The sequence below is a fragment of the Protopterus annectens genome, chromosome 7.part1, assembly GCF_019279795.1.
Source record: "Protopterus annectens isolate FY-2018-M chromosome 7.part1, PAN1.0, whole genome shotgun sequence".
Lineage (NCBI taxonomy): Eukaryota > Metazoa > Chordata > Ceratodontiformes > Protopteridae > Protopterus > Protopterus annectens.
The window spans coordinates 295545884-295617972 of record NC_056740.1 but is presented as its reverse complement, the minus strand read 5'-3'; positions in this window follow the sequence as shown (position 1 = coordinate 295617972).

Sequence of the window (72089 nt, the reverse complement as noted above, 5' to 3'; positions counted from 1 at the left end):
CACGAAAACACCACGAGGATAGCAGTAAAAGGACATTTATTCAGCCAAATAATAAAACATTTTATTATTTGGCTGAATAAATGTCATGTTACTGCTATCCTTGTGGTGTTTTTGTGTCCCTGGGCACTTTTGGAACGTATTGGTTGTTTTTGATGTGCCTTGGTCGTGTTTTTTCTATTTACTAGTAACTGAAATAACATCCCTTAAACTCAAGGACTTATTTAATTCTCTTTCATCAATTATGTCTTCCCACAGTTATACCCTAGTTTTTTCAATCACCTCCAACAAGAAAATTTTCAGTTTACACATCTCAGGGAATTTCTGTTTGTGTCTAACTCATTATTGTTAATATCACATTGTATTAGATCACATTAATGCTCATACACATGTTTGCATGTGCTTCTGCAAGCTTTTCCAGCAGAATATATTAAGCATACTTTGTATACTGTGAAATATACAAGTCCTGTAGACCCAGAAGGTATACTGTGAAATATACAAGTCCTGTAGACCCAGAAGGTATACTATGAAATATACAAGTCCTGTACACCCAGAATTAAAATTACTTTTAACAGACAGTGCCACACCATTAATGAATGCAACTCCTTCATTACTGTACATATATGTACACTGATTACTGGGGTATTGAAGCTACACTTTCTGTTGAAGAAGGCCTATAGGACTGAAGTGTTTAAAAATTGGAAAAATTCATCCATTTCTTTGGACATTAATGGGGTTTCTCAGTCAATAAGCATTTATTGGTGAATTATCATTCTACAAATTAAAAATAGCATTTCCTTTGCCATGGACTTTGCATTATTTCATCATAGGGAAGGGGGTGTCTGACATTTTGGGTAAACGTCACCAAATTGTCTATCTCCTTCATAACACCAGGTCAGTAAAATTTTGCTAAAATTTTACCATTTGTTTTATCCATTTCTAAATGACCACTCAGAATGGTGCTATCTGTTAACTCTATTACAAGTATCCTAAACGGCATTGGAATTAGTTGCAAATCATTTTTTCACTATCTTCATGGCCAATTTGCATCAAAATAAAAATAATACAATACAATTGGCCATTGAGTGAAGAAAATATAACTTGATTACATTTAATAAACAACTAGCCCCTCAGCTTATGCTTTCAAAGGTTGTAAACAGCTTTGATAGAACCAAGTTTAAGTAAATGAATCAATTAAGAAATAACTAATCACAAACTTTAATTAATTAGTGAAAGATGCTACGCAAATAAAAAAAAAATGTTTTCACACAATATCAAACATATACACACTAACAAGTAGGCATATATATTTAATACTAATAAAAAAAAATCACAAAACAGTTAAATCTTTAAATATATGCATCAGCAATAAATAGAACATTATAAATAGATTAAACACTTCATAATAAATATGTCATTAATAATTTGTCATTTAAGCCAGCCAGTTGAAGGCTAAAAGAAGAAAAAAAAATAGCTATGACCCCTTCCTTAACAAAACATCAGAAACTCCAAGATATAGGTCAGAGTTCTAAAATACAAATATCACAAAATATTTTAAAAGAGATGGATCTCCGCTGTGTTTTTTTATAAAAAGCATAGCCAGAAGACTTGTTAAATTAACATTTCTAATATTTCTAACGTATTCCTAAATACAAATTCTCACCTGCCAAGCTGTCTACCTTATATAATACATATCACATGGTCATCTCAATCCATACACCACTGCTGTTTGATAACAATTCTTATTAGCAGGGGCATGAAAATAGTGTCCATTAATGTACAGGCCTGATCTAATATCTTTATAGTGGAAAACTAAACAACCCTTACAATAATTTCCAATTCCCTCATTTGACTTAAAAACAATATGCACTACTAAATCAGATATACTTAAAGAACGTTTATATGAAATTTGTAACTCTAAGTTTGAAAAAAAAAACGGAGTCTGACTTAATAATGCTGCAGTGGTGTCTTAAAATATGTGGAACCCCTTCAATAAAAAGACCAAACCTAGTCATGAAATATATACCTTCCTTCTGATACTGCCCCTGATTTTTCTTAAAACTATTTATTTTTCATCTTGTAACCAACTTTGATGTCTTTTCACCTTCTCCTACTACCTTCTCAACTCCATTTCTTCTGAGCACAAATTCTTAACTCTAAAGAACCCTCACCCCCCATTTGGTAGGGAGTTCATAAGATGTGGATGATTTGCACTACATGCAAATAAAGGGATATTAGTAGCAGTAAGTTTTCTAAACATGATAGATTGTATAAAATCTTCTTTAATGTAATGAAAACATCTAACTAATCAATAGTAGTATTAATCAACTTATATGTAAATGAAAAATCCGAAGCATTATTTTAAATACCTGCTATAAATGCAACAAATTCACAAGCATTTTCCTTAAATATAAAAAACAAATTATCTATACATGTTATAAAAACACATTATACTGAAAAAAGTATCAGTATGCATATACATCTTTCCATACTTACCCATGACCAAATTAACAAACCTAGGTGCAAATCTTGCACCCACCATTGTTCTATGAATTTGTCTACAACAGGACACATCAAAATAAAAACAATTATTTTCCAGACTAAACATAATGACTTGTAACATAATAGAACTAAAAATACTTCTCTATTATAAGATTTAATGGAATCTAAACCTATATAATGAGCTATAGAAGAATACAAACTACAAACATCCATTGTAGCAAAGCAAAAAAAAATCCTGCCAATCTACCCACCTTATTTCTAGTAAAAAATATCTAGTATCCCTAATATAAGACTTCAAATTAATAACATAGGGCTGCAGCACAAGATCCACCACTGTATCTAATCTTTCCAAAGGACCCCCTCCACTTGTGAGGCAATAAATCTTCTTTGGGTGGGCAATAAAATTCTTATGCACTTTAGTTAAAGCATAAAAAAACTGGCAATCTAGGATTCTTAACAACTTCTTACCCATATTATCAGAAAAACCTTTATGTTGAATCATTGATTTTACCAATAAACTAACATATAACTGCATCCACATTAAAGGATTCTCACCCAACACCTCATATTCTAATTCATTATCCTACAACTGCCTGCACATACCTACACAAAAATCTTGGGCCATGGCTACTATGTTGCCACCCCCCACTGGCAGGTTTGAACACTACTGAGACATCCTTAGCCAGCTTTTGTAATTCCTTCCACTCCTCTTTCATCAAATTAAACTTAACATGATAATGTGCACAGGATGTAACATAATCAACAACATCCTTTTTAACTAAATTATGAAACACTGACACTGTATGATTAGAAAAAGGTGGTAAGGACTTTGAAAATCCACTTTCTCAATATAATTATCAAAAAACAATTTAACAGATGTTTATTTATCCACCTGTAAAGAAAAATAATGCTTTAAATATAATTTTCTGATTAACATCCAAATATCTAAAAGTACCTCAGAAAGTTTAATTCTTGTGGTTGGGACAATCTTTAAACCTTTATTCAGAACATTAATTGCTAAAGGAGATAAATGCACTGAATGTAATCTAATGACAGAGTAGTTTTCAGTTTCAGAAAGCCCAAATAAACATTTTGAAATTAGTTTTTATCTCCCCATGACTTCCATTGTTTGTTAGAAAAAAGTTTTACCAATCACATTAGTTTTATGCCCATCATTACAATTTCCTAGTCTTACTTCTTCAGAGATTGAACCCCATTTCTTTGGCACAGAAGAAAAGCCAGATGGTATACTTTTTCATCATCTCTCCCTCATCTTGCTTATCATTTTGCCAATATGTAATATGTTGGCTCCCATGTGATTGAACCGCATGAAAAGAAAATTCTCAAGGAATTCAGGAACCGTTTTCAAGCAAGTGAGTATCCTGTTGTAATTTATGGCATTTAGATGATGTTAACTTCTCTTTAAATGAGTGAATGTCTGAGAAGAATTTATCCATACCCTCTTCTAACTTCATTAAAAAAATCTCCACTGACCTTTGGTTTACAGTCCAACAAACTGTTGCCCCTAGATTTAATAAAATCTGTGTAGGCATAGTGTAGAGCCTACATGGAATGTTACCATGTCTGTATACATGGTCCCCTCTTGTCAGTGCACCATGCATATTAATCATAGTGCATTGCCAAGGGAAAGTCATGGAACATAGTTATTGAATCAATGTAGGGAGTGTGGTGCTAACTGTGCCCGCATGTGAATAACATACCCCCTGCATTGTCCAAATCTGTTTGCATGGTGCAATGTGAACTGCAGCAGTGCTAAGTGGTGCTGAGACACCTGCTAGATATCTAAAAATAGAAACCGGATGTATTCAATTATTTATGTAAAGGTCAAGTTTAAGTGTAGTTGAGCAGATTTGAGTGACACGGTGCGGTGCTCAACACTGCTTAAAGGTAGCTCAGAGGTATATGTAAAGGTATATCACAATTCCACATATCCACGTAGGTAAATGGTTAGAGTTATGGTCTCATGTGCCATAGGTGCAGGGTTTGAATAGATGGAAGGGCAAGTAAGCATTTATGTTCAAAATACAAATTTTGCAAATTATTTTTAAATAGTGGCCTGCTGCACTCAACTAAGCTCTGCTAAGACCTGCTAAACACTGCATAAACAGAACAATGGCTGATAAGGTTTATGCACTGCTTGGCTGGTTTACACATCATGAAGCACTGCTAAGCACTGCTAAGCACTGCTTGACTGAGCTGAGTTGGTTTGCACACTGCTAAGCAATGCACCACATTTTTTAAATGTTGCCCAATGGTGTGTAAGGGTGTAAAACAGGCTGTATTAAGTCCAATAGTTGGGAATACAGCATAATCCACTGGATTTCTGTCTCTGAAGGATGCTATGGCATGTTGATGAGTGTTCACGCTTTCAGGCACAGCACTAGGGCATCCTGGAGTCTAGGCTCATGGACAGACTCCTTGTAAAAAAACATGAAGGCCAGTTTCTGCAGGGAGGTTACCAGGGCTCAGAGTGCAAGGCAGAGGCCTGGGAGAGGCTGGCAAGCAACCTCACCAGTGCAACTGGTATCCCCTGCACAGGTGAGCAGTGTCATCATCACTACAATGACCTGGAATGTGCAAGTGTTCTGTGTAGTTGTGTACCTGCAGTTGTTACTGCTTGGATCATATTGTCCCATGCAGATAGCTTGAAAGGTATGCACATGCTACAGCAGCTATAGGGCACTTTTACACATAAAGAAAGGACAGACCTGTAGAGTATATAGCAGTACTGTTGTCAACTGTATAGCTTATGTTGTGTCTTTCGGCTTATCCCAGTTAGGGGTCACCACAGCAGAACTCCGGTCCGCTAATGTTTGGTAGTGGATTTTTACGTGCTGAGTTACCAACCCTGACGCACAACCTTCAATGAAGGCACGCCCATTCACGCATGCCTCCACACAGAAGACGCTCTAGCTGACAATCGAACGGGACAACGTCTTGCTGTGAGACGACAACGCTACTGCAGCACCACTACCGCGGGTCAACTGTATAGCTTATAATGGTATTAAGGACTGCATTTCTCTGTCTCCCCACCCCTTATCTTCATATATTTATTATTGTTATTCATTGGTTATGGTTTACTATTAACATATGTTGTTACATTAAAATTTTTTTGGGGGTATGTGTTTAATTATTGTTATGTATTAAAACAGTTGCATATTAACATATGTTGTTGAATTACCTATTCTGTTGGCCTTATGCCATAATTGTTACTGACATGCTATTAATATACTGACTGTTCTGTTATACATTGTTGTGTTTCACATAATATGCATTGAAATGTAATCCAGTTATTTCCAATGTTCAGGCATGCTGTTATTACTAACAATGGTTTTGCTCATAACTAACCTATACATATTGCTATACCTCCATCACCACAGCACGACAGGGTAGGCTGGTTCCTGCTAATCTGTCTACCCTACCTCAGCTGGCTGTGGCACCAGGTCCTGGCATGTCTTGTACCCAGGATGGTGGTTCCCCCTCTACTGACCCTGCAAGACCGTTAGGTGGAAAATGCCTCAGGGGATGGGGCCCAGCCCCCCTGGGAGTGATAGCAGAGGGTTGGTAGTTACCCAAGATCAGCTACCAGCCATGGTGCACAGGATTGTTCATCGAAGCTATGAACATCACCTGTGCCAGATTGAGGGCACACTGGACACCCTGGTGTGACAGGCTGGCCCTGGCAACCAGCCTCCAGCACAGCCACCTTCGGGGCAGTGAAGGAGCAATATCAACTGCCCATGGGTGGGGATGTCAGTCACACTGCTACTGTCTGGAGGCGCATGCATCTCAGATTCCACAACACCATCCCCATCCAAGGTGTTTCACCCGGTCATGTGTCACACACTGCCCCTTTCTCCTGTCTTGTCTGTCTTGTCTGTCTGCAATTGCATCATCTCCTATGCAACTTACCACCCCACATGTACCTATATCCCTTCTCCAACTTTCCACTCTCTCCTTACAAAAAAAAGCACCTGTCCCACAAAAAAGAATCAGCCTATACATAGCTCTCCATTTCACACATGTCCACTGGATACAACTAATTTGGTCCAGTTGGCTTGAAAAAGCATTTATGTTGTCCTCACCCCTCTCTCTGGGGTTTGAGAGTCCAAATTCATCCACAAAATTTGTCAAAATGCACAGCTGTTGCTGTATAAGAAATGGAAAGCTATGGTTCTTTATTACACCCTTCCTGCACATCCCTAACTGCCTTTCATTATATTTTTACCCCTGCTTGCCCCCATTTCACCACTGTCATATCACCCCTTTTTCTTTTCTTTTTAATTTTTTAGAGCAGGTTTGCACAAAGCTAAGCAAAGCACCATGATGCGGCACAAGCCGCCGCACCATGCAAATCTGCTTAAATGAGTTTTAATGTGCCTTAATGATCTTATGTGTTTCTCACAGTGTTAAGCACATTTACAAAACAATCACCTCTGCCATGTTTTGAACCCAGGCCCCTGTCAACTGCAGCTTACTGCACTAACCCGCTACACTACACAGATCTTAATTAAAATAGGTGTTTCCAGCAAAACATACTGATTGTCACTGACAGACTGGAATTAAACCTAATGGGACAAATGGGAGTGTACCTGGGAGTCTGATGCAAAATTACACCAGTAGAGAGCCAAATAAGTAATAATGGCAATACATGAGGCCTGGGATAGCAGGTAAATGTTCCCTTTTATATGCAACATCTTTAAACATACCTGTTAAGGCATCAGTGGCACAGTACATTTGTTCAGCTGGGACCCTGCTGCAGAACACCTGCCTTTGAAAGCCATGCACATACTGATGGATGCAGACAACATGTCACAGTCTGTATGTCTGCACATATATCTGGCAAATGCAACTGCTGCAGCACTGACTCAGTAGCTCAGTCTTTTAAATGCCTTGCATGCAGTATATTTTGCCACACACAGTCCTGAGTTTGAATTCAGTGTGTTGCACTTCAATTACATTGCTGTGAAGACAGCAAGTAATGACTGAGTCATGTGATTTTAATCCCCATAGGTTACTGCTACTGAATTATCTGCTACCCAGTTTTGCAAGTCAAAGACCTGCAGGTAGGCACATACTGCTCATATTCATATAGCCTAACTATATGTTGCCTACTACTCTGCTATTAGTACTGTTGCATAATAGATGTACCTTAAGCACATGCCTCAACTGGACTGTAAAAGGTACCCCTACCCTGGCTCTGCTGTAATGACAGGGCTGACACTGCTGCCACAGTTACACGCACAGTTTGATGGCCTCAAAAGTGGTCACACTTCCCCTAATGTGTCCTAGGTTGCAGCAGTAGTAGCTGCAACCTGGATCATACACAGCTATATGTTAAGGTAGCTGCTACAGACTGACCATACCTCCCAACCCCCTATAACAAGGGATCCAGACACTAGCATATATAAAGGGGGGACAAAGGCCCAGAGATAGGGACATGTGTAATAGTGTGACCCTACAAAGATAGTATGTTGATAGACTAGCAGCTACTGCATTAACATGCATATTCTGATGGGTATGAAGTGTGACACTCACAAGTCTCTCTCCTTTACTGACCTCAACCCACAATGTTGGCCAGTGGCAGTTGCATGATGACCACACTGTCATTGGACACTGACCAAACATATGAGGCAAAACTGTGGACATACTTCATACATCTCTACAGTGGTCAGTATTTGTACTTATCCTCTGTGATGCTGCAGTCTCCACACCTCAGTAATGTCCATCTCAAAAACTAAGAAAGGAGCCAAGGCCTACATGAAGGCCTCACAAATTGCACAGTGGTGCCATGTCATTGGCTAATGATAGCACAATTCAGCTGTTTTGGATGCAATTAGCAATTGTGAGCCATAGATTGGTACAGAAGCAATTACCTGTTAATGAGCGTTACCTACAAAAGACAAGCAGATGCTTATGGGGAATATATCTGTATGTGGTTTTACTCACACAGACAGAGTATGTGCAAAGCATTTGCAGAGGAATGCTTAAAAAAAGAAATACATCACTCTACCAGGTATTTACTAGATTTCCCATTAAAATGGGATGCAGATTGGATGATGGAGGTATGGGGAATAGGGGTTACAACAGTAGGCTTGTATTAGATCTATGATATTGACATATCAGTGATATTCTGCTGTCCAACACCTACATAAATGCATCTCAACTGTCCCTGCTTTTAATCACATCTCTGTGCTATCCCTGTCAATCCCTCCTACAATGGTCAGCTGTTGTAGTAAAGATAGTGGATCACACTAAGGGGTACACTCCTGTAACCATCAAACTATATACTGTAATTCACCTCCTCTCAGTCTGTCAATGTCACAAATAAATAGTTCTAACATTGTACAAGTGTTTCTGACTATCCTTGATGTACTTTGGCTAAGCACCATTTATATGGACATTCATCCCTATCTGGTTGAGAGCTATACCTAACATACCTCTCAACCTCCTACTGTAAGAAATCAGGACAAAGCCATAATTAATGGGGGGACAAAGGCAGAAACACAGCCAAACTCACCTCACCTCAAACTCAAATTCAGCTGTCAACTGTTTCACACAGCCTAGGCCTCTGCCCCCCCCACACCACACCCTGTGCATGTGGTTATACCTGTGCCACATCCCTGCCATCCACGCCATTGATGCAGGGACCTGCAAATGTGTCTTATGCACATGGTGAATATATTACTTTACATGGGTTTGTGTAGTGCAGTAGCGTTATGCCATGGCAGTTGTTATGGGCCATGACAGGTACTGTATGCTGGCGTGTGTCTTGACTACACATCAGACTTTGTGTATCTTTGTTGGCTGATGGTACACTAGAGGCAGTGTTACAGAATGGCAGGTATGTCATGGACCTGTGTATGTTTGTGTCCCAGGAGTCTGAGCTGTTCAGCTAATGACACATGGCAGCAATACAGTGGCACAGGATGGCAAGGCATCACAGCAGAAATATGGTGTCAGCAAGGTATGCCAGTATACATGCATGGCTCCCTAGGTGCATATGTGTAGAACAGTGTGTCAAGGGCAATAAACACAGTCAATGGCATCATGCTTTCATACCCTGTGACATGGTCTGCTGCCCTTGATATGTGTCACCTGGATATGCTGCACATACAAATCTAGATGGTGGCGGACATCAATTATGTTTATGTAGATGACAGCAATGTAGGGCCAGCGGTTAGTCACAGGGCCATAAAATGCATAACCATTGCACAGACAAATGCTGGATGGCCATGTTTCTAGTGCTGCAAGGGGATATATTTACACACACACACACACACACAAACATGTTGGATGCTGCGAGATTAAAATCCCTTTCTATTTAGTAATCCACACTATAGCTTGCAGTACTTATCACATGCACCACAGAGTTTATCTGATATCAGAGTGCCAGCCAGCACTCTTAAGATGGATGACATCAACAGGCCTTGTAAAGGAAGCCAGTGTTGAGGCCAGCAGCTAGTCACAGGGTATAAAATGCATAACCATTGCACAGAGATAAGCATGTCTATAGCTCCACAAGGAGATATATGTACATACACACAGAAGTTGGATGATGTGAGAATGGAACCCCTAGTTATCTACTATTATACACTACAGCTTGCAGTTTATCGCATGCACCACAGAGTTTATCCATTATTAGATTGATAGCCAGCACTCATAAGGTGGATGACATCAGCAGGCCTTGTAAAGGAGGCTGATGTTAAGGCCAGCAGAACCCCAACCTATCCTCTGTTGCACACTATAGCTTGCAGTACTTATCACATCTGCCACTGATTGTACCTATTATCAGACTTTCAGTCAGTGCCATTAAGGTGATGACATCAGCAGGCCTTGTAGAGGAGAGACTTTAGAGGGTAGCAGCCAGTCACAGGGCCATACAATGCATACCATTGCATGGAGATAGCCCATATGGGCATGTCCATACTGTTGTGAGGGGATATATTGAAACACACATACAGAGTTGAATGATGTAAGATTAGAACTCCTACCTATCTAGTATTATACACTGCAACTCACACAGTACTTATTGCACTCACCACAGGTAATGTCTGTTGTATATGCTGATGAAGGCACAGTACTTGTGGAGTGCACAAAGTGGCCTTGTGTTATACAGCATGTGTGGATGCTGCTTGGTACTGTTATTGTATCTAGTGTCCTAGGGGTGAGATACCTGGTAGTATCCCTGCTATGTGTGTGCACTTACATGTCTGGCCATATGTGGCTGTTTGCAGTTTTGATAGGTGGACATGTGGCCAGGGAAAATATAGCCTTTCCAAGGCATGCGTTGCACTCATTGTACATTACACCACCTGCCTACCTGTGTCTCTCTACAGAGTGACAGTCTGCATGAACTGTTGCAGCCTTGGTCTTGTTCAATCAGACAACTGTTGTGATATGTAAGTGCAGATAACCCCAGCATTCTAGGGTATGTGGGGACATTTGTACATCCCCACCCATATCTATATAAATGTTTTTAACAGGAAGGTCCCCTTAAATGTTGTGTGTGTACATTATGTAAATGTGCTATGTAGATATATGTGGGGAGTCTGTGTATCATTGTACTTTATATAGCCATATATACCACGTGTTATCATATATATATATATATATATATATATATATATATATATATATATGTGTGTGTGTGTGTGTGATACATACCGACAGAGACACTAATCAAGTGTGAGGGGGATAGGGAGAGACAGATATATATATATATATATATATATATATATATATATATATATATATATATGTAGCTGTATGTATGTACAGACATATTTCCACATAGCAGGTCTTTGGGTGGTAGAGGCAACAGACTTGGGCGGGCTCAATTTAGCTAAGTGTAGGAGCATGCCCAGTGTGATTGTCAGTACTTACAAGGTGACTCCAGGCCAGAGCTAACTGCACTCCAGTCCGAGATTATGTGTGCTGCAGGCCATTGGCTGCTGCACCTGTTACCACAGTACAGCAGTTCCCTGATATTGTCCAAGGCATTCCCTGGCCATTTGCTGACCTTAACATGTGACTCATACCTCACAACTGTACAGAGCTTCACAGACTGTCCAGAAGTTTGCCTCCTATTTTTGGTCCATTTCGCATAACATTGTGGTTTTCTGGCAAATTAGTGGCAAATCAGTGAAGATTGAAGTCAGTAAATAATAACAGACATTGGAGTTTCAGACTCAATACACATCAGGAGATTCATGCTAATGCAAAACCTGTTATTTTATCGACATTTTCATTTGTAGAGTAACTATTTAAAACCTGTCCCTATATGTGGGCCTTGGTCCCACTTTTATTCATGGCTTTGGCCAGATTTCCTGCTCTAAGTGGTTGGAGGTATGATGTGACTGGGCTACATGATGTAATACCACACACAGGGTGACAGTCTGCATACCTCTCCCTGTACATGTTTTTGCAAAATGTCCAGCATTTCGCCCCATATGTCTGCTGTGTTCCTCATACATTTGTAGTTTTCTGGTACTATACTGTAAACAGTGGTCACTGACTTGTAACTTCTGACATGGGTAAGTGATGGCCTTTACATCCTGCAGCTAATCTGACCTGTTGCAGCCTACTCTTTTACTAGCCACCTGCTAGGTTACTCAGAGCATGTGCAATGTCTGTCTGTCTGTAGATATGGCCCTTTGTGCACCCATTCACTCTGGCGTTGTCCAGCTTTCTTGCAGTAACAGATTGTGAGGTTATGACAGTCTGTGGGAATACCACTATATGAATACCTAACATCCAAAAGATGTTGGATGCTGCCAGATTCAAATCGTCACCACCATTGCCCATACTACCTTCCCTGGCACAGTGAGCCACACCAGCTGCCAGACAGAGGGGTTTCATTCCTCACACTGTCAACAACAAACAGGATTTGTCTAGTCTGCTAGTATGTCATTGCAGACTTACTGTTACAGCAGTTGTATGGGGACACTGATGTGTTTGGGGTGTGGGATGACCAGCCTATACTCTGTTGGCATAGGCAGTCATGCAGCTGTCCTGTGACCCCACTGTTTGGGATCTCCCTGGAATAATGTGGAGTTTCCAGACATGTGTCTCAGTGGATATTATGGGACACATACTAGTGAACAGAGTACCTGTTGTCCCAAGTGGCTGTTAGATCTGTATAAGTAGACCAGTAGCCCACTATAGATCTCTGCAAGTAGCCCAGTAGCACACTATATCTAGCCCACTATATTCCCTTGCATACATGTGGCAGGTCCATACATATGCTACCATATTGTAGTACCCCTTTCAAGTGGTGTATAGGAGAGTGACTTACCTTGCAAATGCAGCAGTTGACAGACCTGCAGTTTGGGGCTAACTCTGTCTGATGCATGCAGTCCACAGCCAATACATGGTGAGGTACAGATTGTGTAGTCTTACTGGCATCATTTTTACTAATATGTATGCAAGTCAGAGTAAGGTGTCAGCCCCTAGGGCCCTAGGTTTTCAGTACATGTGCTATGTGTTGTCTGTTGGCCAAGGCCAGGGCATATTGGGCATGCCTACTTCTGCCTACAGGGATAGCCTCAGGGAGTTCCTCCTCCAAGTCCCCCTGTGGGTGCTGCTGCTGTGGCAACCTAGGCAGTGATGGGGGGCTGTGTATTCCTTCCCTTTGCTGATCCTGCTGCAGCTGTTTCCGGAAGATCATATTGTGTAGCATGGCACATACTGTGAACATCTGTTCACATGTGGCTGCAGAGCACTGCAGGGCTCCACCAGATATATCAAGGCACTGGAACTGTGACTTTAATAGCCCAAACACATGCTCTATGATGTTCCTAGTTCGTGCGTGTGCCTCATTATGGTGTTCTTCGGTGGGAGTGTTTGCATTTCTAATGGATGTTATCATCCACAGTTCCAGTGTGTAGCCAGCAAGTAAATGGTCATGTGGGATGCCCCCTAGCAAACATCTGGTACAGCTCTGATGCATGCCATATATGGGAGTCATGATAACTGCCAGGGCTGCCAGTATGCACATTCATGATAATGCCCTGGGCATTGTAAACAACCTAGCAGTTGATGGAGTGGTACCCCTTGCGATTGATGTAGATTCTACCCTGTTCACCAGGTGGTGCCTTGATGTGTACATGAGTATAATCTATGGAACCCAGTAACTCAGAGTAGTGTGCTGCATGGTAGAAGAGTCACATACTGCTTGCCCTCTCCTCAGGGGTGTGGGAAAAATAAACGTGCTCACTGGCATGTGGTAGCATGGCATCCAGAGACTGGTGGAGTACCCCGGAAGCAGATGCCTGTGAGACCTCCAGAAACTGGTGGAGTACCCTGGAAGCAGATGCCTGTGAGACCGCCATCATGTCCTCATTTCATCTTTGAAAAGTACCTGTAGCTAGTATTCTAAGGGCTGCACATACCTTTGTTTCCACTGGGATGGGTTCCCCTCTGTTGGCTGAGGGTCTGAGTTGAGATTGGGAGAGCTCAGTGTGTTCTTGTAGTATGTCCCTGTCCACCATGTAGCTCTCTACAATATCCAGCTCATGTAGCTCCTGGTAGATTACCCTGGGCCTGAACACTCTTCTTCTCAGTCTAGGCCTATGGTCAGCATCAACAGTAGATGCATTGACATCAGCATCTAGCACATACATATGTAGCAGACCTGCAGCAGCCCCTAGCATTTTCTCAGTTACAATTCCCAAGTCTGTACTCCAGTGGTGCAGAGTATGTGGGAAAATCAGTTTGTAGGGTGTATGCAACCTTTATAGTGCTCTGCTGTAGGTGTAGCCTGTGTGGTTGGCTACCTATGATGCATTCCACCTGCCAAGTACATCATTAAGGGGTTTAATGGCCCTAGTTTAAGTGAAACAGGGCTCATCAGTAATTAATATATTATTGGCTTTCTCAGCCAATTTTTTTTTTACAGCCTTCCTTGCCGAGCACTGTGGTGTGTTGTGCAAACCCGCACCGCAAAGATAAACAAGGCCTAGCAGTTAGTAGACACACCCCAACAGAAGGCTACAGTCAGCATGACAGCTCATTGCACAAACATGCACAAAAATGATAAAACTTAAAAGTAAACACAGCTTAGCTGTCAGTATACCTGCCTCCCATTCAGCTCATAGGGGCTCAGTGCAAGCAGGCACCGCTGAGCTCCAATGAGCTTAAAAGTTTGCAGACACATCCCCTTTTGATATCAGCTCACTCTTCTGTGGACACCAACATAGTTCTGTGCCTACATGGATGGGATCTGCGGACACAAATACCCATTTGTGCTATTCAGTAACCCCCAGGTCATATGCATATAGATCTGTGCACAGTACCTGGAAACTACATGGTTTTAGGCCCTGCCTCATCAGTAGCCACAGCAGTCTAACATTGTACATACTCCACACAGGGTCCTATAATGCATTACTGTTACATACTCACAAATTCTGTTTTTGTATAATGTTTTATAATTTTTTTCCATAAAGGCATCTTTGTGCACTGGGTGCAACACTCAAACATACCCAAGGTATTAAAAAAAATTATTTTCCATATGGTTTTGGACACACAGTGGATAATTTTCACATATCTGTGTCTTCAATCTATTTCCACCACTGTAAGTACAGTTTTACAGCCCCTGGTGTCATTTTTACATCCTGTACATGGAATTATTCTGTGTACATTACGGACACCAACACGGGGTCTGCACAACTGCCTATCTGCTTGCTGGATTGCTCTACCTGTACATGGATTTCACCTGCTTATGAGATGATTTGCATGCCTCAGACACTTCACACGCTTGTGAACACCCCCCAGCTCTGTTTACTGGATTGCACACCTGTTTACTTTAATGTAAGCACCATGGCACTATGCCTACATGGCAAATAAGTCCATGTAGGCTTTATTAAATTCCCCCCTTGATCTTCTCATGAAATATATTCAACTGTCTCTTTTCATACTCGAGCAAAATATTAATAAATTTTGGGGAACATTTTAAAATTGTCTTTTTCCAGCAATTCTTAAGGTCTTCAAAATCAGACCCAAATACAAAATAAGGTTAAATAGACACATACAAGCCCTGAGAAGCTAGTTGATGTAACACATACTGCTGAAAGAGAATGTGGTTAATAGAATATTTAACCTCTTCTCCATATTATACCATAAGTTCTACAAAATCTTCTCATCAGGCAAATGGTTGTTTCTGTTATTCACTTTGCTATGGTCCACCAAATTCACTGCACACATTTCAAACGCCTTCTGAAATATTTTCTTTCACTCAGTAATGTATAAATTCTGCATTTCATTGCCAAGACTAACACGTGGAAAAAAAATAAAAGTTAATTTCAAATCACTATTCCACTGTCTTAATGGAAAAATTACATTAAAACAAAACAAAACAAAAATAAATACAACTGGCCAATAAGTGAAGAAAATATAACTTTATTACATTTAACAAATAGCTAGCCCATCAGCTTATGCCTTTAAAAGTTGTAAAAAACTTTGCTACAACCAAGTAAATGAATCAATTATGAAACAGCCAGTATCTTCTTCTTCTACTTTTGGCTTTTCCCGTTAGGGGTCGCCACAGCGGATCACCTGTCTGCTCATGATTGGCAGTGGAGTTTTACAGTGTCAATTTGCCAGCCCAGCACCCAACCTTCCACAGAAGGCACACACATGCACACACTCACACCTAGGTCCAATTTAGAGTGTCCAATCCACCTACTGCATGTCTTTGGGATGTGGGAGGAAACCAGAGCACCCGGAGGAAACCCACGCGACCACAGGGAGGACATGCAGACTCTGCACAGAAGGCACCCCAGCCAAGGATCGAACCTAAGAATCTCTTGCTGTGAGGTGACTAAGTTTTTTTTTTAGGCATTCAAAGTTAGAATAGACTATGAAATTGACAGACAAAAGCAGGGAGTCTCAGAATAGTGGTGCTTAAACTGTTTTTATAGTAAGATGAGTGTAGTATTTAAAAAAAACATCTTTGTTTATTTGGTTATCTCCTTTACTCAAAAAAGAAAGATGAGAACAGTTTTATGTTAGTTAGTTAGTTAGTTAGTTAGTTAGTTAGTTAGTTAGTTAGTTAGTTAGTTAGTTAGGCAGTTACCTAAAAAGTTATACTTCAGCTGTATAAAGGTGATTTCTATAAAGTGATGTTAGCCAGTTGTACAATATAAACAATAAATAGAAAATGTATGAAGGCAGACAACAAAATCACAGTAAAATCAAGTTGAATCTAAAATAGGTAAAAAGGGTGTAGATAGTACAGCCACCAGACAAATGCAAGTGAAAAAAAAAATTAGAAAAATGTGCTAAATTCAAGGCATTAAAAGAAGTCAGGCATGTGACTGAGCTCACTCTAATCAAATGCAAGCTGAAGTAAATATATTTTTGAATATTTGGAAAAGCACCTCAGTGTGGTGCACTCCTTCAGCTGTCAAAGAAGTAGGTTTCACAATGTGGGGCCTGAGAATCAAGAGACAAAAAACCGTGGTTTCCAATCACATGTGTGGGAATAGCAAAGATAGAGATGGCAATAAAACATCTAAGCTTCCTTATTAGTAAGTAAGAATCAAGCCATATGAGGACAAATACACCAACAGCAAGATTGTGACAATGGTGCAAATATTGTCAGAGAGTCGGTACATATTGCACAGCAGAGGTGCAATATGAAGGTAACATAAGATGCATGACAGCTGAATTTTATACCATCTGCAAATGGTCAGTTTTAGGACTGACATTAATGGAGTAAAAGTGAGAAGATACCAGTGCATGAATTACTACCAAGACATCAGCTTCAGCAATAAGGTGCTTGATCCTGGAGATGCTTTATAAATGGAAAGAAGAAGAGGCATCATCAACAGCTGACACCAGAACCCTCAGTGCCAGTGAGTTGATTTATTTACAGTTTGTTAGCTAAGTGGAATGATCAGACTGATCATTTTCAACCCTGACTTGAACTTAGATGAGAAAAAAGACAATAATATAAAAAGTACAGAGCGTGATATATGCACGCACTTGAATGAGATGCATGACGGAAAGTAACAATACCATGTATACCATGCATATCATGCCAAAAATGCAGTATAGTGCAATATAAACCAACTTCCCTGGACAAAAGGTACAAATGCAAATACTGTTTGAAAAGTTGATCTGAACAGGTCATAGAACTATTACAAATAAATATCGATCATTAGAAAAAAATGTGAATTAAAATAGAAAGTCTATCCTGTCATATAGTTTAACTCAAGCCTTAGATTTCTTTTCTCCCTACAATATGATCCCAATATGGTTTACTTAAAAGAAAACATGCCTGCACCTTTCAAAACATTAATTTCTTTTTTAAGCACAATTTCTCATGTGGCTTGACAGAGGAATTTGTATAAACCTGCACATCATACTAAAGACATAGGGGACTCTGTAGTTTTTTCCCAGCAGGTACTGCTAGAGATGTTACCTTTCCTGTGGCAAGAAGTGGCTCAAAGCCACATCATTTGCATTAACTAAACCCTGCTTCTCTTCTTTATCTCTTTCTCTGCCCACTATGCCCACTTTCCAGTCCAGCTTATGATGTAAATGAACACTTCAGAGAGAAACAGATCATCTTCTTTTGCTTGCCTTCTACTTGACTGCATCATGTTAGTGATGCCTTTTTTAAAAAAGGTCAGTCCAAAATGACATTTGCAGTCAGGTGTAGCAGTTTTCATAAAGTCCAGCATTTTGCTGGTGCTGCTAAACAGAATATCAGAGTTTTATGAAGCATTTTTCAGACTACTAGACAGTTGTTTTCATTTCTAGGTTGTCCAAAATGGATAGATGGCAATCCTGGATACTATCCACAACCTTACATGGCCAATCAGTCTTGCTGATATAAGCAGCTGCTATACAAATATGTGTAGAGTGTTGCTTTCCACTGCCTCTGCTGCACAGAGGAAGAGAAACAGCATCATTTCACACAGCTGATAGTCTGGAAGACATGAATCATGGCAAATGTCTTGAAGTTTTATAAGAAAAAAATATTTCCTGACTTTTATCTAAATTTCACAGAAAGCTGTAATAGTACATTTAAGTCACCTTAATGCCATGTAACAGAACAACTTACATTGCAGATCACAGTCTGTTTTGGTAATGAGATAAAAATAATTATTTTTTATTGAATGATGGTATAGATTGCCCTGAAAAGTCTCATCCTACTTTGAGCAGCTAAAAAGGTGGTAACCCTAATTATTGACCACATTTTTGTACAGCGATCCACTTGTAAGAGGTATAATTTTCTGTAACTGCAGCAATTTTATAGAAAGTAGTATTTTAGTTTTCCACACAGCACAGAGCACTACTGATCTGTCATGTTTAATGACAAAATATTTGGATGCTGGAGGGTAGCACATCAAGATGTAGCAATGCAGTACAAGTTGGAAAATGCAATGTATAAAGGCATTTGTGCCTTAGTTTAAAAAAATCTCATAACAGGGCAAATTCAAGAAAAGAGAGTTGTACTTTATTGTGAATTGTTAATACAATACTAGATTAGTAGTTTGCACTGTATAAAATCCATTGGTAGAATTATTGCAGGTTATGCACAAGGACCAAATGACTCCAGTATGAACAGTGTTTGGTCTCACAGAGGACTTCCCAGTGGGAGTAGGTGTGCACCAGAGTTCTGCTCTGAGAGCGCTACTGTTCATACTGGTACCAGACTATGTTATCAAACAGGTTGGAGGGGACAGCTCGACAAAGTAGCTGTATCAGGCTATGTGGCATTACAAGCAGACTCTGAGCAAGCGCTTCAGCAAAGGATAGTTGAATGGAATGCAAAACTGAAGGCACATGGGATAAAATGCTGTATAGATAAGACAACAGTAATGCAGAAAATGGGGAAATTAGAGGAAGTTGAGAATTGAGACAGAAGGATAAATAGTGGAACAGATTAACAGCTCCAAGTATCTGGGAGGGGTGGTTGAAGAGAAGGAATGTCTGAATGGGGAGGTTGCTACTACAATCAGAGGGGCTGCAGCCTACTGGCACAAAGTTTCACAGGTAGTGTATGACATTAGAATGTCAAATAAGCTGAAAGGCAGGGAGTACAAAACAGTGGTGTGACCACTGCTGTTGTATGGTACAGAAATTTAGGTAGTAAAGGCAGTGCAGTTGAAGAAGTTAAGAGGTGATGGAGATGAAGTGCCTCAGACAGGTGGTAGGATGTGGGACAGACAAAGAAATGAGGACATAACAGCACAAGCCAAAGTAGCTCCAATTGCAAAAATGGTCAAACAGAACAAATTACAGTGGTTCTGGCACATGTATAGAAAAGTAGAGGACAATCTGGTAAAGAATATTTAGGGCAGACAGGAAGAAGGCAAGAGGAAATGAGGTCATCCAGAAAAGAGGTGAATGGATTTTGTGAAAGAAGACCTGTGACAATCAGGAATGAGTGTCAAAGAAAGGGCATTGAATAGAGAGATGATGGCAGTTGGACTGTCACCCTGACCCAATGTAGAAAATTGGAAAAATGGGGATGATGATGATGACTGTATAAAATACCTTTAAGCATAAACAATGAACACATTTTCTTCAACATTCACAAAAATACACATCTGTCTTTTGCAGACACTGGTGAGTACAAGAACCAGTTCTTTGAAGCATTGGTTAATAGCTACTGGATTGCACAAATAGTTTTGATACCTCAGAAGAAATGTGGGGCCAGTCTGTCAATGCTTCTAGGACTACAAACTGGCAATCCTTACAAAAGCCTGAGATTCAGGTACTTTGGCTGATGCTATATAAATGCTGTGAATAGCTTTAAACAAGTTCTGATATAAATGTATTTGATGGTCATTTAGGAAATTGTGTTGGTACTTTGACTACAAAAGGTTTATAAAATGGTGTGACTCACACTACTGTCATTGTACATCAAAGGGATGGAAAGACAACATCACCTCCTTGTGTCAAGCATGACTCAAGTAATGGCTCATGTAATGCTTATGAGAGTTTTACTCTACCTACCTTATGAGAATTCTTAACGTAGGATAACTATCTGTCCTTTTTGCAGGACAGTCCCTATTTGGGCAACGAAAATTAAAAATGACAAATATCCTGAGATTTTAGGCCACATTTTTTCCTGTGTTGCTTTAATAGCTATATAAAACAGTCATTTTGTATCCGAAACATCTAAATGTTCCATGAAACAGCACACACATTTCAAATGCTACAAGAATAACATTTTATTTTTGGTAAAAAAAAAATAAGTTTTACTACTTTGCACTGGTTGCACATATGGTTTGTCCTGCAAAACCTCATTTTTCCACAACAAATGCCCCACTTTGGGTATTCGAAAGTGGCAACCCTATCTAAAACAAACTAGTAAAAAGTTCAGGGAAATCATTAGGAAGCACAAAGCTGAGTATGAACTTAAAACTATCACTATAGCCAAAAATAACTAGAAATCTTTCTTTATCTGTGTCAGGAAATTAAGAACTAATACTCCACAATGTTCAGAACTAGTCACAATAACACTGCACACTCTGACCCAAAGGAAATAGATACTATCCAAGTGACAAATTTCGGGCAAAATTTACTGTAGCTACAGTTATAGCTATTCTGAAGGTTCAGCAATCCCGGCCACCCCCTTTAATTACTATGGATCAAATTCTCTCAGCCTTCTCAGATGCTATGAACACCTCATACATGTATCCTGATAATATTATAACCAAAAAGTGCTTTTGTTCTCACAGTTTAAAATGAAACCTAATTAAAACTAAAAACAACTCACTTCCTCTCATTTTATGAAAATATTCTGTCATGTGATCCTGGCACCTGCATACTAAAAGTGCTGGCATTTAACATAAAATAAAATAAGATGTCCATAGATAAATACTAGGCAATAAGTATTCTGACTATGACACAAATAACTAACAACCAGACAGTGACCTTGGGTTGGAATCAAAACTTGCACTTTGCATCTGTGAAGTAAACTTGCTAACCATTACGCCAAACCCTACACCCTATGATAGCTTATATAATAATTAAGCATGCATAAATGTTAAAAGTGTATGCATTTAGGTACACACACACTCATGCACATAAAGAAATAACAAAACAAGTATTTTAATAATAATATTAGGACACCCTACCTAAGTTGTTTCAATGAAAGCTTACTCATAATTTTCCAGACCATAATATCAAAACACTGTTATTGATTTTTTTTTCATTTAAACCAGGAAGTGGGTAGAGTTCAACAACATTTTCCAGTATAACTCTTGGTATTCAAGTTGGGTTTCCCAACCCACCCACCCCCCCCCCCCCGTTAATATCTAGTACTTTCTTCAGAACCAAAAAAATTAAAACCCTGCACACCTGTACTTTGTCTGCTTAGTGCATTGCTTTGATCTTTCTTTTATAGGATACACATGTTTACAATTTTTGTTCTTAGTGTTCATTTAAAATTTCCTATATAAAAAAGTGAAGTTTTAGCAACTTGTGAGATAAACAGTACCCTTAGTGTTGCAATCACATTTCACCCTGACAGCAGTTGTCTTAGGGTAATTGGTTACTGTAGTGCTGTTGGAGTCATAAATGAAGAAACATTTGCTACAAGCCCACATTTCTTTATGGTCTTATTTCCTGGTAAGGTAGTTTGGTAATACTATCCCCTGATTCCAACATGTTTTAAGGTTTCTAGCCTTTTTATAAACAAATAAGGGGTGTGTCTCCCAATTTCTCCTGATGGTCTAGAGAACCAAAAACTGTTCCCTAGTTATTTTCAAATCTCTCTCTAATAATAGTGCACATATTATAGGGAATATTCATGGCTTTAAAGAACTTTTTTTGACTTTGCTTGTCCCACCCCATCCACACACACTGAAGCTACCCTTATGTTTTAAAATGGGCTCAGATTTAAAATGTCAGTTTATATTGACTTATGTTTCAACCAAATCAAGTGGATAACCACTCTTGCTAAACATATTTTTCATTTTAAGTAGTTCAACAGTAAAGATGTCATCATTTGATATTAACCTATACAGTCAAAGCATCTAGCCTTTAACAATGTTCCTTTTCCACCATTAGGGGTGACAACTGGTGTAGTACACTTAGAAATTAAAACATCCAAAAATGGAATGCTGCTATTCGCATTGTTAATAAACTGTAAAGGCGATGTGGCACCATTAACACAATCAATAAATTATGTTAATAATTTCTATCTACCATCCCACAACATAAAAATGTCATCAAGGAATCTCAGATATTTTCTGATATGCAGAAAAAAAGAGCTAGAATAGACAAACCTAGCCTTCCAGTACCACAGCACAATGTTTGTAAATACTGGCACTGAAGTACTCCCCATTAATCCTCCAAATTTGTGTATAATATTTACTTTCAAAATACACATAATTAGTTTATTAATTTTTAAATCCATTTCTATACCATATACAATAATATTGATATTAATGTTGTTCTGAGTAAGGCTAGAGTCTATTAACACAGCCTCCTGAAACAATTCCAGCCCTATGGAGTGTGGAATAACAGAAAATAAATCTTTAACATCAATGGTAACAAAAACAGCATTGTCAAGAAATTTGCAGCTGGCCATGTTGCTCAAAACCTGCCAGAAGTCTCTGAGAATGTGTGGGTTGTCCTGAAAAATAAACTGTCTCAACTTGCAATCCATAAATTTTGCCAAGGACTCAGTTTTGAAGCCCTCGTCTGCAGCAACAGAAGATAAAGGAGGATTTGTTACATCTTTGTGTATCTTTGGTATTCTGAAGGTTGAAAGAATAATAGGTTTATTTATATTAAAAAAAGCTTGTCAGAGAGAGTGGAAGGCCATAGTCAGAAATAAAATGTTAAAACCTGTGTATTCATTCTTCCATGCACAATACTGATTTCATTCTTAGAGAGAGAGGGCTGTAGCAATCCCCCTTATTTAAGTACTACAGCATTTTGTTAGAGTAGTCAAAAAGTTAATATGCACAATACCATCCTCTTAGTCAGGTTTCATTACCCTGATGGTTCTGTCATTTCTTAATTCAGACAGAAGATGGGATTACTCACTTTAAATTATAGTACCTAATGGTCTTTTTATTAATACACATTTGTCTGAGGTAATTTTCGCACAATTTTTCAAAGAAAACTATAGCAAGAATCTAAGGGGATTGAAAGCACTTTTACTCCTGATATGACTGTCCTCATCATAGTTCATTCAGGCTAATCCAGACAAATCCAAATAATAATAAATAATTACCATAAAGACTGTCATGTAGCTGAACCACTGGTAAGGGCTCATCTGCATAGATCCCATGGACCTCTACTACAGGAGGTTTAAGGTATTACACAGTGAAGACTCTAGCTTGACTGAATCTTTCTTGCATTACAAACTATGGAACTTACTACTTCTAACACTAATACTTAATGATAGCCTGTTCACTTTCAAAGATCAACTAAATGACAACTTGAGACTATTGGCTTAATGCTTGCTCCTTACCAGGCTAACTTTAATACAGACTATCATTGCTCACTTTCCCAAATGTTCTTGCTCCCCAAAACAGGTGGCCCTTAGTAATAAATAGGAAAGACCCACTTGTAAATAATAATTATATAGTGTAAGTCTCTTGTAAATACTGTTATGGCTTTGTAACTGACTGCAACTCTTAACTAACTGCCCTTCAACTGACTTTAGTAGCCTCTTTTATAGTCCAGGTTAACAGTCCCAACTGTCTTATTTTAAAAATAACAATCAGCTGTTTGAAAAAGTTCTATCATCTGTTCAAATAATCATATAGCAACCAGGAACATTCTAATGACATCACCTATTGATCAGCTTGTTGTCCACAGACAGTTTGTACTTTATAATCTCCCTCAAAATTATGTGCAGTTAGAAATGTATCAAAACACTGAGAGATTCTTTAAACATTTCATATAAACAGGGAAATACTCAACATTTAAAAAAAATATTAACATTTTCACAATTAGACATGCTGGCATACAAGTTAATCTGAGAATATACACAAATCTCCTGCCAGTCATGCTAATACAGATAGCAGTGTTTTCATTTTCTTCACATGGGCTATGTTGTACCAGATACACTGATGAATGCAAACTGAGAAGATAATGACTTCAGTAAAACATGCTCAAGTTCTTCAAGTTAGTCTGCAAAAAAAAGATGTTGTGCAGTTGTAATGACTGTAAGAGTAGTTTTATTATATATAGATGAGTTTTGGATTGCACCACTGCCAACTAATGTAAGGAATAGGAAAATGCTATAAAGTCATATGACCCACAGATGGGTGGGGTTGAATACCACCACTTCCAACCAATATAATGGTAAGATGGTGGCAGGGAAAGAGGATTTGGTCTCACCTCTTCTAATCAGTGTGAGTGACCATTAGGAGTATGATCTTTTCAGTCACATCACTGTGCCAAACATATTGAAGAATAAAAAGTGCACACAATTACTAATCACTAGATAGGTCACTAAAGGTAGCTTGGCCACAAAACAATATTGGAAATATGCACCATTGGCCTGTGCATGAGTCTTCACCAGCCACATCCAGGAATAGTTTACACATTGAACACATCACATAAGTGAGTCTTTGTCCTAGCGTCCTAGACCCCTTTCATACCACAGTAATTGCTCACATGCCCACAGTATCTGTATTTTAAATATCTTTAACACTCACACACACACACACACACACACACACACACACACACACACACACACACACACACACACATGTGCTTTCATTTTTAGAGAAGATATGTAGTATTTTCCAGTACTACAGCCTTCTGCAATGATTCATGATAGTAAACTGCCACCATGACAGATAATCTTTATTGGGACCTTCCCAGTTACTGTTCACTTATTTAATAAGCCAAAGCATTATGAACAGAAATGATAATGTGTAGTTGAGCAGTCTTGCCAATTAAAGGTAGATGCCAACATTTTACACCCTTTAATAACTAGCCTCTTATCAAATAAAAAAAGACAACCAGCCACAAACTTTTTGAAGTGAATAAATAGCATACTTATCAACAAATAATTTAATCAATATAAGGAGTTCAGTTTATAGAGAGATGTGCAACTGTAAAAATAAAATAAACCTTTTGATAAATTGCAAGGAAAAAAATCTATCCCCAGCAAACTGATCTATGAACTCCATGAATCACTGAATACAAAATGCAAAGTTACAGACTGGTCATTTCAACTATCTTGTCATATATATATATATATATATATATATATATATATATATATATATATATATATTTTTTTTTTTTTTCATATAGAACCAATAGATGTGTGATCAAACAGGGTTCTCTATATTTACATATTAATGAGTCTGTTTTCCTGATTTTTGGTCAACTATCTCTTGAAGAATCTTCTGACTGCATTTTTACAAACTTTGGTTTCCTGCTTAAGAACAGTCTCAGATCCTGTAATTAAATTCTCACATCATAGGCATAATTCAGCATAACTCAGAAAGTTACTACTCCACAACTAAATTACAAATTCTATGCAGGTTAAATTAAATGTTTTGGTTATTTTGCAGCATATTTTATTAGGTTTAAGTGCAGCACACATTTCTAGTAAAATGACATCAGTTTTGATTTCAAAACAAATAATCAAATCCTAAAAAATAGTATAATCATTAAAGATTGCAGAACAATGGTATATAGCAGTATAAATATTGGACTATGTATATCTGCCAGTATCTGTCTAAGTCAGAACAGGATATTTTGCAGTCTAATTCAAAAGAATTAGTCTAGTCATTCCAGTTTGTCACTGTATCACTTTATACCTTACTAATGTGGTACATTACAGATAATGCTGCATCTTGTTGCCTTCAAATAAGCCACCTGAAAGAATGTACAAAGGTACAATTAATTCCTTACTAGAAAATTCATATGGTTCACAGACTGAATTATGCAGAAAGACTTTAGACATTGTTATCCCATTCTGTAGATATGAACTTTTGTCTAGTATATAAGGCAGTGCCTTGTTATATTTTATTTGCAAGCTTATGCCTGAAATCCACCACTGGGGCAGCTAATACCAGGCAGGAAAACCTAATAATAAAAATAAATACGAGTAACTTAAAAATGAAAGATACATACCTTCCAAGATTATGGAATAAACTTACCCTTAAACAAGAAAAAAAGATTTCAAGTTACTCTTTAACTTCTCCCAGAATAATCCTCACACACATACACACACACACACACACACACACACACACACACACACACACACACACACACACACACACACACATACATACACATATGTAGATACACAGATAACAGAGGATGTACTTTGAAATATCAAAGTAAAAATACATCAAATGAAAAAAAGTGATCCAAAAAGTTTGAAACACAAAATAATAGAAAAAAAGCAGAACTCATGTTTCTTCCATGGGTTCAAGCTCCCCTGCACCCCACAACCATTACTATTTTTATATACCAACTCTAAGACTGCTCTACAGTGGGAAAAGAACAATTTCCTGATATTCACAGTTTGTGATCACACACAAACTTAACACCAGCAAAAGTGATCAAATGAGATTCGATGACTTCTGAAGGATAAAAAAAGTTCAATATTATGAATTTTCAGTTATATGGAGTATTTCCATGTATACACACACACACACACACACACGTATATATATATATATATATATATATATATATATATACACACATATATGTGGGTCTACTTCATAAACCCGAAATCTCACTTACCCGACTTTCATAATATCGAGCTGAGAAAATCAAAACTGCAAAAGACCAACCACTTGGAACACCGACAATTCACTAAAGATAAGTAATGCTCGGCCAACATGTTGACCTTTTCCCCTTACCTCCACAGTAGTGTGATCTCTGAGTTGGTACATTTAACTAGGGGGGTGTGGGGGGCAAAGGCCCCCCAGTGTGGGTTCATAGGTTCATAGGTTCATAGGTTCATACTAGGCTATCTGCCCGAGGGCATTTACAAGCCTAGCCCATAGTTTTGTGGCTTACGCCACCCCTTTAGTATGGGGAACTATACCCATTATTTTGCTGTGCCTCTGTTGAGCAGTGACACTGAGGTAATCCCTGGGGTATATCTGCGATCTCCCATCCATTGGTCAAGATTTCTCTTGAACAAGGCCAGCGAGGTGCTCTGCCTCACATATACCGGGATTTTATTCCACAGCATAGGGAGTCTTTGGGTGATGAATCTATCCCTCCAGCACGTCCTATTAATAGCCGTGTCGAGGTTTAAGTCTCCCGCCCTTGTGACTCTGACGGATCTAGATTTTTGAGGTGAAGCATATTCATCAAATCTGGGTTTGACATGGCCTTGTATGTTAGGCAAAGGTCACCTCTGAGCAAGCGGTGGCGACTGAATAGAGCTGGAGTTCTTTCAGTCGGGCAGCATAGGACAGATGTTTGAGACCCTTTATCCTTTTGGTGAGGAACTTTGTGGCCTCTCCAGCTGCTGCAAGTGTCGGGTCAGATACATTCCGAATGGGGCATTGTGCTCAATCATTGGTCTGATGAGTGATGAGTATAGGGAGACTATGACCTCCCTTGATCTAGATGAGAATCCCTTCATGATAAGGTGGGCAATGTAGAAGGTCTTCCTAACTACTTTAGCTACATGGGTGTCGAATGACAGACTACTATCAACCTGGGTCCCCAGGTCCCTGATAACTTCTTCTGTGCTCAGTGGATTGCCACCTATTTGGTAGCTAGGGGTAACCTTGTTTTTCCGAAGGGTATGACTATGCATTTTTGGCATTTAACTTTAGGCCATGGCTCTGGCACCAGTTATCCGTTTCTGTGAGACCCTTCTGAAGGATATCTGTGTCAGATGTGTTTTCTACTATGGCCCAGTTTGCAGTCATCTGCAAACTTTGTCAGCCATAACCCTCCTGTGTTTGCTTGTACTTTGGAAAAGTAGATGCCAAACAAGAGTGGGCCCAGGACTGAGCCCTGTGGTACACCACTTGTGACAGGCTTTGAGTCTGACATGGCGCCAGCAACTCTGACCCTGTGGGTTCTGTCACTCAGCCAGTTTGCAACCCATCTTGTGATGTATGGGTTAACATTTAAGCTGATGAGTTTTTCAATGATACCCGAGTGGGGTATTGTATCGAAGGCCTTCGCCAGATCGAGGTAGGCTGTATGGACTGCCTTTCCCTCATCAATGGCTTTGGTGACTGTTTCAAAAGTCAACCAAGTTTAGAAGGCATGATCTGCCTTTGACAAAGCCAAACTGGGATGGATCCAAAGTCTGCAAATTCCTATGTCTTTATTTATGAGGTCCATTATGATCCTCTCCATGGCTTTGCAGATAAGGCTTGTCAAGCTAATGGGCCGGTAATTTCCAGGGTCGGTGGAGGCACCGCCTTTGTGAAGTGGGACCACAGTTGCAGTGCGCCACTCCCTGGGTACGTATCCAGAGGTAAGACTATGATTAAACAGCTGTCCTAGCTGTGGGTTTAATTCCTCATTGAGTTCATGGAGCACACAGCCGGGGACACCATCAGGTCCCATGGATGCTGTGTTTTTTGCTTTGGAGAGAGCAGTTCTCACTTGGGTGTTGGAGATGTTTGGGGGGCTGCAATTGCTTGGTATAGATATCTCTCCTTTTGGGGGGGGAGAGAGAAGTTTGCACTGAACCTGTCAGCCAGTATGTTGGCAATGTCTGTAGGATCAGTAATCTTCACATCATTTTGAACTAGTTCTGAGCATATCTGGGAGTTTCCTCCCAGGTTTCTAACATAGCTAAAGAAGGCCTTATGATTGTCTTTTGAGTCTTTAGCTATTTTTCTCTCAAAATTTGCTTTGGATGATTTTATGAGAGCTCTTAGTTTTTTACTTATAGTGATCAAGGGTGTCTTACCTTTTAAGGATTTTGCTCTATCTTGTAGTAGCTTCCTCCTTTTGTTGTAGAGTTTGTTTATGGCTGGGGTCCACCAGACTGGACGCTTGCCTTTGGTACAAAGAGTCTTTGTTTTGCTTGCGATTGCCTTATCCATGCAGTCCTGCAGGTGCTGGTAGAAGGCATTTGTAAGTGATTCAGCGGCTTGAGTACTGTTTTCTGCCGGCTCGGGGCCTTAAAGGAGACCACACTAGTCTTTAGAAGTGTGAAGTCGGCTTTCGAGAAGTTCTTTACTGTGGTCTTTTTTATTTCAGGTGGGGTGGGATGTGGACCTCCAGCGAGATTAGTTTGTGATCTGATCTCACCAGTGAGGGGTATACTTCTGGTGTTGAACATTGTGCTCCCATGTTCGTGATGATGAGATCAAGTATGTTTTCTCCTCTTGTGGGGATGGTGACTAGTTGTTCCATGGCATTTGAGTTTATGAATTCCAGGAACTTTTGGGCTAGGGTGTTTGGGCTTGAGTAGTGTTCCCAGTCTATATTAGGGTAATTGAAGTCACCTAGTATGATGGTGTTTGGTGATACATTTATCCCCTCTAGTGTTTTCAGGAAGGCCATGTGAGGTTCCTGAGTTTGTGAGGGTGGCCTGTAACATGCTACAATTTGTAGAGCAGTCTTGCCTATGGTTAATTGCACCTGGATGGTCTCCGATGCATCGTGCGTTGCCACCAGTCTTGAGGTGTGGGTGTCTTTGATGAATATGGATACCCCACCTCCTTTCTTGGTATTGTCCGGATTTTGGGGCCGGAACGCATGATAAGAGGTAAAACCTGATAGTGCTGGGGTGCTCTCAGGAGCCTTGAACCAGGTTTCTGTCACTGCACAGACATCGATGTTCTCCATACTGAGAAGGGCCTCGAGTGCGTGCATTTTGAGATTTAGACTTCTGGCATTGAGCAGCATTACCCTTAGTTTTTTTCCTTTTTTGTGTTCTAGGGTGGTAGGTTTAGAATTTGAGCCTTGCCTAAAAAAAGGCACTATGGGGGTGGCAAGAGCCTTTGCCAATATCCGGAATCCCAGTGGTGACAGGTGCAAGCCGTCCCTTGCGAAGCAGCGTGGCTTGTCCAGCATGTCATCCCAGGCAGACAGACATTGGATCCCCTTTGAATGACACCAGAGTTTAAGCCAATTGTTAAAGCTGATCATCTTATCTCTGTATTGTGGCATAATTCTTGGTGAAGGTAGGATACTGCTCAAGGTCAGGGTCATACCTGCCTGGGCTACATAATCAGAGAGTTCCTCAATGTCTCTTTTCATGTAGTCCAAGGAGGTACGTCTCAGGTCGTTTACACCAGCGTGGACAATGACTGAGTCGTATTTGTACCTGCTGTTGAGAGACCTGAGTGCTTGCGTTATGTGGCGGATTCTAGCGCCCGACAGGCAGCTTACTGTGACCTTCTCCTTACTCAGTCTGGTGAGCGGACGTCAGTGTGTCTGACTATGGAGTCACCAATGACTAGTGTGTCTGGCATTGTGTTTGGCCTTAAGGGCTGTGACTGTTTGACACTCTGACTGTGAGGTCTATGTGTTGCAGGTGTTGTGTTCTGAGGTGGTGGTTGTTTGGGTGTCTGCTTTGGTGGCCTCTGCTGTTTTGGTAGATTTTTGATCAGAGCCGCCGAGTATGTCTTTGTGTGTTTATGTGTATGATTTGAGGTTGTGATGGTACTATGTGAGACTGGGTCTATAGTGTGTGTGGTAACCTTCTCCTCCTGACTGGTCTTGCCAGTCCTATGTTGAGAGAGCTCAGCCTCCAGTTTGGCCGTATAGTTGCATCTCTTGCATGTATTTGTGTTTTGTGGGAGGAGGAGAGGGTTGTCTGTGTACATGAGGCAATTGTAACATTGCCTCAATATTCCCAGGTTCACCAGCTGAGCAGGAGAGGACACTAGCAACTGATCCCTCGACATGCTAGAAGGACTAGACAAAAAACTTTAAAAGAGATTCCGGGGGACGTGGGTGACCGAGAAATGGGGGTTTGCCTTTTTTGGGGTGCTATCTATAAGAGTGCCGTATCAAGGTAATAAGTACTGTAGGAGCAAGTGCTAGGTTTAACAGATAGAGAAAAGTCTACTTGGAGTCAAGTAGAGATGATCTTTTTAGGTATTAGAGAAAGTGCTAGTAACAGGGATGCTTAAAGGTAAGATTGAAAAGAATGCACTCTGCAGTGTGCACTAGAGAAGTTAGATATGAAAGTAGGTAACTTGAGTTTTACCTGTTTAAAAAGTTAAGGTTTAGTGGAGAGTTACTATTTTTAAAACAGTAAGATGGACTGAAAGGGGTGGTTACTTTTGTATTTTGGTGCTATGAAATACTGTAGGATGGCCAATAAATTTAAATAATTGAAGGGGTGGGATTTCAAAAGTGATGGTTTTGTGATTACTCACATAAGCCAGTGAAAGTAGAGAGAAATGAGATATATGGTCAGATTAACATAAGAGGCGGGCAACTAGAAAGACAGTGGTATTTAACAAGACAACTTAAATGAGTGGGAGGGAGGGAAAAATTCTGCCTGACTCAGAACAGAGAGAGCTGTGGTCTCTTTTGAAGTTTTAATATGCTGTTAGAACAGAATGCAAGCAAAACACAAGATAAAGAAAACAAACTACAGTATTCAAAATATAGAAAGGCAATACAGAAATACAAAAAATAACAGCAAACTAACCTTTCCTTCACAGCAAAGGGTGTGTTTTCTTTGCTTCCATTTTGGTTTGTTTGTCAGATTGGTTACTTACCTTTAGTGAAACATTGATGTTCCAAGCGGTCGGTCTTTTGCAGTTTCGGTTTTCTCGGCTCAATGTTATTAAAGTCAGGTAAGTGAGATTTCGGGTTTATGAAGTACACCCATATATATATATATATATATATATATATATATATATATATATACTTTTTGTGGATAAGCTTAGTCTTTATTTTCTCAACTTCTGTAATAGCTGGCGGTATGTTGCCTATATCTAAAAGCATATATGTATATATATATATATATATATATATATATATATATATATATATATATCAGTATATCAACAAAATGGGAAAACTAGTTGTACAGAAATGACTGCTCTAGGTATTGGCATATGAATTAGTAAAATGGGTCTGTTATCACTTTATATGTAAGTTGGGTTTCAGAGATCACTTTTCATTCTTATTAAAAAGAAGAAAAATGATGCAAGCTCGAATTGTTTATTTAAACTACCATTAATTAAGTTAAAAGAAGAGATGCATGCTTTCACACTTCTCAGAGCTTCATCAGATCTAACTTATTGCATACTACTATGTATAACTTAGATCTAATGATGCTTTGACAAGGGAAAAAGCATTCATCTCTTGTTTTAATTTAATCAATGGTGGTTTAAACAAGGATTTCCAGCTTGCGTCTCCTTTTCTTATTTTTTATTAGGAATGCAAAGTGATCTTTGACATGGATCTTACATAAGAAGTTGTGACAATGCCCCATTTTATTAATTCATATGCCACTATCTCGAGCAGACATTCCAGTGCAACTAGTATTCCCTTTTTCTTGTTCTTCCTCAGTTAAAGAGTATACAACCTTAAGTTTCCTTGGTACTAGGTTACATTGTTGATATATGTATATATATATATATATATATATATATATATATATATATATATATATATATATATATATACATATATACACACACACAGACACACACACACACATACACACACACACACATATATATATATATATATATATATATATATACATTTTTATATCTAGATATTTGCTCAATCTTTATTTTCTCAAGTTCTATAATAGCTGACAATATATTGTCTAAATCTGAAAACATTAATATGAAACAATGTCGTTTTTTTTTTATGTTTTTATACTTTGTCAAGGGTTTGGGGCAAAGAGTCCCTCAATGAGAACAATACCTTCAACTCAAAGTTGACTAGCAAAAAAAAAGATAATCTCAAGCTCTGGACTAATGAAATTGCACAGCAAGCTGTTTGCTACAACTGTATAAGTCAGCTTGCTGCAGTTGCTGTCACACACTGAAGATTTTCATGGATCACTCAGGACCACAAAATGCAGTGTCAGGGTTCATTTTTGAAAACATGATATCCTTCACCCACCACACGAATAGCACCCACCAATCACATTCCCTAACATCATGGGATTGGATAGCCAGCCCTTTTCCTCCTACCTTAGTTAAGGCCATGCACCACAATATGAAGCTGCTTTACCCATAAATGTTACTATATTTGAAAATAGCAGTTTGCTTACTTTTTAAAGTCATACTATGATATTTTGGCTGTTGTGAAGCCAGAGTGGCAGTAGGTGCTGAAGGCTGTGTTGTCTTGTTTTATCTGTACCTGTGAATATTTTTTTCTTAAGGGAATTTTGCCTGCATGCTGGCCAGCCATCCCAATGGAATGGGACCCATTTGTTCTTTTACCAGGGAATTTTAAACAAAATCTGGATGGGACCATTATTCAGGCAGCCATGAAGGTGCTTTCTGCTCTCACTGGCATCTGCACAATGAGTGAGTATATAATGTCCTAACCCCACTCATAGCTTAATACAAAATATTATTTGTTTTCATTTGTCACTGTAGAGGGCTACAATCACTTCTCCATGAATGTGTAAAGTTCCACACAGCAACATTGAAGGCTATCACCATACAGTGGACTGGTGAGGCTAATACCTGTGATATTTGTATCACTGCTTCTCCTCTGGAGTATTGTAGCAGTTCACACAATCAGCTCTTCCATCTTCCTGCCCTCCCTTGCCAGTTCTGTCAGGCGCCTGAGCCATTAGTTGAACTCAGGTCACTAGGGCCTAGGACAGGGTTTTAGTTCTCCCTCTCTGTACACCACCCTTGCCAGCTCTATCAGGCTCACAAGCCATTAGTCAAACCCAAGTCACCAGGGTTGTAGTCTCAATCTTATCCCTGTACATCAGCAGAGCTGGCAAAATTGTATACCTGTAATTTATTTAGTATTTATTTATTGACATTTGATTACTGATAAAGTCTGACTTGGTAGGAATCGATTTTCAGAGGAGGCCGAGGGAGAAAAGCTCCAAAATATAATAAAACATTTTAAGAACAACAGTTTTACAATCTTTAAAAATAATACAAACAACAACCACAATTTAAATAATTATACCAAGTTAGATATAATACAAAAGCATTGGTTAATAATAGATACAAGTTATATGGCAATAATTTAGTATTTAGAGACATTTTAGCCAGATTATAGAGAAGTTACAGGTAAATTAGTATAATGCAAACAGGAAGTGAGAGAAAAGCAGGATTATGGTATGTTTAGAGAGAAAGCCAGGGAGGGAAATTGATAGAAGTAAGGGAGTGAGTGAAGAAGGGAGAGTAAGGAGGTGTCAGATATGAATAAGTATTTGTTCACATTTAGGGATATAGTTTGTCCTGGTGTTTAGTAAGAAAAGAAACAGCTTTTGGCTAGGAAGTCTTTAATTAATTTTTATTAGCTTTGCTGGTAGCAACTATTTATTTCATGTCATTCAAATGCTTACATTGTAACTAGAGTGGTATTAGGAAACTGAAGGCTGTGCAGTCTCATTTTATGTGTAATGGCACTATGTGTCTTCTACTGAATGGCAGCCTAGGAATTTAACAGCCTGTACATTGAACAGCTTGTGCTCTCAATTTTTTTATATATATATATATATATATATATATATGTGTGTGTGTGTGTGTGTGTGTGTGTGTGTGTGTGTGTGTGTGTGTGTGTGTGTGTGTTTGTGTGTGTGTGTGTGTGTATGTGTGTGTAGCTATATAGATATATAGGTGCACAGATATATATATAGAAAGTAGAAGTTAGCAGCATGGGTTTATGGCAGTTAGGTCAGAAACCTAACAATCAGACCTGTAAACCTATGAATCAGTTCACAGGTTAAGGAACAGATCTGCCTATATCCTGTATGCTGCCAATTGTATTGTCAAAAGCTGTCTCCACACAGGAACAGAGAAACAGAGGAACATACTAGGCTGGTGATCACTGACACCATAAGATGCCTAGCGATATACGCCTTAAAGCAAATAAACCTAAAAGTTCTTGTTAACTTTTAGAAGCCCTTAATAGCACTCACCTTACAAACTGAACAGGGCAGTACATGATTACCCTGGGTATAGATTTGTGTCTACCCATTCAGTCATCAAGAGTAGCCTTAAAGGTAGCCAAAGTAGTGCATTTGTTGACATGTAGTGGTAAGATGTTCCACAGGCTAGGAATATGCTGTGTGAGAACCTATCCCGCTAGTGAGTCTAGTTTATTTGTTGGAGTAGATTTAGATCTTTAGTGCAGGTATTTGTAGAACTACTGGTTTTGCAAAAAAACAGGAGGTCAAGTGTGACTGGGTTTTTCATTGTTCAAAAACGAGACACAGATCACCTCTCAGCAGCCTGCAAGTTACTAAGAGTAAGTCATACTAATCAGTTAAGGTAGTTGAAGGATTTAAGACCTTTAATTTTCTTGGTTAGAAATCTTTCTGATCTTTCCAGCTGATTAATAAGATTGGATTTGCATATACCAAAGAGGGCATTATATTCAGTGATGGGTTTGATTAAGGAACAGTACAATGGTAGAATGTCTTCTTTGGGTCTTGAAGATATTCCCTTAGAAATTAACTGGGCCATAATGAAGGATTTTCTGAATATAGTAGAAACGTGATGATCAGGTGAGACTCACTTATCCTCATAAGTACTTTTACCTTAGGACTATATCTGTCTGAACTTATAACTTAAGAAGTGAAAGCAACATTTCTGCCAAGTGCTACTATGCTGCACTTTTTTCATTTAGTTATGATAATTTTTGATACATCATGTATGTGCAAACTTCAGTTCTTGCAGTAACTTTTGTAACTGTAAATGAGTAGATAACAGTGTCCATCTTCATAACCACACATCTGGGATATTGACTAGGATATCTGTAAAATAAATGTTAATTAGCAGAGAGTGCAGAACTGATCTCTGTGGCACCATGCAAGTTACAATTTTACATTCAGAGAGGGGGGACCAACAACTTTCACAACTTGGGTTCTGTTGGGTATGCAATTTGCAATCCAGTAGACAATGTATGGGCTTAAATTAAGCTTGTCTAATTTTTCAATAATATCAGCACTGGGGATAATATTAATAGCTCTGGCATGGTTGATACATGCAGTATGTACAAAATAATCAGAATTCAGTCCCTGTAACCCTTTCAAAGGAGCTAACTGCAGTCAGAAGACAAGAGCAGCCTTTCACAAAACCAAGCTGATTGGGATCTAGATCATTTACATTATCTGCGTTCGCATAAATGAGTTGCGCTATGGTATGTTCCATGGCTTTGCATATAAAGCTGGTGATGCTGAGGGGGCTGTAATTACCTGGGTCTGTAGAGGGGCCAACTCTGTTTAGGGGAATCACAGTGACTGTTCTTCAGGCATCAGGAACAAATGCTGATGTTGAACAGTTTAAGTAGCAGCTCAGAGAATACATAATTGGCTCTAATAAAAATGAAGCTTAGTATGTTGTCCATGAAAGCATTATTTTAGCCTTTGACAGGGATTCTAAGACTTGTTCCAAGGTAATTTCGGGAGAAGCTAAATTCTCAGGAATAGTAGAGCAACAATGTGAATAGGAGGAGTAAAGATAGCACTAAATTCATATGCTAATATATTAAATACATTCTTTGAGTCATAATGGGTAATATTATAGATTAGCTCTGCACATTATTGAATATTATTCATTAATTTTCTGTCATCTTCTAAAGAAAATATCAGATTTCCTTTGGAATCTGGGAAAAACGTAGTCATCCTCTGCTGTACATTTTTGAATAGTGTTTTAAATTCCTTGCTGGCGTGTTTCAGTGTAGATTTGAAGTAGAGAGCTGGAGATTTCTTGCAACTTTTCATCATTTTCCTTCTTTTGATGTACAGTTTAATAACACTCAAGTTCCACCACGGCCCATTTTTGCTTTGCATAATTAACACAATGTATTGTTGAGCTATTGTTTGAGCAGGTTGCAAATTTTCCTCTTCATTATTTTTCCATCCATCTTACTAGAGAGACATATTTGTAGTTATCCATTTCTTTCAGTTGCTTTCTTTCTAGATGGACAAAATACTTACATTTTTGGTATAGCATTCCATGATATAAATCTATTCTGTTGTTAGCCCATTGATAGGATAAGTCTATTCTGTTGTTAGCCCATTGATAGGAGGAGATAATGTATTTTTTAGTTTAATTAGTATCTTTCTGTCCAGTTTCTCTAAGAAATCAGAAAGGAATGATGGGATATGAGTGGCAGTGTATTTGTCCCAAAGTACATCTGGAGGTTTGAACTACAGAGGTTATACTCTCCACTAGTGATTCATAATAAAACCTTAAATCTTTAGTCACCTAAGAATGGAAAAGCTGTGTAAATGTGTTTTATCATGTCCTGGTTGAAGAGCACATCAATGCCCTTCCAAAAAAAAAAAAATTGTGTTTAAATAGCATGGTGTTCTGAAAACTGGCAAAGTGTTTAATTTCTGTTGAATATTTATTTGCATTAAAAAGTTATGAAGAATCGTAAATGTATACAAAACAGTGTCATTTGTCATGATCTGTCTCTTCACTAATGCATTCTCTTATTTCTGTGGTGACCCACTCTGGACATTAACTTTTTTTTTATTAAATACCTTTATTGAATTATCACTTGTGATGTAGGCAAATTTACATTTATACAAAAGTAATCAAACTGTAAACATTATATTTCACATAAATTGCTATATGTCATATAACATAAGCAATATTACATAAATTATTCAATTCCTGACCCTTTCTTTAAACAAGAAACATCTTTATTAAACCATCACTTATGACATAAGCAATCATACATTTACAAAAATGAAAATGAACCACACCAACACAATCCTAGTTGAAAGCATTTTATATCACAAACCATACGGACACACTCCCAGTTGCAAACATTATACATCGCTTATAATCTACCCAATCATTTTTAGTTAAACATTACATAGCTCATTTAAGCTCTGCATTCTTTTAAACCTCATTCTTCCCCTGTATGTATTGCTCCCACAATTCTCATTTTTTCTATGTAGTTTGCTCCTACCCTTTTCTAAAGATCTCAGTTCCAGTTGTTTTATCTCCATTACTATATTCGCTATTTCTAATATAGTTGGTTTAGATTTTGATTTCCATTCTTTAGTAATTGCTTTTTTTGGCAGCCGCCATAATTAGACACAGCAAGGCCTTACTTGTTTTCTTAAAAATAAATGTTGTCTGACAAGTTTTAAATGCCGAGTGATAAATATTCTTATCCTCTATTACTAGCTGGTTGGTGTATGTGGGAGACAGGTCAGTACATGCCAATGCCTCTCTCAGAATATGCACAGATTTCTTTTTATTTATATTTTGTTAATTTTATATTAATATTATGAGGCATCTCAGGGAATGGAAAGGGTTCATATGACGAATTCTAGTGAATGATTTCTTAAAAATTATGAATGACATCCATAATTATGATATTTGAAGAGCTACTAGAATGCAGTCAAGAGTATTTGAAGTAGTAGCTCTGGAGGGACATTAAAAATCAGACGAGATATACTGCTGTTACTTGCTAAATGCAGTCTTTGTTCAAGGGAGGGGAATGCTTTCTATCACTGGTGTTATACCACACATCACCTGTTGGTGGTTCCTTGGTACCTATATATATTTATGCACTCATTTTAATCTTGAAAGATTTACGAGAAGCTCAAAAAATTACAAAGGGACAGGACACAGATATAAGACAAAATCAGGGACATTCTGTAAAATTAGGGACAGTTGAGAGGTATGTCTTTCTGGAAAATGTATTTCTTTAAGTAATCTGAAAGAAAAAAACAGCCTTAATAAAGTTACTATTGCTTTCAATGTCTTTTTGACTGCCTTCAAAGTAATTTTCCCCATAAAAGGACTATGACTTTACATTCCTTAGCTGAGTTTTCTGAATGTTTTGTACAGTATTATTGCTAAATGATAGAGCTGTTGTTAATTTCATATTTAACCAGGTTTGATCCGCCATCCATAAGTGGCTGTTTTGAGAGGCAATGTACAGTATTGCCTGATTAAAGATTTCATCAGAGTCACAAAGTATACAAATGGATACTAAGGGAACCAAAAACCGGGTCTGTATGTTAAAGTGTTTTACTACCTTATACCCTTAACCCTTTATGCTATACTTTCATTCTCTCTAGAAATCTGTAAATGTTTCTTTGCAAATTTACTAACTGTAAATGTTTAGAGAAGATTGTTTTTAAGTATTCCTGCTCTGGGACTCCTCCATACCCCTCAGTGATAGTAAAATATTCCATAATGAAAGATGATATATAAATCTCACACAACTGCAAAATTATATTTTTCTAATGGAATGCTGCATTGACAATTTTATAGCCTGCAAGATGATACCATAAGATGGATATGAACATTTTTGGAAAACATTTACACAGATACAAATTTATAAAGCTACAGTTAATATCATACATATATGGCTCATAGCTCTTTGTAGTTTCTTGAATTTTAATGAAAAACCTGAAATATACACATATTGAAAGCAGCAGCAGCTATTAGAAATCCAGACAGAGCTGTGTTGTCACTCCATAAAACATCTGCACCATTTGGTGCAGAGACTATTTTATACTGAAATAGAATTTCAAATAAATTATTCTAGCCCATTTAATGTATATAAAATACAGATGCCTGCTTTTTAGCAATACACATGGTAAAATTAGTGGATATAATGCACCACTCATCAGGAGATTGCCTCACAACTTCCCTGGGCATGTGACAATATCTGTAACCTGCACACTAGTTTGCATATATAATATGCAAAATTTATAAAGACATTTACTAAGTTAACAAATAATTTTCCAAATCATGCATGATTTTCTTCATGTATAACTTTAAAAACAAAATGAAACTCCAACAAAGCTAGAACATCCATTGAGTGACCTCCCAAACCTCTTGTATCAGAGGCACATGGGATACATGCAAATGAGCCTTATGAACATCAGGTGTTTCAGCTAACTGGCAATTCTGAATGTCCATGACTTGTTTCATCGTTTTACTGGACAATTTCAGGCCAATAAAGCCAAACCCCACTAGCTGTGGATTTGCATATTTCAGCCTTGTTATGACCTCGTCAGCACAGCACAAGCAGACTGTTTCACACTACCATTGCTTGGTAGTTTAAACAGTATGCATTAATTAATGAATGAATGACATAATTAATTAATTAAATAATTAATTAGATTATTTATTTATATGACATTTGTTGGTCAGGTTAGTCCAACTGAGAAAAAAAACCTTTTTCAGAGAAGGTCCGGGGAGAAAAGCTCCCCAATTACAAAAAAAACATGTAGAAAAGCAAAATTCAGTTACATCAAAATTATAAATGAGTTAACAAAATATGAAGTACATGATTAGCAACCCCAGAGAGTATATGAAATTTAACATCAATAAAAATAAGCTGTGCAATCAGTTTAGTGAATAAGTCTCAAGTGGATGCGCAGCACACTTGCTGTAAATTAAGAGTTAACTTTTTAATCCTAGAATATTAGTGATAAAAAGAATAGGAGTTAGGTGGGAGGGAGGTGATGAGTATGCGGTTATCAGTCATGGAGGGTATTTACAGTGACACATCCATGTCCTGTTTACATAGTTTTTAGTACCACCTTTGAATTTAAGTGGGCGATTGATATTTCTAACATCCAACGGAAGTTTATTCCAGGATTGGGCTGCGGAGTAACTGCAAAGGTTGAGTCCTATTTTTGTTTTAGGCTTATAGATTTGAAGAAGGTTTTGTTCAGAGCATTGCAGGGACCTTTGTGGGGGTAGAGAGAGAGAGCTGGGGCAATGTTGGGACAGAAGGAGGGCACATACAAAATAGAATGTATCATTTGTAGCTGAGAGAGAAGCAGCTGGTAGGGAAATTCTAGCCAGTTTAACCTTTTAACAGCAAGGCAGTGATGCGAGTGGTAGGAATAGTCTGCTGTGAATCTTGCAACTTTATTGTAGGTGGATTCAGGTTTTTTTAGGAGAGTAGTTTGAAGGTTAATGAGGATATGAGAGCCATAGAATGGGGTGATGAGGAGGTAGGCATAGCATAGGGAGATTTTAGCTTTATAGGACAACATTTTTTGTTCTTGTAAAGGAGACCACGTTTTGGTGGGTTTTCTTAATGTTATTCAGAATGTGCAGATCAAATCTGAGATGGTCATTAATGATGACCCCTAGTAGTTTGGTGTATGTTTTGATGGAGATAGGAGTGTTATTGAGGGATGAGATTGAGAAGGAGGATTTAAGATGGTTCATAGCTTTGGGGATGAAAAGTAGGAGTTTAGTCTTTTTTGGATTTAGAATTAGCTGGCTCTTAGTAAGCCAATTTTTGATGGATAAGAAGGATTTTTGTGTCATTGTATTTAGGTCGGAGAGGGAAGCAGCTGTGGTGATGACTGTGTAATCATCTGCATATTGCACAAGTGATGACTGTGGGCAAGACGTATACAATAAGTTGGTAAAGATGTTAAATAGTAATGGGCCAAGACTGATCCTTGAGGTACACCCATCTTGACAAGTAGAGCAGGAGAAGTTGCAGGAAGCCATTTAACAGATTGAAGTTTTTCTTAAAGGTAACTAGTGAACCAGGAGATAGTGGAAGTGGATAGGTTTAGTTCTGTGAGTTTATGTTGGAGGAGGGGGTGGGAGACTGTGTTGAATGCCTTTGAGAGATTAAGAAATAGGCACGAGATACATTTGTTATGGCCTCTAGCTTGGGATATTGTATTTATAAAGGAAATAAGGGCGGTGGAGGTGCTATATTTACGGGGAAAGCCATATTGTGTGGGGTAAGTAGATTTTCTTGTAAAAGGAAGTGAAGGATTTGTTTGTGGACACATTTCTCAAGAATTTTAGAAAGGGGGGGGTAGAATTGCAATAGACTAAAGTTAGCAAGTTCTGAGGAGTTACCTCCCTTGCGGATGGGTAAGTTATAGAATTGTTTCCAGATATTGGGTACTTTAGATTCAGCAATGGACCAGCTAATGAGACTGGAGATGGGGAGGGCAAGAGGGGTCGCAGCTTTTTGCAGAAAGAGTGGTGGTAGATTATCAATGGAGGGGAAGCATGGCTTAAGCCTTAGAAGTAAAGAATTAATGTAGTCAGTGGATACAGTTTTCAGAAAGAAGGCTAGGGAGGGGTTGGAGGATGTGGGAAGGTCAGGGGGGAATATTAGCTTTAGGGTTGCAGTCGGTTTGAACTGTTAATTTGCTGATATCGATAAGGTAAGAGTTGGAGTTGATGGCATACCTTTCAACCACTTAGAGCAAGAAATTTGGACAAAGCCATCAATAATGGGAGTACAAAGGCCCCAAAACAGGGACAATTTTTAAATATTGCTCTTACAAACATAGAAAGTAGATAGAAAAACAGTGTATGTTTGCCATCTCTAAGTAGTTAACGCAAAAGAAACTACTTATTATAGTAACACCATGATAAGTTAAAATCTGCATAGATTAGTAAAAAGCTAAGCAACCACAGACTTGTTTAACAATCAATTAAAAAGAAAAGCATTGCATGTGCAGCAGTAGGAAGGGGCAGTATTTGTACTATCTTTTTTTTTAAACCAGGAGAAAAACAATAAAGGATGTATTGAAACCACAACTTAAAGGATATTTCATTCACATGAGGGGTGTGTGAACTGAGATACTACTGCTGATATCTCTGGTAGTTATGCCCAAAACCCCATTAATAAGGTGCAAATAATATTTGTATTGAGGTGCTAAGAGTAGGGAAAGCTCGACTTAGGCTGTATGCACAGACACAAGGAATAAGTAAAAATAGGATTGGTATCAAGCTAATGGGAGTTGGGGAAAAGCGCTATGTAATGATACAAGCACAGTGTAATAATTCAAACAAAAGGGAAAAGCTGCAGGTTCTATTTGTGGGAAAAATGCTCAAAACATGGGAATGCAAGAGTTAACAGTGTCAGTATCAGGCTGCTGTAAGCTTGAGATTAACAATGCAGCATTGCGACAATGCAATGTGACAAAAAGGAGCAGCTGAGCGTACAGCCTTAAATCAGTGCATTCAGCTAAAAGCTAATTAGCATTCACACCAAGCAATGCACAATTTAGAATGGCAATAGAAGTAATCCAGTTTACATAAAATAAAGTAGGAAATGCCAGTAACACTGTATCAAATTGTATCAGATCAGATCTCAACATAAATGTAATAAATCAACTGAATACCTTAAACTGAGTTAACACAGTTGAAAGTGGAACATACTGATTAATTATTCAGCACTTACCAGATAATTATGCAATACAATGCACCCTTTGAAATGTACCCTACTAGATATATCAAGCAGTTGTTAAGACCCCAGAGGTTCCCTACAAAGACCCTAGTAATTCCTAGCAAACAGGATCACAAGGTTAAATTCCTTAAGCTACAAGAACAGAACAGAAGCACTGTCCCTCTTTTATACCTTATGGGCTCCTCAGACGAGACTTATACCTTGTCATCTAAGCAATCAAAGACCCATCTGATACCTTCACAAATAAAGCTGTCCCACAAATACCAGAACAAGAGCTCTACATCTGCTTCAGTAGATCAATAACGCAAAGTAGTGAGACAGATTACTATTTCCTCATTATCTTCCTCACCTCTAGAATAGACCACCCCCGGCAGATACAGCAGCATGATACTGTGTTTCCCTTCAAACGGGACCTAGATAGTTGGATGAATATTCACAAATGAACTGTGGGCTTGACTGGCATATCCTGCTATGAGAGGTGAGATGCAGTCTATGTTAGGAACTAGCAATGTGTAATGATCACAAGACTCAGTAGTTCGGGATATCCTATGATTCCTATGATCCGGTATAAAGTTACAATTTTGTCAGGCCCCAGTGGCCTAATGGATAAGGCATTGACCTCCTAAGCCAATTTTAAATGGCTGTATCCTTCCAACATTAAAATAAACAGTGGGAATAAGAGATAGATTTGCCTTAGTCCTCTAGTAATGTCAAAGTAATTTGAAACAGTGCCACTGTCATCATACTTGCCCCGGGTGGTTGTACTCCTGAATTTATTGCACCTATGATGGGGTAAGACTGTATGACAATAATACTTGCCAAAAATACTGCCACTATACTCTGTCAAGTGTCTTTTAAGCATCACAAAACAGCAGTGCCCCTAAAAATGGCATATCTCATCCCATACCAGACCTAAACCCATTGTCACATTGTTATGAAGCTACTTACCTGGTGTGACACCCCTGCATTGGCTCAGTAATTAAGGAGCCTGAATCCTAACCACTAACACCAGTGAGGGATGTACACATTGGGAGGATGACAAGTACACGTACAGTAAAGTACAATTTCCCTTAAGAGTACACAGAGATCACAGTCAGTCTGGGGCTGGTTTCTCCCTCCCTCTCTCTCTCTCTCTCTCCAGATCCCCAGTAAGACTCCTCACTGGCACAGCTATAGGGTTAATATCTCAGCAGAGTGGTCAAGCCAAAACCTCAAGCACCCTCTGTGTCCAACCAGTGCTTCGTGTCCCTGCCGACGTAGTTGACACACACATACTTGAGATTTGATTTATGTACAAACAGACACTCCTGGGGAAGGCTGGCACAGGTTCACTAGCTATGCCCCATTCTGCCCAGACTATAAGGTAGAAATCACTGCCACCAACCACCCTTATCATCTGCTATAAGGCCCTTTCCAAAGGGTGACCAATTCTACTATGAAATGTTACTATTATCCCAAATGGTAAGTGTGACCAAACTTGCAAGGCTTATTAAGACTGGCCTGTACAGCATCACTAGATACATATGCAAGTACTTTAAGAGCTTAAATAGCTCTAAACAAACCTGCTACCATTAAAAGGTTTAAATATATTTAATAATAAGTAAGAAAAGAACAAGACAATACTCAATAACTCAATACAGTGACAACAGAGTACAGAATCACAGGAAGTATTTTAAAACAACCTTGCAGGACAGTCTCACATAAATACAGAAAACATCTAAACTATTCTTCCTAAGTTCCTATCTATCTCTAAGAGAAATACTATGATCTATGTCTTACTTACAGAGCTATGCAAATACAAGTGCTGAATGGATGTTTACAGGTCCAGAGGCAAATACAAAAATGCACAATCACTCCCTGAGATAGTTTTTAAATTACTATCAAACATTTCTGCTTGGTTAACGCAGATTACATCACTCTTGTCACCTCTGCCTTTAGTTTCCAGGCTAACAGGTACTTAAAATATAACCCTTCTGTGTTAAAAATTCTTATCTCTCTGACGTTTTCCTAGAACTGGAAATCGTAAAACTGTTAAACACTTTTACCTTGGAATCCTGTAATTTTTCAGTTTCCAGACAATAGAAGAATTTCTAGCTGCAGACATTCTGTCTCCAAGCTGAGATAACCACCATCATAAACAATTCAACTTATTTTCTTAGAGTTTTTCTCTTTTTCAGTAGGGTGCACTGTGGTTACATTTTTGAAGCGCAGCACATAACATACAGTTTTCTTAAATTTGTAAGACAAATATACAAACCATATTACTATTTACAAATAACGTAGAATTATTCACACAATTCCATCTAGCTGGGGTGGCAGCCTTCACACCTGGCATAAAACTCCTGGTCTTTATGGATCAGTTCAGCAAGGACGCCATTAAGCAAGTTTGTCTCTGCTTTAGTAAACATCTTTAAATCCCTTTATAAAAAGGGTTATGGGGTGATTAGACTCAACATTCATTATTAAGCTTTTGTTCTTTGTGCATCACTGATATTACTGAGTCTTGCCAAGATAAAGAGAAAAAAACTGATTATTAGTTTCACATCACCATTAAACATCTGAACCAGAAATAACTGCTCATTGTCCATAAACTATTTGTAGAATACCACACATCTGGCCTTGTGCTAGTCCTAAATGTACCTCCTGAACCACATACCAAACCACTGCCAAAGTAACCTGCAGTTTTTGTAGGGTCATCCTGTTACATGGATTGATGTGTAATTTTATTGTTTAATCTGTGCTTATCGGCTCTGTTTTCCTTTTCATATGTCTCTGATTTTTACTGTTTAACAAAATCATTTAAAGATATCTCCTGTTTCCTATGCTGATCTTCTATATTTTACTCCTTCCTTTCCTCTTAACTCTCCCTGTCTTGTTTGTTGTATCCTGTGAAAGAAAGTTAGATGATATTCAGCCTACTGATCCTATTCAAAAACATTTTGTATTAGCATTCTGTTACAATTTCTTAGAGTATAATACTCTTTAATTATCATCCGACAGCTTTGTCCTCATTTTTCCTCTTGTCCACTTCACCATATTCATGATTTCATAGTAGTGTTTCTAAATGCTCTTTCTTGCGTGTTATCTACATTAACCTGTGTTTTCTTTGGTTGAGTGGTAAACTGATAAACCTATTCCTAACATCCTATTCTATTCTCTCTCATCTTTCCCAGCCATTTTCTCCTGACTTCTAACTCCCGCAGAACCATTTTAGCTTCATCTCCCTATTTATGTCTTTCTGCAAAGAAACATTCACCTAAAATCTGTAACTTGGGGTTCCACCACTGGCTTTAATTTTTATTCATAAGTGACAGGTCCTTTCAGCAACTGCAAAAGTAAAACAGCAAATCTGTTCCTCACGTGGGACTTTTTTTCCCATATATCTACTCAGTCATTATGTCACTGGTTTGTTGACATTGTTAGATTACCAGCAGTAGTGTGATGGTTTCTTATGGTTTGCCTTTCCCTGCTTGCAAAACAAACTTGAAATCCCCTGTCTTCACAGTGTGTACTTGCAGTTCCCTTTTCCATACTGCCTATTACACAACAAAATTCTGTTGCATCAGTGTTTGATATAAAGTACTTTGAACTGCATATGTATTTTGTTTTCTGAATTCACACACACACACACACACACACACACACACACACACACACACACACACACACACACACACACACACACACACACACACACACACACACACACACACACACACACACACACACATCTCTATGCCTATATCTGTCTATACGTCTGTATCTCTATGTTTATGTCTATATTTATGTGTATACAAATCACTGGTATTAGCTTATGAATTTTCTTATAGATTGTGTGAGTATGTAGTACAGTTTCAGTGTTTTTTCCTTTTTTCCTCTATAGTGCAATTGTGGAGTTAGTATAATTCTAACCTCTGGCAGAGTTGCTAAAGACCATTGCCCTAAGAGTTGATAACAATAAAGGCAGAGATAATGTCAGAACAAACAGCACACTAAGATCTGCTAATCTTAAAGCAGTGCATAATTATAGTACATTTCTAGTTAGTTTAATAGGTATGTATTTACTTGAAACACTGTATCACATTTTCTCAGATTAGGCCATAACATGCATAAGTTAACTGCTTAGTAGTTTAAACAGTATGCATTAATGAATGAATGAATGAATGCATGAATGAATGAATGAATGAATTAGATTATTTATTTATTTATTTATCTATATAGGTTCATAGGTAGGTACTAGGCTATCTGCCCAAAGGCATTTGTAAGCCTAACCAGAATGTGTTGGTTTTCGCCGCCCCCTTAGATTAGTTCCCTGTGCCTCTGACAAGCAGAGCCATTGATGTGATCCCTGGGGTAAACTTTCTGTTTCCCATCCACTCGTCAAGGTTTCTCTTGAAGAGAGTTAGCGAGGAGCTTTGCCTAATGCAGATTGGAATCTTGTTCCAGAGCATGGGAAGTCTCCTGGACAGTAATCTATCCCTCCAGCACATCCTATTTATTGTTGTGAGAAGGTTTAGATCCCTGGAGCATGTGGTTCGAGGGGGTATGTTTTTTTTTAGGTGGAGCATGTCCATCAATTCTGGGTTGGACATGGCCTTGTATGTTAGGCAGAGATCATCTCTAAGTAGGCGGTATGCAACCGAGTACAGCTGGAGTTTCTTCAGTAGAGCTGCATAGGGCATCTGCTTGAGGCCAGTGATCCTCTTGGTGAGGTGCTTCTGTGGTCTTTCCAGTTGTTGCAGGTGTCTTGTAAGGTACATCCTAAATGGGGCATTGTACTCTATGATGGGTCGGATGAGTGATGTGTAGAGGGGCCCAATGACCTCTTTCAATCTGGATGCAAACCTTTTTGTGATTAGGTGAGCCACATAGAAGGATTTTCTAACCACTTTGGCAATGGGATTATCAAAGGAGAGGTTACTATCTACTTAGGTCCCCAGATCCCTTATTACGTCTTCCGTATTTAGGGGGCTACCACCTATGTGGTAGTTTGTGGGTACTTCATTTTTTACAAAGGGGATGACTATGCACTTTTTGTCATTTAGCTTGAGGCCATGGTTTTGACACCAGGTATCTGTCTCAGTGAGACCCTTTTGGAGGATGTCTGTGCCAGCCAGATAGTCAATTATAGCACCTAGTTTGCAATCGTCTGTGAACTTGGTTGGCCATAGTCCTCCTTTGCTTGCCTGTACCTCTGTGAAGTATATGCTGAACAAGAGGAGTCCTGGTACTGACCCCTGGGGAATGCCACTTGTAACCGGTTTAGAGTCAGACCTAGCTCCCACAACTCTTACCATGTGGGTTCTGTCCATGAGCCAGTTGGCAACCCATCTCGGGACGTAGGGGTTTATGTTCAGGTTGGTGAGATTGTCTATAATACCTGAGTGGGGAATGGTGTCAAGGCCTTTGCAAGGTCTAGGTAGGCTGTGTGAACCATCTTTCTCTCATCTATAGCCTTGGTAACTGTCTCAAAAAAGTCCACCGGGTTTAGGAGGCATGATCTGCCCTTAACAAAGCTGAACAGGGTAGGGTCCAGTGTTTGGAGGTTCCCAATGTCTCTGTTAATGAGATCCATGATGATGCGCTCCATAGCTTTGCAAACCAAGATAGTCAGGCTTATAGGGTGATAGTTCCCGAGGTCTGTTGTGGCTCCACCTTTGTGGAGCGGAATAACCATAGCTCTGCGCCACTCTGTGGGCACATAGCCTGTGGAGAGGCTGAGTTTAAATGGTGTGTTTAGGTGAGGGGTTAGTTCATCTTTGAGCTCATGTAGGACACAGCCTGGGACACCATCCGGTCCCATTGATTCTGTGTTTTTGGCTTTGGAGAGGGCTGTTTTAACCCGAGTGCCTGTGATTTCAGGGACACTAGATTCTTCTGATATAGTTATGGGCCCTTTTGGGGGTGAGAGGGGGGAATGAAGTTTGCACTGAGCCTGTCTGCCTGGATGTTGGCTATATCGGTCAGTTCAGTGTATTTTGTGCCATTCTGCACTAACTCTGATCAGATCTGAGAATTGCCACTTAGATTCTTGACATAGCTAAAGAATGCTTTACATCTTTGGAGTCCATGGCAATTTTTCTTTCAAAGCTATCCTTGGATGATTTTATGAGGGAACGTAGTTTCTTGCTGATACTGATCAGGGATGTCTTCCCTTCTTGGGATTTTACTCTTTTCTGTACTAGTTTCCACCTTCTATTGTATAGCTAGTTTATGGCAGGGGTCCACCAGACTGGTTTCCTTTTCTTGGAGAAGTAAGTCTTGGTTTTGTTTTGGGATACTGGTGCCCTGCAGAGTTCTACAGCAGCAGAGAGTCTCTATGATATTTGTTGGTCAGGTTAGTCCAACTGAGATAAAGCCCTTTTTCAGAGAAGGCCCAGGGAGAAAAGCTCCACAATTACAAAAAACATGTAGAAAAACAAAATTCAGATACATCAAAATTATAAGTGAGTTAACAAAATATGAAGAACACGATTAGCAACCCCAGACAGTATATACAATTTAACATCAATACAAATAAGCTGTACAATCACTTCACAGAATAACTCAAGTTACTTCAGTAAGATGCGCAGCACACTTGCTGTAAATTAAGAGTTAACTTTGATCCCAGAATATTAGTTATAGAAGAAAGAATGGGAGTTAGGTGAGAGGGAGGTGATGAGTATGGGGTTATCAGTCATGGAGAGTATTTACAGTGACAGATCCATGTCCTGTTTAGATAGTTTTTAGTAGCACCTTTAAATTTAAGTGGATGATTGATATTTCTAATATCCAAAGGAAGTTTATTCCAGGACTGGGCTGGGGAGTAACTGTAAAGGTTGTGTCCTATTTTTGTTTTAGGGTTATAGATTTGAAGAAGGTTTTGTTCAGAGCACTGTAGGGACCTTTGTGGGGAGTAGAGGGAGACTACTGAGGCAATGTTGGGACAGAAGGAAGGCACGTACAAAATAGAATGTATCATTTGAAGCTGAGAGAGAAGCAGTTGGTAGGGAAAGTCTAGCCAGCTTAACATTTTAAGAGCAAGGCAGTGGTGCAAGTGTTAGGAGAGTGGTCTGAAGGTTAATGAGGATTTGTGAGCCATAGAATTGGGTGAGGCGTGGGATAGGGAGATTTTAGCTTTATAGGACAAAATTTTTTGTTCCTGTAAAGGAGTCCACATTTTTGGTGGGTTTTCTTAACGTTGTTCAGAATGTGCAGATCATATCTGAGATGGTCATTAATGATGACTCCTAGTAGTTTGGTGTATGTTTTGATGGAGATAGGAGTGTTATTGAGGGATGAGATTGAGAAGGAGGATTTAAGATGGTTCATAGCTTTGGGGATGAAAAGTAGGAGTTTAGTCTTTTTTGGGTTTAGAATTAGCTGGCTCTTAGTGAGCCAGTTTTTAATGGATAAGAAGGATTTCTGTGTCATTGTATTTAGGTCGGAGAGGGAATCAGCTGTGGTGATGGCTGTGTTGTCATCTGCATTTTACACAAGTGATGACTGTGGGCAAGATGTATACAATAAATTGGTAAAGATGTTAAACAGTAATGGGCCAAGACTGATCTTTGAAGTACACCTATTTTGACAGGTAGAGCAGAAGTTGGAGAGAGCCATTTAACAGATTGAAGCTTTTTATTAAGGTAACTAGTGAACCAGGAGATAGTAGAAGTGGATAAGTTTATTTCTGTGAGTTTATGTTGGAGGAGGAGGTGGGAGATGGTGTTGAATGCCTTTGAGAGATCAAGAAATAGGGACAGGACTCATTTGCTATGGTCTCTAGCTTGGGATATGGTGTTTACAAAGGAAATGAGGGTGGTGGAGGTGTTATGTTTAGGGAGAAAGCCATATTGTGTGGGGGTATGTAGATTCTCTTGTAACAGGAAGTGGAGGATTTGTTTGCGGACACATTTCTCAAGTTTTTTTGAAAGGGGGGATAGAATTGCAATAGGCTAAAGTTAGCAAGTTCTGAGGAGTTGCCTCCCTTGTGGATGGGTAAGGTATAGAATTGTTTCCAGATATTGGGTACTTTAGATTCAGTAATGAACCAGCTAATGAGACTGGAGATGGGGAGGGCAAGAGGGTTCGCAGCTTTTTGCAGAAAGGGGGGTGGTGGTAGATTATCAATGGAGGGGAAGCATGGCTTAAGCTTTAGAAGTAAAGATTTAATGTAGTTAGTGGATACAGTTTTCAGAGAGAATGCTAGAGAAGGTTTGGAGGATGTGGGAGGGTTAGGGGGATATTAGGTTGCAGTTGGTTTGAACTGTTAATTTGCTGATATCAACAAAATAAGAGTTGGAGTTGGGGGCATACCTCTCAACCACTTAGAGCAAGAAATTTGGACAAAGCCAGAAATAATGGGAGTACAAAGGCCCCAAAACAAGGACAATTTCTAAATATTGCTGTTACAAACATAGAAAGTAGATAGACTAACAATGTAAGGTTGGCGTCTGTGAATAGTTAACTCAAAAGAAACTACTTATAATAGTAACATCATAATGAGTTAAAATCTGCATTGATTAGTAAAAAGTTGAGCAACCACAAACTTTTAAAACAATCAATTAAAAAGAAAAGCATTGCATGTGCAACAGTAGGAAGGGGCAGTATTTGTACTATCTTTTTTTTTTTAAACCTGGAGAAAAACAGTAAAGGATGTATTGAAACCACAACTTAAAAAAGGATATTTCATACACATGAGGGGTGTGTGAACTGAGGTACAACTACTGCTGACATCTTATGCCCAAAACCCCATTAATAAGGTGCAAATAATATTTGTACTGAGGTGCTAGGAGAAGGGAAAACTCGAATTAGGATCTATGCACAGACACAAGGAATAAGTAAAAATAGCATTGCTATCAAGTTAATGGGAGTTGGGGAGAATCGTTATGTAATGATACAAGCACAGTGTAATAATTCAAACAAAAGGGAAAAGCTGCAGGTTCTATTTGTGGGAAAAACGCTCAAAACATGGGAATGCAAGAGTTAACAGTGTCAGTATCAGGCTGCTGTAAGCTTGAGATTAACAATGCAGCATTGGGACAATGCGATGTGACAAAAAGGAGCAGCTGAGCGTACAGCCTTAAATCAGTGCATTCAGCTAAAAGCTAATTAAGATTCCCAAAGATAAGTTTGGGCAAACAGCAGGACCATTAGCATTCACACCAAGCAATGCACAATTTAGAATGGCAATAGAAGTAATCCAGCTTACATAAAATAAAGTAGGAAATGCCAGTAGGCGTTGCCTGAAACACTGTATCTAATTGTTATCAGATCAGATCTCAACATAAATGTAATAAATCAGCTGAATATTTTTAACTGAGTTAACAGAGTTGAAAGTGGAACATACTGATTAATTATTCAGCACTTACCAGACAATTATGCAATACAATGCACCCTTTGGGATGTACCCTACTAGGTATATCAAACAGTTGGTAAGACCCCAGAGGTTCCTTACAAAGACCCTAGTAATGCCTAGCAAACAGGATCACAAGGTTAAATTCCTTAAGCTACAAGAACAGAACAGAAGCACTGTCCCTCTTTTTATACCTTATGGGCTCCTCAGATGAGACTTATACCTTGTCATCCAAGCAATCAAACACACATCTGGTACCTTCACGAATAAAGCTGTCCCACAAATACCAGAACAAGAGCTCTACATCTGCTTCAGTAGATCAATAACGCAAAGTAGCGAGACAGATTATTATTTCCTTATTATCTTCCTCACCTCTAGAATAGACCACCCCCGGCAGATACAGCAGCAGCATGATACAGTGTCTCCCTTCAAATGGGACCTAGATAGTTGGATGAATATTCACAAATTAACTGTGGGCTTGACTGGCATATCCTGCTATGAGAGGTGAGATACAGTCTATGTTAGGAACTAGCAATGTGTAATGATCACAAAACTCAGTAGTTTGGGATATCCTATGATTCCTATGATCCGGTATAAAGTTACAATTTTGTCAGGCCCCAGTGGCCTAATGGATAAGGTATTGGCCTCCTAAGCCAGGGATTGTGTGTTTGAGCCCTAGCTGGGGTGATATAATCTGAAGCCCAGATTTCTTTATCATGCTTTTATTTTAAGTTGCATTTTTTTTTTCAGAATATCTGGTTGGTAAAATGTTTTGTTTTTTTTTGCTAAGACTGCCCTGTCATAGTTTTTTTAGTGTTACAAAGTATACTGTCTTGAAAAAAAAATTTCTACATTTGGGTTTAAGTCTACAGTTCGGAATCACTGTACAGTTTGGCATCTAGTTCAAAAAGCTGTGACCAAACCCTTGAGTAAGAATTTTCAGTAATAAGAAATGTAGACTGAATGTATACATGGTGTAGCTTGTAATACGATTGATAAAATATAGCCTAAATGCATCGTCACTTGCCATTACTAACAATTACTGGCTTCTAAAACGGAATTGTGGATTTTAATGGATTTTGTTTGATCCATATAGCTCTGATCATGCTGCCTTATATTACAAGTCCTTACATTGCAAGTCTTGCTCTCACAGTCTTCTTAATTTTTAAGAAATGTTATCTACCTCTCACTTCTAGAGTATGGGCTCTAGATTCTGCAAAGTAATCTAGATAGTAATACTGATTGTAGAACCTCTAAAGGGAGCTAGAACAGTAACTCATATAATAAAGTGAAAATGTTACTTTTTCATATTCTTTGCAGTTTTTAACTTTTCAGTCTTCAGAATGGGCTACCATCTTTATTGCTGCACTTTGTTAGGCAAATATAAGCTGCTTTACAGATTCAGGGCCCCTGATTGTGCAGATTCAGGGCCCCTGATTGTGCAGATTCAGGACCCCTGATTGTGCTTATTTTCATTAGTTCTTATAGTGCCATTTTGGTCCCTATTCTAATTATGCCTGCAGTATGAATTCAGAAAACAAGAACTCACCCTCATGCCTTCAGCCACTAAGAGCACTGACAAGTTTTATCAAATATCTTTACCTCGAGCAAATGTTTGGAGATGCATAGTCATGATTGCTAAGTTCCATGGCTGTGCATCTTCAAGTGCATGCAGTGAAAACATACACTTCTCATAGGAAAAACAATGCTAACATACAATTTTCTGTACTTTTTTTTGTATCTGGCTGATCCTCAGAAAATGTCATGAATATTTTTTGTACCTTTTCTTTTATCTGATTGATCCCCCAACACTACAGTGACTATGTTAGATCAGAAGAAGGATGTAATATCTTTTTCAGTTTTTAGGCAACTGAAGCCTTACTGCAAGACTTATGTTTACCTTACATAAAACAGAAAAACGTTATTACAATCAGCTTTCTAATGCATAATATACTCCTTTACTTAACACAAGCAAACACAAGACTCCCACACCAGCATTGCACCCATACAAGCACAAATGCATGCAGTTGCTTTGCATTTTCACTTTGACAGACACAGATGACTCGCACACTAATATTACACCCATACAAACACACACGTATGCGACCTTATTTACACAAACACTCATCACTCCTACAAACATTACCCATATACAAATGCACATTTACATTACAAGAGCATCCAACCATACATATGCGGAAAAAATGAGCCAAACAAAGAAAACATTAACTCATCCACTGCCACATGTAACAGTATGAGCATGAACTAGCCCGATCCTAACCGGCACTATATACCAGCTCACCACATGTGCAGACATAAAAATCCAATGTGTACTTAACGGGTCAGTGGTGGTGCTGCAGTAGCGTTGTCACCTCACAGTAAGACGTTGTCCTGTTCGATTCTCAGCTAGAGTGTCTTCTGTGTGGAGACATGCATGAATGGGCGTACCGTCATTGAAGGTTGTGCATCAGAGCTGGCAACTCGGCATGTAAAAATCTACTGCCAATCATTAGCGGACCGGAGTTCCACTGTGGCGACCCCTAACCGGGAAAAGCCGAAAGACACAACAACTTAATGGGTCCTGAACTTTTAAATTGATAAGATCACCAGTTAACAAAGAAACTGTTGTTTTTCTACTGAGGGCTTGGTGGACCAGAGAAAAAGCATTGGTGAGCCAGAGTGGGACCCGTGGACTGCCTGTTGAACAGCTATGCAATATAGATAGCAAACATCTCTGATAAGAGAAAAACAGTACAATGCAATAAAATAAAATCCATATTTACATACAATGCACATGGATGCATTCACATTCTAATCCACAGTTAGAGTTTCATTTTTATTATGTCATACCATTAACAATGATGGCTATGCCTGTGCAAACTTTACCTAGATTCAAGAAAGGAGAACAATATTAGTATACAAACAATATACAGGGTTGCATTCATGTTGTAATATACAGAGTTACTTTTCATTGCAACAATTAACAGTGGTAGATATATGTATGCAGACCTCACTTTTAGACTCATGAAATCAGCTGTGAAGAAAATTCTGTAACAATGCAGGAAGATATGCTAATAATTGTAATAATACATTTGTGTCAGCAATAAATAGTTTGCAATTATTTTGAGAGGGAAAGAGTGAGCAACAGATGTTGGTCCATAGAGAAAAAATAGGAGCATGTATGGGGGGTATTGCCTGTAGTAATGAGGCAAAATATGGGGTCCAGCCTGGAAAAATGCAAAAACACAGCAAAGAGTTTGACATATATATATATATATATATATATATATATATATATATATATATATATATATATATATATATATATATATATTAGTTGTGGTCTTTGTCTATTTGTGTGGGAGGAAAAGGGATGGGGGGATAAGGTTCTACTTTTTGGAGATGTAGTTAGAGTATAAGTATTCTCCTGGTTAGTTGTTTGATTTGGTTACTAGTAGCTGGCATTTGTCTGTGGAGTGCAGAATTCTATTAGTGGAGTAGTAGGTGATTACACCATTTAGGAATGTTCTGGTTTGTTAATGAGATTATAAGTAGACACTAGCTGTGAGAAGGTTAGGTAGTAGTGTAGTGGTGCAATTCTGTGTAGTTTAACTTTTTCCCAGAGCAGGCAGATCTAACAACTTTGTTATAGCATTGTTCTAGCTGGTCTTTCTGTGTAGATTGTAAGTTTGTGAAAATGAGAGTAGTGTTTGGGGTGCTGGAAGAAGACAGGTTCAGCCACTGTGCTTTCTGATGTTATCAATTAAGTATAATTTTATTCTATAGAGGGAAGTGAATGTTTGTTTTTTAAAGGTCTGTTTTATGTGAAAGTCAAATGTCATGTTTTCATCTGTTATTATGCCGAGACATTCAATATGAGTCAAAAGTTCAATTTTTGTGTGCCAAAAAAAAATGTTTGATGTTATGGCAAAAACCCTGGCAACTCTTGCTTCTATCAAATAGGTGACACCCCCTAAAAATTGACTTGGTCATTAGGGACTTTGGTACCTTCATTGACAATGAACTATCCTTTGACTGCCATGTGACAACTATTGTTAGGAAATCTTTTTATAGTGCTAACCTCATCACAAGGGGTATATCTTCTAGAGTTAAGGAAGGCATGAAACCTGTTTTCAATTACTGTTGTAAAGATCTTAAAATTCACATTTACATAGTTATTGGTTAATTAGACTCACATTTATTCTTACTTTTTCCCATATGTAGATAACTATTACTATTAAATCCTGCTAGGATAAGAGGAAAAATCCATCCTCTGTTTTCACATCTTTAGACATCTAAACTGATAACAGTTTCTTAGTGTCCATAAACTGATTGCAGAAGATCACCCATAGCCCAGTTGGGCCTGTATTTTTTATATTCTGCTCTAGTGCCATCTTTATAACCTTTGCAAAAATAACCTGCATGTTTAGTATGCTGTTCTCATCCATTGTTAAAAGTATTAAATATCAAACAGAAGGTTCGGGCGAAACACAGCTCAAAAAAATAATATATAAAATCAAATGTCATTAATCTGTCGTATTAACCGTCAGTCACCACAGTGGATCCAAGAAATAGACATCCAAGTAAAAATCCGTTCTTTATTGCATACAGGTACCAGAGTTAGCGCTTTCACCTTTCGGTTTCATCAGACTCAATACAAGGTACAAAACTGATGAGTCTTAAATACTAATAAAGGCGGGAAAACCACTTAATTAAGCTCATTAACAACAAGCTCTATCAATAAAAAATTCATACATCCATATAAACTACAAATACTTTAAACTACAAGTACATTAGACCTGATAGTATCACTAAATCTACTAGCTTAAAATGATATTTTCATAAAATACAGGAATAAAACAAAATAAAACAAAAACAATTACATACTTATTTAACTCTAAGTCTCCTCATCCTTAGGAAAGGTTTCAATGAGACCTTAGCATTGAGACCAGGGGTCATATCTGACCTCAGCTTCAAGATCCAAGCATTTTCTCTACTCTCAGTTACAGCCCAAATATCACCACCTCTACTGGTAACATTTATGGTCTCGATGATCCTAAAACTAAATGTATGTGTACAGTCTGTATCCATAACATGTTTGGCCAGTGCATTGGTACCATTCTTAATTCTGATGTTATACATATGCTCACGCATCCGATCCCTTAAACATCTGTTCGTCTTGCCTACATAGAACGACGAACAGGTGTTGCACGTGGCCAAATATACAAGATCTCTAGACATACAATCCCCTCTAACCTTGAAGGAGTGGGAGATGTAAGTGATGGGATGTATAAAAACTTGGTCACTACAAATAAAATCACAGAAATTACATTTACTACACTTCATTGTTCCATATGGGGACGTGGTATCAGGATTGTTGCCACTCATCCTATCACATAATAACCTTTTAATATTCTTTTTGTTCTTATACCTAAAACGTGGACAGTCACCAACTATACTTCTAATATGCGGATCGACCATCAGGATGTCCCAATGTTTCCTCACAACATCCTTAATTTCACCAACATCTTTGGTATAGAACAGTGAGAAGGCAGTAGAGCCTGTGACGGTGGTACTGGAAGTACCTGATCTACCAGTGTCAAAACACACGTCTGAAAAATATGGAGCAGCTGCTCCAGATTTTAACTCAAAAATACTCTCACGACCTATCATGATATCATCAGTCTTATACCCCCGGGAAGCCAACCTCCTATCCAAATCTAACAAATCCTGACGAAAACCATTGTCGGTAGGGTTATATCTAGAGGTCCTCATGCTCTGCCCCCTAACAATGTTGTGAAAGATAGAACCAGGGTGCATACTATGTCGGTGTAAAATGGAGTTCTTGTGACAAGGCTTTCTATACACTCCAGTATTAATAGAACCATCAAGTAGCCGCTCAACAAAAATATCCAAGAAAGGAAGCCTAGTATCAGAAAACTCATAACTAAACTTAAGATAATCCGTGCAAGCATTCAAGTCTATTATATAGGATTCTAGTTCTTCTACTGACCCCTTCCATAACAGGAAGAGGTCATCCACAAAGCGCCTATAGAAAGAGACATGTGCCAAAAAACTAGGATGGGATGTCATATAACTAACCTCCCATTCAGCCATAAAAAGGTTGGCGTAGCTATTGGCACAAGACGTGCCCATAGCCACGCCATCCAATTGTAAAAAGAACTCCTGTTCAAAACAGAAAACATTTGTATGCAAAACAACATCCAAAAAAGTTAGCAATACACCAATCCTTTCTTCACTGTACCCAGAGTGACTAAGGAGGTGTCGTTTGATGTAATCCAAGCCTACTTGGTTGGGGATAACATTGAAAAGGGAATTCACATCCATAGTGACAAACAAATACTCATAGTTGTCAGGCACACTTTTCAGGTGATCATAAAGATCAACTAAAAACTGCTTGGTATCCTTCAAAATAAACTGGTGAGCATCAACGACAGGTCTCAAAAACTTCTCCAAATATAAAGAAAAGGGCTCGGTCAACCACCCACCACCTGACACAATGGGTCGAAGTGGTGGGTGAACCAAACTCTTATAAATCTTCGGCAACCCTTTAATAGAGGGGACTAAAGGATGAGGCACCTCCAGAAAGGAATATAGGGAATCATCTATCAAACCCTTATTCAACAGATCCTCTAAGATAGAATATATCTTGGTACTATAACCAGCTAGAGAGTCAAAGGGAACACGTTCATAGAACTTATTGTCTTCTAACATAACCCTAACCGCATCTGAATAGTCACACGTGTCCATCACCACGATTCCTCCTCCCTTATCAGCTGGCCTTAGTGTAATAGAAAAATCATTCATCAATGTTTTAAGTGCTGCCCCTTCAGCATGTGTTAAATTATCCTTCCTCCTTTGTCTAACATTACTCATCCTATACATATCATCCTCAACCATCTTACTAAATGCTCCCAATAATGGATGCATAGGGGGGACAAAAACACTGGGCTTCTTAAAACCACTAGGAGTATAGCTACCATCATTATTGCTGTTAAAAATCAACTTTAGTGATAAATTCCTAACAAATAATTTAAAATCTCGTAGAGACTCCTCTAGAATACTATATGTGGTTGGAATAAAGGACAACCCTTTAGCTAAAACAGACTCTTCAGCACAAGAAAGGATCCTAGAGGAAATGTTAACTACTAAACAGTTCCTTTCCCTTGCCACATCTTCTTCAAATTCATGTTCGTGGGGGATTCGGCAGGCAGTTTCCTCTTCTGCCTCCCCCTGCTCTGTGATCTCAACCTCCCTTCCCTCTGGTCGAACCTGATAGGAAAAGGGTGGGACTTATCAAACCTTAGTGCTTGCTCACTAACACGAGAAGTGGTAGTCGAAGGTGCCTCAAAAACATTACCAGGTCTACTTGTCCTACTCCTGACCACTGGACAATGCATAGAGGCAGTACTACCAGAATCTGAGTTGCAACCAATGGCAACATCAGTTACATTCCTATCAGATACAGTCGAAACACCATTAGCAACACTAACGGTACGGTTCACCGTACCATCAGACCTCATACAATCATTAGCAGCACTAGAGCTCAAACTATTAGTTCCAACAACATTCTTATCAACCCCACAGTTAATGACGGAAACAACGCCATCACTGTGGAGTCCTACTTGTCCCATAAGTCCAGAATTACGTGTGCTCAACTGTGCACCATTCATATTATCACTATCAGCAGTCACATTACTTATATGTCCTTGATTAGAACGAGGCCAAGTGAAGATGTTACCACGTCGAAAATCGACAATGTCCCTATGTAATTTCTGTCTCTTCTGTTCCAATAACCTCCGTTCAAAATGCCCAACAGAGTCGAGCATCTGGCTCAGATAACAGTCAACCACTTGTAAAGAAAAACTCGAAATTAGCTGCTCATGCTTAACCTGTATGTTACGTCTAAGTTCCTCCTCGAGAGGGGCAAAATATTCATTCAGTAGCCGCATATAATTAAGGCTTACCTCAATATTCAATTGTTGTCATCGAAACAGCAATTCAGGATGGCTAGTCCCAGTCGTCGGCATCTTCAGGACTCGTAGACCCCTCGGTATGATCCGCCGTTGTATACACACATCGAAATGCAGCCTCTGCATCTGCATCTTCTTTAATTTAATGAAATCGGATTCCATAGCTTCTAAGGTAACACGAAGTCCCTCTTGGTCTATCGACCCAACGTCATCATCCTGCGACCCTTCCGGTTCCTGATAGAGTGCCAAAGGATTAATACGTTCTCGTAGGCACTCCGAAAACCTCTCAGTAGACGAACCACCTGCATTGATATTCCTAGTGTCATTGTTAACACCAGTCACATTGTTGGTATTGCTTGCAAAAACGCTACTGCTAGCGTTCCCACCAGCAGTATCCTTAATCACATAGGGTAGTTCAATCTGTTCAACTACGACATCAGCCATGCCCCTGTTCCAATACGAGCAGCAATGCAATAAATCAATATAAAAAGATATGGAACAAGGTGAACGCCCAATCCAAGCAGCCACAAAGAGGATAAATATCAAACAGAAGGTTCGGGCGAAACACAGCTCAAAAAAATAATATATAAAATCAAATGTCATTAATCTGTCGTATTAACCGTCAGTCACCACAGCGGATCCAAGAAATAGACATCCAAGTAAAAATCCGTTCTTTATTGCATACAGGTACCAGAGTTAGCGCTTTCACCTTTCGGTTTCATCAGACTCAATACAAGGTACAAAACTGATGAGTCTTAAATACTAATAAAGGTGGGAAAACCACTTAATTAAGCTCATTAACAACAAGCTCTATCAATAAAAAATTCATACATCCATATAAACTACAAATACTTTAAACTACAAGTACATTAGACCTGATAGTATCACTAAATCTACTAGCTTAAAATGATATTTTCATAAAATACAGGAATAAAACAAAATAAAACAAAAACAATTACATACTTATTTAACTCTAAGTCTCCTCAACCTTAGGAAAGGTATCAATGAGACCTTAGCATTGAGACCAGGGGTCATATCTGACCTCAGCTTCAAGATCCAAGCATTTTCTCTACTCTCAGTTACAGCCCAAATATCACCACCTCTACTGGTAATATTTATGGTCTCGATGATCCTAAAACTAAATGTATGTGTACAGTCTGTATCCATAACATGTTTGGCCAGTGCATTGGTACCATTCTTAATTCTGATGTTATACATATGCTCACGCATCCGATCCCTTAAACATCTGTTCGTCTTGCCTACATAGAACGACGAACAGGTGTTGCACGTGGCCAAATATACAAGATCTCTAGACATATAATCCCCTCTAACCTTGAAGGAGTGGGAGATGTAAGTGATGGGATGTATAAAAACTTGGTCACTACAAATAAAATCACAGAAATTACATTTACCACACTTCATTGTTCCATATGGGGACGTGGTATCAGGATTGTTGCCACTCATCCTATCACATAATAACCTTTTAATATTCTTTTTGTTCTTATACCTAAAACGTGGACAGTCACCAACTATACTTCTAATATGCGGATCGACCATCAGGATGTCCCAATGTTTCCTCACAACATCCTTAATTTCACCAACATCTTTGGTATAGAACAGTGAGAAGGCAGTAGAGCCTGTGACGGTGGTACTGGAAGTACCTGATCTACCAGTGTCAAAACACACGTCTGAAAAATATGGAGCAGCTGCTCCAGATCTTAACTCAAAAATACTCTCACGACCTATCATGATATCATCAGTCTTATACCCCCGGGAAGCCAACCTCCTATCCAAATCTAACAAATCCTGACGAAAACCATTGTCGGTAGGGTTATATCTAGAGGTCCTCATGCTCTGCCCCCTAACAATGTTGTGAAAGATATAGCCAGGGTGCATACTATGTCGGTGTAAAATGGAGTTCTTGTGACAAGGCTTTCTATACACTCCAGTATTAATAGAACCATCAAGTAGCCGCTCAACAAAAATATCCAAGAAAGGAAGCCTAGTATCAGAAAACTCATAACTAAACTTAAGATAATCCGTGCAAGCATTCAAGTCTATTATATAGGATTCTAGTTCTTCTACTGACCCCTTCCATAACAGGAAGAGGTCATCCACAAAGCGCCTATAGAAAGAGACATGTGCCAAAAAACTAGGATGGGATGTCATATAACTAACCTCCCATTCAGCCATAAAAAGGTTGGCATAGCTATTGGCACAAGACGTGCTCATAGCCACACCATCCAATTGTAAAAAGAACTCCTGTTCAAAACAGAAAACATTTGTATGCAAAACAACATCCAAAAAAGTTAGCAATACACCAATCCTTTCTTCACTGTATCCAGAGTGACTAAGGAGGTGTCGTTTGATGTAATCCAAGCCTACTTGGTTGGGGATAACAGTGAAAAGGGATTGTTAAAAGTATTGTTATCCCTTTTAAGTAGTCTTTTATTTGGGGTCTATATTATGATATTGCATGCTCAGAAGAGCGAATGACACATAATCGATACCATATAAGTGAAAGCTTACAACGTCAAAACCTCAGAACAGCAATTTTTTTCCAAGGGAAAAAAAAAAATCTCTATTCCTAAAAAAAAAAACCAAAACAAAAAAAAACTGTAAAACATTACAACCCTAACGTGTGGGGGCTGTGCCCCCCCACACCCCTACTTAAATATACCAACTCTGAGATCACACTGCAGTGCCAAAAATGGCAAAGTAGCAAAAGCAGCCAAGCAAATTGTTTCCTAGGGAAAGAATTCGCTGTCAAGTCGCTTCACTATTTTGCCTTTTCGCGCTTTTCAGTTCGACAAAGACGCATTCAACAACCTGCGTCTATGACAGCATAATAGGGAACCTTTTATTCCAGCTATATAAATCAGCTCTGTAATCTCAAGACCCCTTGAGTAGTGTATAGAAGGGACAAGATATTTAAAAAGTATTTGGAGTCCCATTTTAAGTCTGGGAACGGTTCAAAAAGTATAAAGAAAGGAACCCTTAAATGTGGTTCCTGTTCCCAATGCTGTTACATTAGGACTGGTGATAGTTTTGCCATTAGAGGTATTAGACATAAAACCCACAGTTATTTTTCCTGTGATTCCAAAAATGTGGTGTATTTAGCTCAATGTGTTTGCTGTCCTACTTACTATGTGGGCAAAATGTGTAAGAAGTTTAAACATAATATTTATGAACATGTATTGTACATTAAAAATAAAAAAAGGACAAATGCACTATTCAAACACATTGGTCAATTTGATACACATAAATGTCTTTTTAGTGTTATTCAGCAAATAAATAAGAATTTGCAGGGTAAAATAATTGAACATTTAGATTTTTGTAAACTCAAATGGCAGCTTAGACTGGATGCTACAAATAGACCTGGCTGGGGATTTAATAAACTCTGTGTAGGAACAGTGGAAAGCCTACACAAAGTGTACTGTGGCGATGTCTGTGTCTCCCCCTTGGCAGTGCACCTTGCACATTAATGAATGCGTGCTACTGAGAAAAATAGAGAGAGATAGATGTGTAACAGAGTTACAGAATCAGTGTAGGGGGGTGTGTTACAGTTTCTACAGCACTCAGCAATGGACACGTGCCAGATGTCTAAAAATACAAACCAGGTACTTTTAATTTTAATTTAATGGTCGTGTTTAAGCAATGCTGATCATGTTTGTGCAGCGCGGTACTCAGCAGTGCTTAAATGTAGCTGAGAGCTATATAGAAATGTATAGCCAGAGTTATCATATCCACGTAGCTGAAAGGTTAGAGTCACAGCCCTGTGTGCAGTAGCTGCACAGTTTGAATACACAGACTGGCCATTCAGCTTTTACACCTTATAGCAACATTTTATAAATTCATTTTTTATTTTAATGATGTCTGTATTGGCATATGTTAACCATGTTAGTCCAGCTGGGCCAGAAGCCCATTATCAGTGGAGATCTGAGGAGAAAAGATCCAGTTACACACAAGTCTACAATTCCTAAAATACACACTCCAAGATAAAGAAATCAGAATACATAAGTTCATGAAATATAGAAGTGCAATACATATACATAACAATAAAGTAGTAGTAATGAACAAATAATTTCATATTATTTTTTTTATTGTGGTTTGGACTTAGCTAAGCTCTGCTAAGCACTGCTAAGCCAAGCCAAGCAGTACATAAACAAGATCTGTTTTAGCAGTACTTAATAATGCACAGCTCCACTTAGCTGGTTTGGGCACTGGTAAGCAATGCCAATTTAAGCACTGCTCAGCTAAGCTCAGCCAGTTTTCATGGTGCTAAGCTTTGCTTAGCATTTTTACAAATGGTCCAATGGCAGTAAAGGGCTGGAAAGCAGCTTTATTTAAGCTGAATAGGCAGGAATACAGCCAGAACCTGTTGGAGTTTGACCCAGGCAGGAATTATGGCAGGAGTTGGAGAGGGTGTGGGCTTCAGGGTGCAGCGGTGAGGCATTTTGGAGTCCAGGATCATGGTTAGGCTTCTCGTGAAAGACCATGACATCCGGCTGCTGCAGGGCCAGTACCAGGGGTCAGAATACAAATCAGATTGACCTCACCAGTGCATCTGGTATCCCCCCCACAGATGAGCAGGTGTGTCACCACTATGATGACCTGAAACATAGGAAAGGGGATCTCTTGGCCCAATGGATCCAAGATGGTTGTAAGACAATGCCCCACAAGTTTGTAAGTATAGAAAGCATTGATTTACCAAAGTCTAGTATGAATATCTGATAGACAGGTACACATAATGGTGTGTTTCTCTCCCTACAGCTGCAGAGTAGAGAGCTCGCAACCTGGATGCCCATGCAGGGTGCCTGTCCAGGTTGCACCGAGAGTGTGGTGAGTACAGATATATCCTGCAATATATAGTAATATAATTAAGAAAGAGTACAGTAGTAACTATCAGTATATATATTCTGTTTTGAGTTTACTGTAATGAATGTGCTCATAGACCTAGACTGATATAAGCGAGTAATGCCATATACAGTTCAATATAGATGAAAGCATGAGACCTGCTAATGTGAAGGAAAGAACGTTACTACTCCATTATTATTGTTAAGGAATAACAAGTGTATATTGTATTATTAATAATGTTCTGCTAATAAAGTTCAACTGTATTCATAATGTGAAAGGAATAAGTCAACTGCATTCATAATTTTCAGGAAATAAAGTACAATTGCTGTCAGAATTGTCAATGAAATAAAGTTAGTACTGGATACATGGTGGAATAACAGCTGTCTTTCAACACCTGCATTATTTAAAGTATTCAACAATAAAGACTGTTAGATGTATAACAATCACTGTTTCATATCACCCCTAATAAAGCTGTGTTGTGCCAAATGTTGTGTGTATTTTGGGCTGTTGGTCAAGAAATTGATTATTACAACTGCTGTGAAGTAAAGATGGGTATAATACCATGAAGAGACTGAAGGTTGGCTGATAAAGAACTGTTTTGTTAAAGTGTAGATGTGGAGCTGTACTACAAGATATAATGCATTATGATATTTGTTCTGGACTAAGATCTGAACCTAGAATAGTAGTATCTAAGGTATTATAGTCTGTTTCACCCAGGATTGTCTTGTGTTAACCTTTGAATTTCAGCTATATGCATTCCTGAACATAGTTACGCTGATGCAGGCAAGTATGAAACTGTAATAGCTGTAGACTGCAAATATACCATCTACAACTGTATATGGTCTGTACATATCACACATATTCCCATTCACTAGGTGTTAAATGTGTACATCTGCATTCCAAGTATTAATACACATTCACCTACTATCACTGTCATGCATGAATCTCATGCATATGTCTGCAACTGTCACTGCAGCCTTGTGTGACACTCTACCTATATTACCAGGTCAGACTTTGTTACCATGTGAGCTCTAAGCACATATCAGTCAATCAACACACAGCAGTGGCTCAGTACCTCAATATGATAAATTATATGTATGTTGTTCATTTGGCCACACACAGACCTGGGTTCGAATCCAGGGATATCTATATATATATATATATATATATATATATATATATATATATATATATATATATATGTATATATATATATATATATATATATATATATATATATATATATATATATATATACACATATATGTATATATATATATATATATATATATATGTATATATATATAGATACATACACTCTACTAGGTGAAACCTGGATGGGTAGAAAGAACACGCTGACTCAAGTCTGTAGATTTAAGTGCTTAAGTTCCCAGCTATTTTTATTTGCTGATATGAACTTCTTCAGAAATCTACTTTACACAGCTTGGATATACAGTTTATATAGCTGTAGTTTTGCATACATTTGTGACGCTTGAAAATCTGTGAGGTTGTGTGACCTTGTGTTATTTTACAATATGCTCTGTTTTTATTTAATGACTTTGTACTGTTTTATTTTATTTTTATGCACTTTCTTGAAAGACATCTTATTTATATAAGACTACAGTTTTTAAGCAAAGTATCGATTTTTAAACAATGTTTTTCAAGTATTTAAACCTCATTTATTCACTCATTTTTTTAACTCATTTTATTAACTTAGCCATTTGAGTAGGCATTTGATGTTTAGGTTCCCATTGAGCCCTGGGGGGATATCTGCCCTGAGCTCTGTCTGCCATCTAAGTTCCTGTACCTCTAGTTGGGTACTGGACTGCTGGGAGAAAGTGTGTGCTTGTTCTAGGACCAGGAACTTAAATGTAAGGGGGGTTTTGCAGGTCTTGGTGTGTTCTTTCTATAGCATTGGTGGTGTCTGTTTTCCAGATAGCCTGCAAGTGTTCCTTGATTCTGCCGCTGAGCTTTCTGGTTGTCATGCCTACGTAAAATGCCTCGCAGTGATTGCATTTTCCTAAGTACACTATGTTAGTACTGTTGTAGTCACTGTGGTGTCTGAATGTCAGAGGGAGTTTTTTTTGTGGGCTGATGAGGCTGGGTTGTATGAGGATATGCTTGCAGCACATACAGTGGCCGCATGGGTGCGTGCCTGGAGGGGGCTAGGGGGCTGCTGCTGTGGTACGTGGGCCTCTTTCCAGGTACCTTTTGAGGGAGTAAGTTCTCTTGTAACAGAAGCTGGGGTAGTCCTCTAGCGTGCTGTTCAGTTCCGCGTTACTTGCAATGATGCCGCAGTACTTTGAGATGGTGTCTCTGATGGTGGTGCTATCATTGCTAATGGGGATGGGGAAACGCGGTTGTGGGGCTTCTGGTTTGTTTGTGTCCTCTGCAAACCCATGGATGAGGATGGGTTTGTGCCTCGTGTGTCTTTTGGCTTGTACTTCTGTGGCTGCCCTGTGGACCAGCTCTGGGGGTAGTTTCTTTGGGTGAAGAGACTGACCAGCATTATGCTTTGTTGCTGGAATTCCTTGTTTTCACTTACTATACAGCTGAGGTGCACAAATTGGCCTTTGACGATATGTTGCTTCATGAAGCCTGGGTGTTGGCTTCTGAAGTCAAGTAGGTTGTTGTGATGTGTGGGTTTCCTGAAGCTGCTGGATGTGAAACACTTGGATTGGGTGTTGAGGGACAGTGTCACATCGAGGAAGTTAACTTTGTCACCTATGTCGGAGATGGTGAAGTTCAGGAACTTGATGCTGTTTCTGATGTTGTTGATGAACATGTCTAATTCTCTGGGGGTGCCTTTCCAAAGAAAAAACATGTCATCAATTTAGCGCCTGTAGAGCGCTACTTCTTCAAAACCTTTTATGCTGGTAAGTGAGTCCTTTTCCCATGAGCTAAGAACTAGAATGGCGTATGAGGCGGCCATTTTGGCACCCATCACTACGCCTTTCAGCTGCTGATAAATCGCATCCTCAAAAGCGAAGAAGTTGTGGAGCACGATTTTGAGCAGTTTGTTGATGGTGTCTGCTTTGGTGGGGTCAAAGTTCCTGTGTTTAACCAGGTAATCTTTCACCATGGCGGTTCCCATGTCGTGGGGGATACTCGGGTACAGTGCTTCTATGTCCAAGGTCACTAGTGTGTACTTTGAGCATTCCTTATGGGTTTGGAAGTGGGAGATTTCATCAAGGAAGGCTCATGAGTCTTTTAAATAGAAAGCGGAGCTCTGCACTACTGGATTGAAATAGAAATCCAGTAGTTCAGAGATGAATTCCGTTTTCGTTCTCTTGGAGGACACTATGTGTCTGAGGGGGGGTCTTCCTGGCTCTTATGGATCTTGGGGATGCCAAAGAGCACTCCTGTGGTGGGAGAATCTGCTGTCATAAAGGAGAGTTCTTCCTCAGAGATTCTGCCTTCTGAGCAGAGGTTGTTCAGTTGTGTGTCGATAGCTTTGAAGCTATTTAGGACAGCTGGTTTTGTGATAAGGTGGTAATACTCTTCATTGAACAGGGTGTCTAGCATTTTAGAGACATAATGGGGTTTGTCCATGATGATGACCCCTACTCCATGGTCTGCTTTTCTGATGATGGGCTGGATGTTACTGGTCAGTGCTTTTAGTGCCTGCCTTTCGGTAGGGTTCAGGTTGTTGTATCTATATTTGGGTCTTTGGTCCAGACATGCCCTGATCTCGTGTTCGCATACTTTTGCAAAAGTATTGGGAGTCGAGTTGAGGGTCGGATTCCAGAGGCTTTTGTGGTGTAGTAGTTTGGGCATGGGTTGGCTGGGGGAGGTATTGGTGGAGTCAGCCGTGGACTGTACTTCTGCCAAGGCCGAGGGTCTGGCATCTGAGTAGAGTGGTTGGGTCCGGGGCTGTTGGTCTGGTACTCTGTGGAAGCGGTGCCTACCCATGGGGGCTGGCGAGGGAGTTACTGTGATGGCTTGCAAGCTGTCTTGTGAGGGGAACATTTGGCGGGCTGCGTGGAGCGTGCTGTAGCTCCATTTGCTGCTGTCGCAGAGTGGCTGTTCGCTGTTGAGCTCGGGTTGCCGTAGTCATCGTTACCTGTGTCTGGAACTTCTCTGTTCCGGTGCCTGGGATGATCTTAAACTACATTGTTTTCTGGCCCGTTGGCTACTGACAGCGGGCATGTTGCATTCTCACTGTATGGGGCTTCTGCTTATGGATTGTCACTCGTGCTGCCTATTCTAGTGATTCTATTGTCTTCCTTAGTTGCAGACCTCTTTGTGCTGGGAAGGGTGGTCGCGGGTTTGTCGTATGCACTAATGCTTATCTTGACACTTGTTGATGCGACTGATTCTTTAACATTCTTTACAGCATCAACTACATTTACTATGTTCTCGTTGCTAGTGGGTTGCATGGCATTGTTATTAGTAGATACACATTCTACATTTGTATTTCTGGCTAAACATTTGCTATATACATTGCGGAACAAGAAATCAACTTTTCCATTTGAGAAAACTATGCTTGCATTTATGGATATCGGTCCAGCCTTTGTATTACTGCTTAGAGTCTCAACTTTACTGCCTAGAGTTTCAACATTTCTGCTCATAGTTTCAACATTTCTATTATTGAATACATTGTCAACATTATTATTGCTGTTTGAGTGTTTCTTGCCTGCAATATTTGATTGCAATTCAGCGATACTGTTGTTAAAGAGGTTTTCAACATTCTTATTGCTGTTTGCCATTTCTGCATTTGTGTTGTTAAATAAAGTTACAGCATTTGTTGTACTAAGCATTGATTCTACATTGATTCTGCTAACAGTAGCATCTGCATTTATCTTGCCTACAGTGGTTATTATGCTTCTGTTAGTGCTTGTGGGTGGGGTGAACTGGGAGTTTGCTTCAGACAGTCGAGGGTAAAGTACAATGTTAGTATGTATTCTACCTACTTACTGCTTGCATTTGATATTAGAATGTCATTACTAACATTTCTGACATTTGCGTTATTCAGACTGTTGTTCTGACTCTCTGTGGAGTAGTTAGTCCCGGATCTGACTGAGACTGGGGTGGTTAACGTAAGATTTGGCATTACTTCTGCACATGGGTTATCTTGGTGTGTCACATTTACACTGCTATTAGCATTGGTGCTGCCTTGCCACGTGGGTGACGGCCTTACCTCATCAGAGTTGATGTTATCCTGTTCTGCAAACAGATCTGCGGGTCATTTGTCTGAGTGGCAAATATGTTTAAGGTTAAGTTTCCGACAAAATAGTTTAAGGTCCAAGACCACGTCCATTGTGTTGGCCTTTTGTGAGGGGATAAAGTTAAGTCCCTTTATGAGGAGTTCTCCTACTGCTGGATCTAGGCTGGTCTTGGAGAGGTTGAAGATCATTAGATCTGAGTACCGTGCCATGTCTGGCACGGTGGTCAGTACAGTTGGTTGCATGTCCGTCGTGTTGGTCTCATAGACCTGGTGATGGGTCTGTAGTTGCCCCTGCCCCTGCCTCTTCCCCTGCCACCTTGGTTTGTTCTTCTGCTGTTCTGGTCGTACTGTACTGTGTCCCGGTCCTGGTATAAAAAATGTTGCTCGTTGCCTGGAGCTTGGCGGGCTGGGGTGGTTATGGGAGGCGGTTGTTGTGCTTGTGGGCTTGTTGGTTGTCCTGTTGTCTCTGCTATGTTCATTGTTCTGTGCATCCGCTGGGTGCCGTTCGGCTCTCCTCTGGGGGTATTGTTGGTCCTGCTCTGTGGGTCCGCATTTTGTGGGTGTTCGCCATGAGGTCCTTACCTGTTTGTTGTGGCTCCCTTTCTTATTGTTGGGGCATGTTTTGCAGGTCATTCTGTGATGTTCGAGCTGAGTTGTTCACTCTGTACTGGATTGTGGAGGGTCTGGTTGGGTGGAGCGGGTACGCTTTGTTTTCCTGGTACTGACCCAGGTCCCTGGCCAGTTTCTTCTTTTTCCTTTGGGTTATTTGGGTCATGAGCTTTGTTAGTTTGTGGTTGATGTTTTGCAGGTCTTGGCTCAGTGTGGGGAAACTTGGGTGTTGGTTGATTGTGTCGAATATGCCTTTTATTTGTTCTTGCAGTTCTTCTTGTTTGCTTTGGTTGTGGTCGATGATTACTTTCATTGCTTGCAGCCCAGCTTCATTGTAGATTTTGCTCGGGGCCTTGCATGTGTCTCCTGTTTCGCT